At 35.1% G+C, this 72,089-nt stretch overlaps 1 protein-coding gene and 1 non-coding gene across 2 annotated transcripts; one reads left to right on the top strand and one right to left on the bottom strand.

Annotated features, from left to right (window-relative positions):
- Positions 1–18,322: 18,322 nt before the first annotated feature.
- On the bottom strand, positions 18,323–18,394 carry TRNAA-GGC (transfer RNA alanine (anticodon GGC)). Its single transcript has one exon. It is a non-coding gene; the product is annotated as a tRNA-Ala (tRNA).
- A 7,195-nt stretch (positions 18,395–25,589) lies between these two features.
- Positions 25,590–44,757, top strand: LOC149076985 (neuropeptide F receptor-like). Its single transcript, XM_089242317.1, has 2 exons — positions 25,590–25,770; positions 43,718–44,757. Exons 1-2 carry the CDS (start codon positions 25,590–25,592, stop codon positions 44,755–44,757), a joined length of 1,221 nt encoding a protein of 406 aa, XP_089098443.1.
- Positions 44,758–72,089: the final 27,332 nt, after the last annotated feature.

The raw sequence follows: 72,089 nt of genomic DNA, 5'->3' as shown, positions 1-72,089 counted from the left end.
GCTGATATGACGAAAAACGGTTTTTTGCATTCTGGATGGCAGCAAAATAATCCAGTAAAGACGGTGAAAGACGATTGGAGTTTGTTACATTTGAAAAGGAGTTTATTTACAAATTTCCCACTTTTTTTTGTCGAAATGAACTTTTCAATGGCTTATGAGTCTTTCGGATGAGCGCTGCCGGATTATCCAACGGGGTTTATTCAAACGGGAATATTTTTGGTCGAAATTGCGAAGTAAAGTGGGTCGTTTCTACCAAAAGGGGAAAAAATCCACCTTGTTCATTCACTTCGGTATTTTTTCGTTCAAAAGGTAACATAACAAAGCGGTTTCCCTACAGGCGTTAAGGGAATTTTTTCAAAACGGCACATTTTCAGAGGCACTTTCAAAGTCGCGTTCTACAATAGAACCGAAAATTTTGTCCGCTAACGAGAAGTGTCCCTTAATGGATAGTAAAATACAGTGAGTCCCGTCGATTAAATTCAAAAAGTGTCCGTTGGTGGAGGTTTCCGCTAAAGGGACTGCCCGTTAAGGAAGGTTCCATTCTAGAGAGAATGACCGTTTTTTTAAAATGATAACTACGAGAGAGAAATAAGGAACCCTTAATTGGCTAGGCGAAACCTTCTGGCCAAGAAAACTAGTAGAATGGGAGAAGGATGGCGAAATTTGTGTAACTCTCAACAAATCCGCATTTGCCCAGACAGCAAGGGACTAGATCAGTGAGTGACGAAAAAGGTAATCCAGAGAGTTTGCAAACACGTGAATGATCAAACGAATGACCTACAGAGCGAAGGACCAGGTCAGTGAGTGACCTAGACCGTGTGCAAGCATGTGAAAGACCAAAAGAGTGATCTAGAGGGTGTCTAGCATCTGAATGACCTAGGACATGTGTAAACGTGTTTAACATGCTTAAACAGATCACTGTTTCCGAAAGTGGGTAATATCACCCCTTGGTGGGGCGATGGAATGGCCGGGGGGGGGGGGGAAGAGCGATGGAAGCTACGAATGTAACATAGGATCCTATGGGTTTGCTTGAGTCGGGGGCGATGAAAGGAAAAAAAAATTATGAATTATGAAGGGGCGATAGAAAAAACAAAGTTTGGGAAACTATGGTGTAAATGATCAAAAGAGTGACCCACGAAGCAAGGAACTATGCCAGTGAGTAAGTAAAAGAGTGACCTAGAATGTGTGCAAGCATGTGAATGACTAAAACGGTGACTTGGAGAAAAGATGTATTTCTTGGCAAATTCGCGAAAGAAAATTATGAAGAGGAAAAATGAAAGAAGGGTGGCAAAACTATAAAAAAGCGCCTCTGGATAAAAGTGGTAATGTTTTAATTATTTATCAACCGATTTGTAAGTATGCATAACAACCGGTTATTATGCACGATAATTTACACCGCAATATATATGTGCTGATATACAAACTTCAATATTTTTGTATGGTCCCCCTCAAACTTCTAATTAGGAAGTTGTTGTCCTGAATCTTCTGACCCCAATAAAAAAAAATTCAATGTTTCTAAATGAGATATTCGCTGAGATATTGATGTAAAATATTAAACATTCGAGGTAAAAATATTTGTTGGAGAAATTTTCATCTCAGTTATCAAGTCATTTGCTATATCCTTGACAGTAAATCGATTCGGATGATTTATTATGAATACACGGAGAAGTTTTAGATCTCTCTCTTCCTGATTTTTATCTGCCATTTGGCACTTGAATGCGATTTTATTTTTTAATGACCATTTCCTGTTGTTAATAAAATTTCATATTTGTGAAATTAAATTTCATTGGATGATAAATACGTTATTCTGAAAATTTCGATAAAAATTATCGTTTGAATCGAAATGAAAATGAATGTAATTATAATAGGCTTTTTCGATAATAACACGATAACACTATGTTTGAACTCCTAAAATGTGCATCACCTTTATCTTTAGCTTAAAAACCAATATTCAGAAATTTTCTTCACAGAAAAACTTTATATTTTATAATCAATGCCAAAGTTTCAAAATGTTAAAAAAAAAAAATTCTCTTTTGAATCAAATGAATTACCTGAATAATTTTACCTTTATGTATCTGACATCGATAGAAATATTCATAAAATGAGAAAAATTTCAACTCAAATATCGAGTCATCGAAAATCTTTGACGGAAAATCGACTCGGATGATTTATTGTGAACATCCCAGGAAAATGTTTCGGAATATTTCTGATTTCTATATGACACGCGATACTTCGTTTGAAATACAAAAGTTATATTAAAGATATTCATGGAGTTTCGTCTTTTTTTCTGTCCCAATTGCAATTGTTTTGTAGAAGTTCCAAAGCAATACATTATTTATAAACCTCAAAATATATCATCTTGATGCATGTAAAATGCATTGCAGTCAAATAAAATACGAGTCTCTCAAATGTAAACCTATTCCGTCTATTTGGATTCACTCATATAGTCAGGATGCCCACTGAGTAAGAAATGTATGTCTAATATATATAAGAATGTTTCGGGAATACTTTTAAGTTTCATTTTTCACCGGATCAAATCATTTTCGATGCATAGTAACTGATATACGTAAATTTAAGTATATGTATAAAATTGCTTTCCTGCGTGTGTGTATGTTCTCTACACAAACCTACTATTTTAGATCTAGCGTGTTCAAATTTTGCATATACATATACTGTTGTATCAAATATTGCAAACGAGACCAGACTTAAACGATAGGCTACTTTAAAAGTTCGTCAAAGCTGGGTAAATGCCCGAAATGGGCAAAAATCTTATCGCATTTATTTCGTGAATTTCGCATTTATCGCGGTTATTTCGTAAATACGAAATTTACGTATCCCTAGTGATTATGATTAATATAAACTTTTTTATTTTTTTAATCAATACATTCAATAGATTAGTTGTTTGCAAACACGCATAACCAATACAGTTTTATTAGTTAATACAAAATAAGTAACAATATTATTATAGAGAATCTCACATACTAGTAAATCACAAACGAGTACTAAGTGACATTAAAGAGGTACAAATTAACCCCTAAATCCAGTGAAGCCTCGATATGATGGTACTCTGCGGATCAAAAAAAATATCGTTGTAGAGGAGTTATCGTTATATCTTTCTATCTTTCAAACCGAGCACAACTCAGGTCTATCACCATCTATGGACGATTTACTGTCTAGTGAGTTGTGCCGGAAGTGTAACTGTGTGTGTACCTAACAATCTGAGTGCATATGCAGTTGTGTTAGATTTTTCAGTGCTGCCATCTATATTTCAGAAGTGAGTTGAGTGATGTGTTATGATTGAAATACATTTGTACTGTATGTAGGTCTGATGCTCTCTGTAGCGAGACTTTTTAAAGGAGAGATCGGCTCGCATTCACGCGTTTATGTTGGAAATCGCAGAAAACCAACTTCAGCCGACCACCACTGTGACGACGGTGGGGGGTATTATAGCTCGTTGTATATATCATTGAAAAATAATTCGCAAAAAGTATATAATATTTCTTTTATACGAATTAAAACAAATACAGCGGAACTTCGTTAACGGGCGGTTCGATGAACGAGCAGTTCGCATAACGAGCAAAAATTTCGAATAAATTTTGATTCGATTGACGAGTGCACCCGTTATAACCGAGTTTAACTGTATATTTAAAATATTTTCTCAAATATAAATAAGAATGTAAACAAAAAGAATGTACGGGAAAAAGAATGTAACTGACATTCGAAGAATCTCTTGTAGGCCTACATAACATTTTAATGTATTCATAAATAAAATGTTCGTTGCATGTTTAAATTTTGAATTTGCTTTGCTTAATACGGATAAATTGTTTTACGAATTTTTTGAAATGCATTTTAGGATCGAAAGTTTTTTATTCCGATTACTTCTATCAAATATTTTCTTTCGTGACAGGACGTTTCTTGGAAATAAAATCTAATACATTCATGAATAAATAAATAAAATTTATTCACAAAAGAATAAATTTTGTGAATTGAGAAGGAAAACAATTTCTAATATTTTCTTCTTTATTCTATGGCTGTGACGTTGTCTGTATGATTACAAATGGTCTCCTGGACAGGAAATTGAACGGAGCATATTTTTGAACCTAATTCTTCAAATCAGGAAAATACTTTTATTATTGGAAAAAAAAAAAGAACAGAGATCGGAAAGAAAATTGGTTTGATAAAATTGTATTCAATTTATTAATTATGTTTTTTTTTGGGAGTGAACTTGAGTTACAAGGACATTTAGCATGGATAGTGTTTATGAAGAAAAGCAAACATGAAGAATAATAAAATTTTCAATACAAAAATGAATACAGAAAATTAAAATTAGTACAAAAATTAAAATGAAAGTCTTTATAACATTTTTGAATTGAATACTAAATTACACGTATAATTTATTTGCTGAAGATAGAAGCTTATCTATTAGAAATACCGTATTATGAAGTGAAAGGGATTTACTTTCAAAGCATAAGTTTTAATAAAAATATTGTAAATAAGGAAGCATTTTTAAATTTTTGAAAGTGTTTCAAGAAATTTCTCAATCAAAAAAAACAAAAAAAAAACAAGGGCTTTGTTTGAATTTACAATATTTTAAAAGTATTATGAAATTCTAATGCAATGTCTTATGATAAAAGTTTAAAAATTATAATTGATAATTGAAAATTGAAAGATTAACAAAAAAAAATGATTTTTTATTCCTTAACAAAATTGTGCACTACAAAGCAAATGAAAATAAATGCAGTTTTTTAATGTTCGTGTGTCGCAAGTAGCTGATTAATTGGTTATATCCAGAGGATCAATTCTTTTTAGAAATGCTGCTTTCCAAAAGCAGATGAATATTTCTTGTTTTCGATTGCATTTTTTTTATTCAGTTTTGCTTAATTCGGGCATAAAATAAAGCTTTTAATTCAGTTTTTTTCTAATTGGTGTTCTTTTCGAAAACCTTGAGAGTACTAAATTTGTTTCGTATAGAGAGTAGAGAGAAAAAAAATACATTCAAAGTGTAAAAAAAAAAAAAAAAAAAAAAAAAATACATGAATGAATCCAATAGTGACTATGCGGTATTAAAAGTATAGCACACTGAAAATACAAACTATTGAACACAAATGGGTAGCAAAGTCAGCATAAGTATTTCCAATCGTATGGAAGCCGAAGCTGAACATTTTACTCAAAATCGTAGAAAGAGTAGGGCGGTATTCACCGACATGGCTTAAACTTAGTCACAATTTTTTGATGAGAGATCCACATGGATATTGGTTAAATTCAGGTTTTTAACCAATCTATGTTGATCTATTATCGAAAACTTGTGACGTTTAAAACATTTCGGTGAATACGGCCCTAAAGGTAGCGACAGAAATGAATTCAATCGCGGGTGAATTACAGGCGCGACAAAAGCTAGCTGTTTCAGCAACTGCGAAATTTTTTAAGGTTTACACGAAATGCAGAAGCACATGGTATACCAATGTTGTGTAAAATGTGGGGAAACTTCAAATTGAAAACCGTAGCTTAAACGCCCTCTGATCTGGTCGTTTGAATCGATGTCCCAACTATATTATACTGATGGATGAATACACGAGAGAGTACACGTACGCACACAACCTCCTTCTTGTGATACTGAGGTTTTACAGGCAATGGTGGAGGTATAAAACTTTTTGGAGCACTTTCGTGGAAATCCTCAGCGTTCTGAAGGCCTCTGTGACTAACCTCTTTTCCATCACGGAAGTAATATTGCGTTCAAACTCGAGTAGAATAAATTCAAACAAGTTCTCTGTGTTTTCTTTCCTGTCTCTTCAGCATAGCCAAGCTTTATAGTAACAATATTTTCTATGGAAGTTGCTTTTTCTTTTCCTTCTATCTTTCTGTAATGCTTTTTTTCTACACATATAATATATCATTATAATGTATACATGCAAGAGGGAAAGTGCAGCCGTATAGTGAGGGTGAAAACAGGATTCTAAAAAACAAAACAGACACTCTCATCTATCTGTTATCTATCCCTTCTTCCTTTCCTAACGTGCACTACATGTTATTTGGATACTTTTTTTTTTAAACTGGAAGTATGCCTCTAGGATCAACGCCAGTAAAATGCCGAGCGTGCTTTTACATATTCACCCAGTATAGTGATAAATATCATCAATATATCGGATTTATAATAAATTATGAGAGTGTACAAGTACGGTCATATCCCGACTTACGCTACACTGGATTAAGATTTTCTGTGAAAGTTCCCATTTCTGAAACAGGGTACATTTCGAGTATATTTACAGGATTATTGCCGATTATTATGTGATAATCAAGTAAAAAAATTGCTTTATCTGATCAGACCACCATGTGTCATGAAATTACACTGATTTTTGAGAGAAATCGAGATTTTGAAGTAGTATATAAAGAGATTTAAAGTTTGTCGTGATTTAAAATGGAATGTCGGAATTGCAAGGCTTGTGTGGTATCTACCATTTTTGCATTTAATTTTCATACATACCGGAAATTCACCTCTATTGCCGGTCTGGAAAACAAAATGCGTTTAATATGATGCTCTGATGACAATACAGCTGGTTTGCAACTATGAATGAATTTGGGTTTTTTTTAAGTTGCTTTCTTACATCCAAACACACAAGCAGCTCATTTCTTGCGATGGATTAAAATTTTATTAAATTTTATCTTTTATTTAAAGTATTCAACACGCGAAGTCACGAGGGCGAGTTAAATTTTACAAAGCTATAGAAGACAGTGAATAGTAAGAAAGAGAAAGATAGGTGTTTAAGCGAAATATTGGTGTCAATTAACTGATAATTATATCCATGTCTATGAGAAATTACATCCCGACTAGGGAATTAGTGTAAAAGGATATTTTAAAATAGAATTTAATGAAATTTATAATAACAAGTCTTAGTTGACTAAGTATGAAATCGAAATAAATTTTCAATAAGGAATAGCGAATTCCTTTGAATGTTTTAACGTATAAAAATATACTTGAAACGCATCGCACATTGGCTGTCATAGAACACTTAGATCTTATTGTTCTTAACGCTAAATTTATCTTATTATCTACTTAGAGTTATTGTATGAATATACAGAGTGTCCTGTAAGTCCTAATGCGGCCTTTATTTCATCAACCGTCCGTCGTAGAGGTATAGTTCTAATTTAAAAAAAAAGTGATCAAAATGTTTTCGGGAATAAATTTGTACCAGTGTTGAGAGTGAAAATACAGTGTATTATAAAATAAAAAAATTTAAATTTTTAAACTGTCCCTCTCCCCTCCATCTTCTACCTTCCAATTAGAAAGTTATTATTCTGGTTCACTTGAGGCCAACACGAAAAATTCCACGTTCCTAAGTGCAATATTCGCTGATATATTTGAATTCAAAAATCTGAGAAAAGCTGGGGGAAAACAGCGTAAAACGAACGACAACGCTTCTTTCTCTCACTTATGCTATTCTTTCCCAACTTTTCACCGGTTTTCATATCGAAATATCTTAACGAATATCGCACTTGAAACATGGATGTCTTTTTAGCATCGGGAGAAACAGAGCAACAACTTTCTAATTGGAAGTTAGAGAACATTGAGAATCGTATAAAAATTTAAATTTTTAATTTTATGGCACACTTTATTTTTAATCCCGAAACTGGTACAGATTTATTCCCGAAAATATTTCGAGCATTTTTTGAATTGGAACCACACCTCTACCACGAACGGTTGATGAGATAAATGCCAATTTTGGATTTACGGGAACACCCTGTATAAGATATTCGCATATTAATAGTACAAATAGAGAATTCTCCATCAATAACTTTAACAATGAAACTCAATAAGTTTAACATACGAAAGGGCTACTTTTGTTAAATCCTGAGTAGGATCAGTCCATTTGTCCGTCAGTTTCGGATATGTATTCATGTTTGGTAGTAAACATATATAAAGATATTCTGCAAAGCCGATTTTATATAGAATACTGTATAACCAACTACAATGTGCATCGAAACTCTATTATATTCGGAAAGTTTAGGACTTCACACAGGCATATCCTTTTCGAAGTTATAAATACTATAGGAAATTCGGTATGGGGAAAAATGAGAGAATTACAACGCTCTATAGACAATTTATAAAGTGTAACTGAATCGATTTTAACCTTTCATGTCCATATATTTCGTTGCAGTACAGCATAGGCAATGGGTTGTGCGCTTTAAATTTATAAATAGTTATAGAAACGTAAAGGGTATGGAATGTTGTGACCTGTGGAAGTCCTTCTGCTGTTCTTCGAATTTTTTTTATGCTCCTACGTTTTCGAATTTAGAGGAAATTGAGAGGAAAATTTCGATCTATTGGATGCTGGATATAAATTTACTACCCGTTGTTTGCAAGAAGTCCGTCTTTCGTTATGACAATAATAAATATTTATCCTTAAAATTTGGAAATAGTTTTAAAATTCATAAAAATCGAACGAATTGGTATATTTGAATGCGACTTGCGAAAAAGTTACGAAGGGGAAATAGTTTTGGTACAGAAGAAAAATAAAAAAAAATATAGTCCAAATCTTTCTCGATAGAGGGCACTCACTGCACGGAAGAAAATCACCAGTTTAATCCCCAAACTTTACCAGAATCAGGAGTGAAGGAAATTTGCAATAATTTTATAAGTTATTGTGTTGAATGGATACAACTAATAATACAGTCGAATCCCGTTATAACGAACTCCAAGAGACCGGAGAAATCACTTCGTTATAACGAAATTTCGTTATTCATTTCATGTTGTTTGCATTGTTCCTATGTATACTTATTTGAGGGATTAGAAAAGTGTTCGTTAAAACGAGATTTTCGCTATAACGGTGTTCGTTAAAACGAGATTTTCGCTATAACGGTATTCGTTAAAACGGGATTCGACTGTATTCATTTTACATATTTGGCCAGTTCCTTCTTTTGCTGTGAAATATATTTAAGCAAACTTGCTGTAGCATTGTTTTTCTCGCCAAGGGTTATTTATAAAAAATATTTGATAATTTCGCCAACACACATTTAGCAGCCTATTTGGTGAGAATTGGCGACGTCGCATATTAATTATTACAATTTACTGTATCTTTCTCGATCAAATTAACTTAAAAAAAAAAACTTCATGCAACGTATCTGATAGCTTCTGATGATATTTTTCGTGGAAAAAAAGGTCTTGAAAATTCTACCTCGATTGTAACGACACCTTGGTTATAACGACAAAATTTCACGGGATCTTCGATGTCGTTGAAACCGTGTTTGACTGTATTTGTACTTTTAATGATTTCCGATTTCATCAGAGCTATAGTGTTTGAGCCGATTGACGGCCTCAAGAAGGCTCGAACGGTGTTAATCTCTCATTCTGGGTTCTGGTTCTGAGACATCACTTGGATCGGAAAACCTGTTATTTAGCTCAAAAACGGATGTTGAGGCTCCCCCCCCCCCTTCTATTGGTGACTTAGCAACGGCAGTGGATTTCACGGTGAATAAGAAACGTGTGAAATACAGATTCTGACGATTCCAAGGATCCTGAGCTATATTGATCATCGGTGGAGATACAGGGAGGGGGGGGGGGAGAGCAGGGGTATTCCCCCTCCTCTCAGCGTGAAAGGCAGAACTGACTGATCCAATGTATATGCGCATATATGAATTGGCATCATCATCATCATGCCCTCCCTGCCAGTAGTCATCAGAGTGTCCTCCTTATTAGACATTCAAGTCTATCTCTGCCTATGATAATGCTTATTATATTTAATGATTTCGAAGTTGTAGCTGGAGCCGCCACCACCACCAGACGAACCGTCCGTCCCCCTCTCTTCTACCCCTAGAGGATATAAGCTTTTTCGTCTCAAAAGGCGTCGGCCACGGTCAAAATATGGCGGAGCTGGAGCCGATCAATATGATCAGATAGATGATCTATCATCAAAAATCAGCAGCGCATAAAGATTTGCAAAAATATATTCAAGTACTGTAGTTTCCAGTGAAAAATGTTCTTTTACAGCTACGAATAATCAGGTGTTGAAAGAACGAACTTGACTAATGTTCAAAAGTTAAGCAACAAAATCAAAAATGCTTATAAAAGCAAATGTTCTAATTCTTTTTTGTTGGAGTTCACACAGATCATAGGGTGAGAAGCAAAGGACACTCTCGCATGAGATTACAAAAAACAAAATCCAAAATCGAGTAACTGGCGTAGAAAAGAACAATCATATACTGAGCTACAAAGAACTCAATGGTGAAAGTCGGGCAATAGTGGATATTACCATCTATATTGGTTACATAGGCTCAACAACGTTGATCCATACCAATAATAAGATTATCAATGGTGTTTTGCGGTATCCGTGTCCATTCAAGCGAAAAACTGATTCGCAGCACAACAGATTTGGTAAGGGTCATGGAGAGCAGTTGAATGTTTTCCCATGGATATCTAATATATTTTTCATTGGGTTCAAGTCAAAAGAAATAGTTGGATAATCCATAGGAGTCAACGTTTCAGACTGAACGTAATGCTCGGCAACACAAACTGTGTTAACTTCTGTATTATCGTTCATAAACATGACATCAGGTTCCGTGACAGAAATAAATGGTGTGAGCATATGGTGCAAGAATGTCATCTCGATAGTGCAATACCGCGTCTCTGAACCTCTAGCGAAGACACGAAGGTCGATGAGGGCGACAATAGCAATTTCTGCCCAGATTATCATATCGTTACAATGGAGAATTATCAGGTTGTAGCTAAACATTTGAACATAAGTGTACAATAGAAGCCATCATTTTGGAAACACGTTGAAATACAATAGGAGAAAATTATGAAAGTGTTGTGAAAGATAGTAAAATCTTATTAAATCGCTGAAACTCAATAAATTACGGAAACAAGAACATTATGGAATGAACAGCGAAAAGCATGCTGAATTGCTCACAGCTTTTAAGGTAAGTTGAAGCCTTAAGCAAAGGTAAGCTATTATTCTTGCACATGAAGGAATTAAATTGCTGTTCGTAGTTTGAAAAAGAATACAATAATTCTGAATGAGCTAAGTGCGTTTCAAAGGGAATAAGTCCTGAACTTAGTTAAGCTTATGAGTGAAGAACAAGTGTCTTCTTCTCACAAATTTATTAAAAATGTTAATTGTTTAAACGAGATTTAAGAGGATTAAGATAAAATTACGGAATTGATGAAATTATTAACGGAAAGACTTCTTATAAAGGAACATTTGAGGTGAACTGAAAATGAAAAAAATAAATGGATGCCTTTTCACAATGAGAATGCGAGATTGAATCAGAATCGGATTTGGAGTGTGAAATGGATGAAATATCAATTCGGGGGTATTGATTGACATAATATGAAGGATGACGTCACTCTCCGCTACCATACGAAGGTTTTAACAACTGGCTGTTGCGAAGATATATTTCGGAAAGAGAGAAAATTCAACTGCCTCTGCGGGGAATCGAACCCACGTCCTTTCACTTTCCGGGGCGTCAGCAGTTGTGAGCGTGGTCTGAGTCTGGTCCGGCCGTCCATGTACGGTCCCTTTCAGTGTACACGAGCTCCAAGGAAAGATTGAGAGATTCTGTGCCTCTGTAGTCTAGGGCGTTCACCCGGAAAGTGAAAGGACGTGGGTTCGATTCCCCGCAGAGGCAGTTGAATTTTCTCTCTTTCCGAAATATATCTTCGCAACAGCCAGTTGTTAAAACCTTCGTAATATGAAGTAACACATTCTCTCACTGTAAACTTGAAGACACTCATAATATACGTAATACATATAATTCTGTCATTGCCACCAGGAAACTGATGAACATTTTTCACTTTTCGTATATTTGTTAGAGAGCAAAGATCTCGAATATCAAGTCATTTCGAAAGTTTATGATTGAAGAAAATTATTAGTTACAAATTTTAACAAACTATATCTTTAATATACAGAAAGGAGTAACCAGAAAGTCCTTACGTAGGCGATTTTCTTTTCATCCACTGAACGTAGACAAGAGCTTCCAGTCGTAAAAATATTTTCTAAAGTATGGGGATGACTATTCATATTATGATGCTTTCACATAAATAAATTGAATTTTGCAAAAAAATAACAATTTAACTTTTTAGATTTTCCCTAGAACCCTATAGTCATATTTGGAAGAAACGTTTTTATTTTCTGAAATATTTAACAACTTTCATTGCCGTACCACAAATATTAACCGAGATATTTAATCATAAAGCTTGCGAATTGATTCAGGAATCATTCACGAATTGAACAGCAAAATAGGTATATTTTTACTTAATCAAATATATCTGTTTAGATATCAGTTTCAAACATGTTTCTGATGTTGAAAGATTTAGTGATTATAATTAATATCAACTTTTTAATTTTTTTAATCAATACAGTTAAGTATTGTTTAAGTATTAGTTAATTTTTTAATACGAAATATAAGTAACAATACTATTATAGAATCTCACATATACTAATAAATCACAAACGAGTACTAAGTGACATTAAAGAGGTACAAATTAACCCCTAATTACAAAGAAGCCCCTCGATATAACGATACTCTGCGGATCAAGAAAAATATCGTTGCAAAGGAGTTATCGTTATATCGAGTATCGTTGTAGCGAAGTTTCGCCGTATTCTAGTCCAACGATATTTTTTGCACCGAGCAGTTCAGTGCCAGCTAAAAAAATGGCTTCAAAGTACGTACCGAAAAATTTGGAAACATCACAGACTTTGAAATAAAATAGAGTATCTCGTTCAATTTTGTCCTAAAATGACGAAACTTGTTTTGTTTGTCATATTACTGCAAAGAGAAACTTTTTTCTAATTATGACCATAGAACCCTGAAAATATATAAGAAAGTAAAATTTTGTTATTTCTTAAAGAATATTAATTTGATACATCAATTTACAGAAATATGAATATTTACTGCATTTAAAACATTTTTTTTTTCTTTTCAATTGGAAGTTTTATTGTCTACGACTAACGGTTGAGAAGTGAAAGACCCGGCTAAAGACTTTCCAGCACACTGTAAACGTCTTTGTTGATTTTTCACTAAGTAGTTTCCATGATGAATCCCCAAGTGCATAATGATAGACGAAATAATATTATATGAAAAAACTCGTAATCAACCTTTTTACCTGTTAATGGCCAATGTTGGAAATATTGGTTTTATTACTTCGAAAATAATTTTTTTTTTCTTTAATGAAAACACTTCTGTTCCTGAAGGTGTGAAATTCTATACTTGATTCAAGTCGAAGTTTTCACTCAGCCTCAGAACTTTTTCTGTATTTTAGTGTTAAAATTTTCCCTTAACTTGAAGTTTTTTCCTTTAAGTCGAAGGTTTCGGAAATGAGAGAAATTTAAAAAAAAGCGTTTAGTAATAAAATTTAGCATTTATAATAAAATTTAGCATTTATAATAAAATTTAGCATTTAGCATAGACTTTAACATTTAGCAATATAATTCAGCATTTGAGAACATTGAATTAACATTAGCGTTTAGCAACAGAATTTAGTAGATTCATTTATTGCATTCGTTTGTCTGCTTGCAAAAAGTGAACGAATTTCTCACGAAAGAAGGACTGAAAAGATAGAAACGGGGTAAAAAATCATTGCATTTTTCGAGAAAAAAATATTCTTATATGTATGCTATTACCAAAGCCCGATTTGCCAGTTGCAGCCATATATATATACACACATTATTAAAAGCTAGTTATATATTCCATTTAAAGACACGACATGCAGTATTTTCTTCTTTCTTTAAGATTAGATAGCTAATCCGTTTTTTCTCCCTAGTTGATGCATGGTTGGTATCGTAATTTAACGCACTATTTTTTTTTTCAATAAAACTATGCTGACAGGTTGGAAATTTCATCATGACAAATGATAAAAATCACGAACAACCTTTATTCTACAGATACCAAAACCATTAGCTGCTATACCCTATTTTTTTCGAGAATTTCATTAGTTTCGATGTCACTATTCGGATTTTTCTAGTAATGACAAACCTTTTTAAATATTCATGCATTTAGTAAGTGAAACGTGTGTTCAATTTGAATACGAGATTTCAACCTTCTATTCACTATAGTTTTCAGATGTGATACTAGTAGAAGATTTAAATGGAATCTCCTGCTGATTTTCCACAGACCTCCATAAAAATAAATGAATCGAATCAGTGTTTAAAAAATCTTTCAATTTAAAATTCACATCAACTTGATTTCACGGTAAATATACTGACTCGAAATTGTGTTTCCTATATTAAGTTTCTTAAATCATGGAATGTACATGATGTGAAAGCAAAAGTTTCTTTAAATGAACAACATGGAAATGGTATTGCGAAATTTGAAGAAAAAATGCAAATTTTTAACTTTTAAACGAAAGTTAAACGAGCGTCATTTTCTGAAATTTCTCGACGAAAGTGACAACTTGATTGAATAGGTTCTCAAAATCTATCTCGTATGTGATATAAATCTGTTGAAACATATCCAAATTCCTGTTGGGTAGTGGAAAATCGAAATAATGAATTCAATAAAATTAAATTTCAATAAAATTAATAACTTAAATAAAAAATTATATCACAGAATAAATTATAATTTTCCCCTTTTACTTTAAAAACTTCATATGGGAAATAATTATAGGGCTTTTCCTTCCAAGTCCTAACGATAAATATTATCGTTACTCGGAAGCTATTGAATAAACCATGAATTAGTGTATTTATACTAAAAATCTAAGAAATCCCATTTCTCCCAAGAATCATTTAGTTATTCTTTTATTAATTCTTAATTTAGTCAATTCAGTATCGTATTTGATATCAAGATACACAAATAAAATGGGAAAATTGTAACTTATTCTCTGAGATAACTCGTAGGTTATATCAGCGTCCTAATGACCAATATTATTATTACTCTTAATTTATTGAATAAATTAGTGTATTTATACTAAAATACTTTGATATAGTATCATAAAAACAATAAATGAAACAGGAAAAACACAACGCAGTGTTCATATTATTCCAACTGAGGCAGAATTAATTACTAATATATCCAGTAAGAAAAAAACATTTGCAATTAATAGTTGCGAATATTAAGTAGGTTTTTTTGGGTATATAATTTTTTGAATTAATGTGGAGTGATATTCAAATTTTTTTTCAATACCTCACTTGAGTAGATGAAAATACTGGTATAGTTTGATTTGTAGAAAAGTTTGTTTCTATGATGTGACAACTATAATTGATTTATTATCTATCATAATTGTACTAATTGGTGGAATATTTCTTGTTATTTAACTCTTGCAAAAAATTCACCTATAACGTATTCATATACAGTATAAGCTACGTAATAATCCATTTAGTAAATAATGTGTTTTTCAAAGGAAACAAATAGAATGTGATAGTTTCAGGAAAAATACTTCCTTTTCTCTCAAAAGAAAATTCTAATAACGTTGAAAAATGAAACTTGGTAAAAATGAAAAATCCTTAAGGCCTGGTGTAGAATTGAAAGTATCAATTAAGAAATCCGATTCACACTCACTTTTTGCGATTAGTTTACCTTGTTAGTGTTAGAAGTACATACTCCAACACCCGTTCTTCTCATTATTTGTCTGTTATTATCTTTTTTTTTGGGTAATATTTTTGCGTTTTAATTATCACAATAATTCCTGGATGCTTTTTCCTTTTTTTTTCGAAGTATTCAATAATTGAATTGAAAAAAACCTTTCCATCTCTCCAATCAATGAATTTTTTTGTAATTTCTATAGGCATATAATACACTTTCACAAAAAAAAAAACAAAACCGAAGCGCACCTACATATAATCTCTTCCGATCATCTCGAAATTTCGCATGCAAATTCCTTTACACCAAGTATGCGAACGATTAAATTCTCAAGGACAGTGAATGTTAACTTCGGTCATAGCGTGTGTTTGCACTGTGAAACTAGCATTGCATAAAACGGGTGACAATATTGCGAATGTTTATCTTTTCTCTTGGTCGGCGTTACAGTTTCCTGAAGACATAACCAATAATGCCGTTACGACGTTGTCGAGGATCTTATGGCCAATTGGACGACTTCGAACGTGGTCGCATAGTCGGGATGCTTGAAGCTGGCTTGTCATACCGAGCAATCAGCCACCACTTGTACCGTACGGACATGGCTGTGCAAAGGGGATGGCAGCGAGGGCTACTACAAAACCAGACATGCACCTTGTCCATATCTCTCTTCCGAACTTCTAACGAATTGATACATATTGGAATGTGTGTGTGTGTAGTGAACCTAATGTAACGTTTGTTTGTAATGCTTGTTATGTGTAGTGCTGCCACCTGCCACTAATTTTTCTAACTATGCATGAAGTGTAATGATTGAATAATATACCGTTTTAGGCCTGTTGCTCTCTGCGGTGAGACTTGATGGGGAGATCGGGGCTCACATTTGTGCCTCGAAGTTGGGAACCACAGAAAATCACGGCAGCAATGGCTGCTGCAAGGAGCTAATCAGCGGAATGAAAACTCTGGAAGGCCAAGGTGTACGAATATGAGTCAAGATCGGATGATTGTGTGACAGGCCCCGATACCTGTTTTACAGAGGCATACAGTCATTACCTGTGTTGTTATGGTGTGGGGTGCTATGACTTACGACAGCAGGTCGTCTCTAGTAATCTTACGTACAACTTTAACAGTTCAACGATATGTTGATAACATCCTACGTCCAGTCGCGTTACCCTTCATGGCACGGCATCCTGGGGCAATTTTTCAGCAAGATAATTCCAGGCCAGATATGGCACGCATATCTCTGGACTGCCTCCGAGCTGTTGATACTCTTCATTGGCCAACAAGGTCACCAGACAGCCAGACAGACCTTTCATCAATGAAAGATGTATGGGACATGGTAGGCTGCCAGATTCGCCTCCCCCCCCCCCAAATGTGCAAATCTGGAGCAACAATTGATGAATACCTGGCAGAATGAGCCGCAAGATGAGACTTGGAATCTTTATCACTCCTTCCATCGACGTATGAAAGCATGCATCTCTACCGGGAGGAGGGGGAGGGGAATTCAACAATTACTAATATGAACATTCAATGTGCAATTAATTGCTAGCCATCGATGGGCCCAAAGGCTTCGAATCTTTACACATATTAAATTTTAATGAAGCAGCCACTTTCTTCATGGTGCTTCATTTTTTTTTGCAAAAGAGTGTATTACCAATAGCTTATTATTATTATTATTTTTTTCTGAATGTGTGTTATACTTCAACAGTTTAAAAGGGTGCTGTGAAGCAATACAGTCCCTATACACGTGTCTTAGAAAAAAAATTGCGGGCATATTTATATGCATTTTTATCGTGTAAGACAGAACTCTTCAACTGTTCTGACACTGCGGCCAAATTGGAACTTTTATGGCCAAATTGGAACTTTTATCGAAGCCCCGGACCACCAACTTGAACTCTGGTATTTAGAATTTTTAGATGTAATCCCAATTCACAAGGCCACAGTATCACAGTGACATTTTGACACGTGAACCGAAGGAGCCTCAAAGTAAACAGGAGTCCCCAAATAATAATCGAAGACTTTTTCTTTTTCCGAAGTCGTTTCTTTCGCCAAATGTTTTTGATTAATTATTTCTTCTTTTTAGTTCTGAAGTTATTTCTTCCACTAGTTCGAAATTATTTTTTATGTTGATTCCGAAGTAATTTCTTTTATTACTTCTGAAAACTTTTTGTGATTAATTATTTCTTCTATCAATTCTAAAAATGTTTTTCATGGCTCCCACTAAAAAAATTAGCAAAGGTATAACGGGAAGGGAGTATTCTCTTAAGACAACACAATCTTAAAATAATGAAAAAAAAATGAAAAATTTATTATTACTTTTACTTTTAAAAAATTCGAAAAGTAAATTGTTTTTTTTTATAGCAACATTTCAACAGTATACTCTAAGATTGACTCGACCCAAAGCAAAATGACAGAAATGACTTGGTAACAAAAACAATTTTGGGCCAAAACAGTGTACTAGCAACCACAAATAATTCTTTTCTCTTCTCATAATATATATCAAATTCTTTTTGAGATGTCTTCCAAAGTCCACACTGCTAACTCTTTTCCTAGATGAACAGAAAATTATGAAGACGCATAAGTTTTTTTAAGAATGACACTCCTTCGAGACGACTTTCAGAAGCCCAGTGCAAAATTTATAATTTACAATGTACAATGTGAATAATGAGCTGTCCACCTGAGTGATTCTGTTTACATTTTACTATTCGTATGACATGAATGTCGCTCTCCACTTGTTAATACAAGATATACAGAAGACTGGATGTTGTGAAGATATTTATTATTTGAGATGTTAATTTTTTGAGGAAGGAAAAAAACTCATCTCTGCCTCTACCGGGAGTCGAACCCGGGCCCCTCGATTGCCGGACGAGTGCTCTGACCACTAAGCTACAGAGGAGATATAGATTTTCCTTCGCTAGAGCGTATATATATGCCGAACGGAACCGTGCAATGGACGGTGAAACCGATCAGCTAATAGCTCATGGACGACGAGCCAAAAGAAAAGAGGCAGAGATGAGTTTTTTCCTTCCTTAAAAAATTAACATCTCAAATAATGAATATCTTCACAACATCCAGTCTTCCGTATATCTTGTATTTTACTATTCAATGCCCTGCAAGATCATTTTTGACAAATGAAGCACTTTCATTTCCAGCACTTTGAAGAACTTTGTGAAGAGCAGTGTTTATGTCTCTGAATGTCCTAAAAAACAGAAGACAGTCGAATGCTATTGCGCAGCATCAGAGTGACAAAACCTAGAATAGGCTTATATATCCAACTACTTTATTACACAAACTGTTGTTTCACCTGTGCACAAAATGTGCACCATAATTTTGAAAGACGGTTTCTAGTAACTAATGTAATGTTAGTAACTAATGCAACTAATATAGTGTCAGTAACTAATGCAACTAATATAGTGTCAGTAACTAATGCAACTAATGTAATGTTAGTAACTAATGCAACTAATATAGTGTCAGTAACTAATGCAACTAATGTAATGTTAGTAACTAATGCAACTAATATAATGTCAGTAACTAATTAATGTTAGTAACTAATGCAACTAATATAATGTCAGTAACTAATGTAATGTTAGTAACTAATGCAACTAATGTAATGTTAGTAACTAATGCAACTAATGTAATGTTAGTAACTAATGCAACTAATGTAATGTTAGTAACTAATGTAATGTTAGTAACTAATGCAACTAATGTAATGTTAGTAACTAATGCAACTAATGTAATGTTAGTAACTAATGCAACTAATATAATGCTAGTAACTAATGTAATGTTAGTAACTAATGCAACTAATGTAATGTTAGTAACTAATGCAACTAATATAATGCTAGTAACTAATGTAATGTTAGTAACTAATGCAACTAATGTAATGTTAGTAACTAATGCAACTAATGTAATGTTAGTAACTAATGCAACTAATGTAATGTTAGTAACTAATGCAACTAATATAATGCTAGCAACTAATATAATGCTAGTAACTAATGTAATGTTAGTAACTAATGCAACTAATATAATGCTAGTAACTAATGCAACTAATATAATGCTAGTAACTAATGAATGATGAATGTTAGTTAATACAAATGTAGTAGATTCCAATTAATGATTCTGCCAAAGCAGAAGTTGTATCGTTTACTCAGATTATTTGGGGGTTGTAGTGGATTATTAGTGGGCCATATGTATTATTAAATTTTCCCCCCAACATTAATTGATTCTCTTTTCATTTGAAAAAAGCTACACAAACTTTGTTGACAAGATTTGGTAAAAAATGTAGAGCGAAGCCTAGAAGGTAGGACAAAATTAGAACATTTTACCAAAAAGTAGAAAAAGTAGGATAAGTGGATGCTCTGTGGTTTGTAAGTATTTCTTCTACTAACTCTGAAAAATGTTTTTGATTAATTATTTCTTTCTCCAGTTCGGAAATTATTTCTTGTATTGATTCTGAAATTATTTCTTGTATTGATTCTGAAATTATTTCTTGTATTGATTCTGAAATTATTTCTTGTATTGATTCTGAAATTATTTCTTCTACTAATTCTGGAAATGTTTTTGATGAAATACTTCTTCTCTTATTTCTAAATTTTTCCTTTAATTTTGGAATTATTTTTTCAGGTAATTCTAAAATTATTTTTTTGAATTCTGAAATTTGCCCTCCCCCCATTAATTATAAAATAATTTCTTTCTCGAACTCTGAAGTTATTTCTTTCAAATAAATTCTGAAATAATTTCTTTCTTTACTACCGCAGTGTCTTACGGGCTTGCCGAAATGATTTTCAATTCTATCGTCTTTAACGGTTTTTAACTACTTTCTAAAAATATGTCCATATTCACGAAATAAATTTTCATAGAATCGCATCAAGTCCTACATAATTTTCCATGTACAGTAAAACCCCCCTTAACGGACGCCCCTGAGATCACGCCTCTTTTACGGCCAAATAATATTTTTCTCTTTTTATAAATGTATGCAGTTCAAACTCCTAATTAACGGTCACACTTCTTTTGCGGACGAATTTTTATGTGCACCTGTGTGTGTGTGTGTGTGTGTGACCTAAAAAGAGAGGTTTTATCGTATGTACATATTGCGCTCGATCATTTGATCATTTTTGTCGCACCACGGTCATTTTCTGCACACGAGAGCTAATTAGACCGGGACCTACAATTTATTGCCGATTCCGAACGGCAGGCTTGTTTTTCATACTCATCGTGAGGTTAGTGCGCTAACCCCTCGATGGCGGACTCCCTGCGGTAGCATTTTTTGCTGCGGTCAAGTCGCCATTTTTTGTTGTACCCCTGTGTCAGGAAAGTTTTCTGACTTGCGCTCGATATACTACTGCGCTCAATAAAAATTTCGGAACTTATTACGGAAGAATAAATACAGATGGAGCCTATATGTTTGGTGTTTCCTTCGAAGTAACTACTCAGTGTAATTATGCATTTTTGCAATTGTCCATACAGAGATGTAGATGCGGATTGTAAGCCTTTTTTTGTCATATCCTCCAATGCCTTCGTCGCTGCACTTCCTTGGAACCCGAGAATTGTTGTGTCCCCCTTAAGCAAATTCTTTATCCGAGGAAAAAGGAAAAAGTCACATAGGGCGAGATCAAGGAAATAAGCTGGCAGTGGAAGTATCGGAACGTGATGATCTGATAGGTGATCTGACACCAGTCGGTATAATGACAATATGTCAATGGGCCCCTCTAAGCACCCAAAAATAGGGGCCCTTCCCTGAACTCGTACAATCTGATTATTTTCGTTATGCCTGACCTTGCATACGGTTTTTGAAATTGTATATGAATGCGCATATATGACACTAGGGATCATTTAGATCCCATGATAGGGAACTCAATTTTTTTTCCTCCTTGTATTTCAGAATTTTCTCCGGCACGACTACGCACTCCAGGGCAATGAGCTAAAACCACGTAAATGACAGATCTTGTAGGACCCAGTAGGGACTTGTGTATCCTTGAACGTTTGCATGATTCGGTGACCCGCAAGCAACCAGATCTTTAGAAGACCAAGCCGTGGGTGCTCCATCACGACAATGCGCCAGCTCACAGGTCCCTACTGGTGTCAGATTATCTGCAAAAAACATCACATTCCGCTACTTCCACAAATATTCCCCTAATCTGCCCCCCCCCCCCACACGTGACTTTTTCCTCGGATAAAAAATTTTAAGAATTTGATTAACAGGCAACGATTCTCAGGTTCCGAAGAAGTGCAGTGAGCAGCGACGAAGGCATTGGAGAATGTACAAGGATGACGCCACTCTCCGCTACCATACGAAGGTTTTTAACAAATGGCTGTTGCGAAGATATATTTCGGAAAGAGAGAAAATTCAACTGCCCCTGCGGGGAATCGAACGCCCTAGACCACTAGACTACAGAGGCACAGAATCTCTCAATCTTTCCTTGGAGCTCGTGTACACTGAAAGGGACCGTACATGGACGGCCGGACCAAACTCCGGCCAAGCTCACAACTTCTGACGTTACCACCAGATGGCGACTTATACAAGGAAAGTGAACCCGGAAAGTGAAAGGACGTGGGTTCGATTCCCCGCAGGGGCAGTTGAATTTTCTCTCTTTCCGAAATATATCTTCGCAACAGCCAGTTGTTAAAAACCTTCGACTGGAGAATGTGTCAATAAAAAAAAAAGGCTTGTTATTATCGACAAAGAAAAAGACTTGTTATCCGCATTTACATATTCGTATGAACAATGGCAAAAATGTATTATTGCACAGGCTAGTTACTTCGAGAGAAGGAAACACCAAATTAACAGATTTCATCTGTATTCATTCTTCCGTAATAAAATAAGTTTCGAAACTTTTCGAACGTGGTAGTAGTATTGGTATACTGCTCTTAATAACGGGTATTCGATGTAAGGTATTTCGAAAGCACAGCATAAGCACGTAAATGTGAATGGTAGGTCGTTGAAGTCAATTTGGTTCCCAACCTTTCGGAATGAACACTTTCTCGAAGCTTCTCATCCTTAATATTCTATGCTCGACTTCGAAAGACACGTTTTTCCACCCATGAAACCACCACATCATTTCGATACTGCCAATGTGAAATATAGCGGGTATAAGATTGACGGTTTTGATACGCCGTGTATCTATAGGTATACATTTATATTTTTCTAATGGTGCACCGTCGTCGTCGTCACCACAGTTTTTGGAATTCGAAATATCACGCGATGTTGCAAGACTATATATATATATTTTTAGTATTACTTCTCGAAACAAATTGTATAGGAAAAAAAAGAAACGCTCAATATATACATACCTATAAAACGTGGTAGATATAACAGTGACATTTGATGTCGTTGGGAATAACAACCGGAAAGAGATCCATGTGAAATAACTACATGATTCACGGAAAAGAAAACTTTTTGTTTTGATATTCGGATAGAAACGTGTTTTCTGGATGTTCTATCTCGTATGTATTTCTCGAGTGTATTTCTATCTGGTGGGATATGAAGTATAAGCATATTTAGTAATGTATAACATTATATATACACATTTCTAGACTTCAATACATATGCTTATAATAAACGTTCTAATATAAGTCTGTTAAACCAACTAATGATTTACAGTCGGACTCCGATTGTTCGAATTTCTCGATTTAATGATTTTTTTCTGAAATTTTGACGAAAATAGACGTCAAATCTCTATTTAACGAATTAAAAACCTCGATATAACGAATATTTTTTGAATTATCCAATTTTTTTTTCGTATGTCTGGTCACCCGAAACCCCCTATCCGAAGATTTTTGGCTTCCAGAAATCGATTACCTTCTTTACAAACAGACCAAAAAAAGGGGGGGGGGGCAATAAGAATCAGTTTCTTTCTGATGAAGAGCTATTCAAAATGAGAGAGTTTCAGTGGTTAAATTGGTGTACACTAATACCATAAAATATTGTGCTCTCCGCATATTCACACGTCAGCAAAGAAAATTAGTTTATTACTTATTCAGTTTCAGTTCAGAAATAAAGTTGCTTCAAGTTTGTGCTTTTTCTTGACAGGTTCGACAGAATTTGATAAAAATGTTAGATGTATCGACCAAACTTCTTTCCAGCAATTTTCTTTTATATCCATCGACTTCAATTATATTTTCTTCAATTGCTGTCAGAAATAAGTTTAAATAATGTTTCGAGTGTGTTTATGCTTCTGATCAATTGAACCCTGTTTTAACGATTTCCTCGATTTAACGAATAAAACTGTCTATAAATAGGATTATGTATATATATGTATAAAATTTTATTATGTATATCTGATAATATTTATTTTAATGTTAATACTTGGCAAAATTATGATAAAAGAGTTCACGTGCAAAACATACATTCACTGCAGTTAAAAAATTTTTCACGTACCGTAAACACGGGCTACTTTTGCCTCCGGGGTATTATTTTGTCCCAAAACGGAAAAAATGGTTGGAAAATGCGTGATATACGGGTTGATTCTTTCAGGTCTACATAGTAGCCGGGGATTCCGCCAGGTCGCAGCACTAGTTAGGCAAGCTCACCTTCTATAGAGTTCTAATATTCGCCGCTAGGTTGAAGCAATGCTGTTTTCATAGCCTTGTTAAATACACGTGCTTTGTTGTCAAACTTTCGTTCTTCCAAGGAATCAAGTAGTACATGTTTTAGTAAGGTACCGAATTTTAAAGTTAACATTATCTTGATTAAGAGTACATAAAATTATTTTGACTATCAAGGCTTTTTTTGATAAAATGTATAGGATGCACGGATGAGCTGAACATTGAAGGACCGGACACACCCCGCCTCCCATCTCAAGGAGATATCGAAGCGTTCCCGAAAGATGGGTGCATCCAGAATTTTATTAAATATGTATATGTGTATATATCTATATAAATTTGTATAACAGAATAACAAGTCCAATTACAGGAGTATAAATCAACGGAATAATTATGATAAATCATGATCTAAGAATCGAAATCCAAAGTGATATTATAGCGTCCTTGGCACGTCTGGACTCGATAATCAAAGTTCCGTTGGTGGCGGTCCGTCCACGTTTGTTAGATGTCACAAGTTATAGCCATGTAGGCCGTACAACGACGAATCGATGTCGTGTTTGCGTCACACGGAGTCCTGGTCCAAGTGTCCAAGTCAGCCAATGTTCGGACACCCAGGTGTTTTAGCTCATTCTAGGCACACATACCTGTTCCATAAGTATCCTACATCTTAATTTTCCTGGGCAATTAGATTTTCATCATTCCCGAAGCTACATCGGCTGGATTATGGGTGACATTGTTTCATCACGTTAACATGTTAAGTGTTTATAGTTTCTCCAATAAAGTTCGCCGTTTAACGACGTATCAGTTTCGTGAATTTCCAGTACCCCTACGTGGCCGCAAGTTGTAGACTTTCCCTGGTATCAGCTCACGGATGAGCTGCAGTTTGAGTGAGAATGTTCTTAATATTTTGGCCACTGAGTGTATGTCATGCAATAAGGGAAGGAAAGGCAAAAGAATAACAGATATATAGCTTATTAACGTTGCGCTGACCAAGCCCGGCCGTTAGCGGTCCAGAGGTGTTTTATCGGCATTCCGTTGGTATGGTTTGTACTTTGTAGCAGTGTTTCTTAACATTTTTCAGCTTATGACCCCCTATGGACCACATTTTTTTCTTGTGGCCCCAGAACACCCTCTACCGCCTTTGCTATTGCGATTCGACCGCACATTCTATAACCAAAAATGGTGGTTTAGGAGTCTTATATCACCCTTCAAAGTTTGTCCCATGAATTTACAATCACCCTGTAGTATACGAAATGCCATGAAGTGCTCTTTATCCGTCATCCGGATTGTCTTTCATTTTATTCTGTAATAAATCATAAAGAGCATTCGAAGCAGGTTACATGTATGATTATAATAAATTAAAAAGTTAGAATTTATACATAATACCGTTATTATTTTCAGGATTCCAGGATTCATATTCGTGAAAAATGTGAAGAAATCCAGAGACATCAACAGACGAATTTTCCATTAGAAAGTATTACGGATTCGTACATTTATTTACTTTTTGCTTGGAGTATTTTTCGCCTGCAACCGATGTCTTGTGGTTCTCAATGATGAGGAGCTCTGGTCATTCCATGTCTCAGCGAGTGCAACTTCGTCCAGACGTATCGATATCGATGGATGTCTCGAACATTCGCGTCAGCAAGAACTCTACTTTAGACTTATTCAACTTCAACATCAGTCAAGCCGTTGACATACTAGAGCAGTACCGTCATAGTGATCAAGTTTTTGAAGGTAAGTATCAAAGAAACGCAATTGCTATAATGTGTGATGGAATTCGTTATTTGACAATTTGTTATTGCGACAATTTTATTGCAGTTGCCTTCAATTTTTTTTTGGGACAGTACCACCAAGTTTGCAGCCGCGGGTCAAGGGTAATGCGTCGGGAGAGGCGACTCATTGTGTCGGTTCGTTGGATCATACCAATGAACTGGAGACCAACGTTTTACTGGAGACAGACTAATTTTTCCATATTATACTACTCTTAGAAGGGGCGATAGATGGATCCCTTCTGATCGAAGGCAGACATCTTCAGCTGCGAATGAAGTCGAGGTAGACATCTTCAACTAAAACTGTGAAAGGATCGGAGGTGGGCATTTTCAGCTGCTTAATGAAGCGGTGGAAGGCACTTAGCTAGGACGATGTGTCGGGAGAGGTGACTTATTGTGCAGTTTTATTGGGTCGTCTCATATTTTACTGGACAGGCACATTTTCCCATATTATTCGGCTCTTGGATGGCGGATCGCTCCCATCGCTCCCCTCTGGATTTGCACCTGCAAGTTTGAGAAACATCAATCCATCACATATCCCTTTTCCTGAAAAATGTGACAGATTTGATGGACGAATTGAAAAAAAAAGTTGGGTTCGTAAGCCAAATGGGAGAGAACGTTAGTGTTAATAAATATGGAGAACCCATCAAGAAAGAGTGAGTTAGCGTATCATATCGTGCTTATAAAGGTATAAGTGATGACGCCAAGTACTGTATAAATTGAAGAGTTTCGTGCTTAGATATAACTCAGAAGAGACCTTGAAAAGGTGCACGTCAAATAAGGCGAATTTGACGAGATTGGTGAAGCAGTTCCCGATTGGTGTAGACAGCGACGTACTCTCATTTCCTGTGGAGAACGAGGCAATGACCTTCGATAAAAAGACTGCATGGTGAGAAGAGTCATTCACCTTTCACGGAAAGCCGAAGTTGGCTGGTTTGATAAGTTCAATTAAGAAGCGGCATGGAATTCGGAAGCTGAGTTTGCGGAGAAAAACTGTCATCCGACTAAATAAATGCAAGGGCGTGTGTGTGGGGACTGTTTTTTCCCCAACTAGTTCATCAGGAATCGTCTGCATCAGCTGAAGTGATTCTGAACTTGTATATTCTGGTCGATTGGGATTCTACCGTGTCTGAGCAACATCCAATTTGGAAGGCAGATGATAATAATTTGGGCACCAAACACAAAAATTTCAAACTATAGCTTACATTTGGGATACATACATATATGGGTGTTTAGAAGTAGATGGTCGGAAGCAAAGAGATGAGTGAAAAAATTTGCTAAATTGAGTTAAGTAAGAGGTTTATTTACCCAGCATCTGACTATATATTGGCAGACAGACAGTATATAGACTGATTATATATTGGCAGATTTATTCTATTTATTACGGCTGTGCTTTCTAGCGGTCACTAGTTTGACTACTGCATAGAATTTCTAATGTTACAACAAACTTTGAAGTTGATTTTCTCGATACTCGAATTTGATTACTTGCATTAATTAGCTTGTAACTCCCTCCCCCTCCCCCCAATTGAAGTTGGCCTGTCTGAGCTGCCTACAACCTGAGCTGCCTACCCCCTACCTCGGCCGGCTGGGCCGGATCTGGTAGTCTGCATGACGGGCCGGATCGGCCGGATATAGTAGGGAAAGAGTTAAAGTCCTCTCATCGTCTATACAGGGTGCGTAGCTAACAGCTGGCGAAACAATTTACTGGCAAACTGTTGATCCTAAATGCCAGCTTCCAATTAGAAAAAGTAAAGATACGTTATTCATGTTGCAAGGGGATGTATATTTATTAAAATAAAAAAATAACTTTATATAAGGACACCCTGTGCTTAAAAACCCAATTAGAAAGTTGTTGTTCTGCCTCTCTCTTTCTTTCCTGAGGCCAACACAAAACTTTCACGTTTATGACTACAATATTCGCAGAGATATTTGAATTCAAAAATCGAATGAAAGTTGTGGAAAAACAGCATAAAAACTAATGGACAACGATTCTTTCCCCAATTATGAAAATGATTCTAAGCTTGAAATCGGCAATTAACAAAAATTGTTAAAAAAAAACGTAGACACATTTCCTCCTTATATTAGTTGTCACTAGAGGCTGGAAATTTAGGCACTGAAATAGGCACGCAAAAAAGCACTAAAAATGTCTAAAATAGGCACTAAAAAAATTTTAAAATTAATGTAAAAGAAAGGAAAAGAACTAAAAGGTCTGATATATTAAGTGTCAGAAAACTTTTTAAAATTGGGTGCACCTAGAGTGAATCTGCTTTTCAAGGATACATTATAATAATTCGTGAGGAAGTAGGGAAAGAAGTATGAAAAAAAATGTATATAGGAAAAAATAATACCCACAAATAGGAAGTTCATGCCGATGAAAATGGTACAAGAAATTTACAATTTGAAATTAGTTCATGCTGACGAGCCGGAAGATAATCCCGAGACAAATAATACAGTCGACGGCTTGTGATGTTTTTACAAAAAAAACCACGAAGAAACGTTGTGAACGGGAAATTTCAATGAGTAAAATTTATGAAAGTTGAGACCACGAGAGTAAGTCTTACTAAACGGGGAAAACGTATAGTGGGAACTTTATAAGCGGGATCCACTGTATAAAGATGACGCCAACAGAAAAGCGTTTCCTCTTTATTCTTTCCACTGTATTATTTTGTGTTTTATCTCGATGAGCACTCATTTTGCAAAGATTTGTAAACAATCCTCTCCTGGCTCTTTTCATACTCTGCGCATACATACACCACACAACTCACGCACATGTACAAACTTCTCTTTCCCCTTCACATACCAACCCTGGTGATCTGTAAGTCACCCGACAACCTACAAAGGCTAGGCGGCGACGGAAACGTTCAATTCTGGTCTGGATTCAAGTAGAAATCAGTGTTTTTGGAAAAATTATTTATCGAATGAAGCGCGCGCGCGAATGCATAGGAATATAAAAATGTACACCCGATCGGAAATTTGTATATGCCCTGGGCAAGTCACTGTTTTTTCATTCGGGACATAATTAGAAAATACATTAAAATGGCATCAAATTTTTTAACGTTATTTTAATGGTTCAGCCTGTGGTGACAGTAGAAAAAACGTCGTATATCGACGGATATTTCACTGTATCCGATTATTTTACAAGTGGGCACAACTTATCAAAATAATCAACTATAAATTATTGAGAAATTGACCGAGAAATTGATTTCTCGGATAAAAAGTTAAATGATAGAGTGCGAAAAAATATGACCATAATTTATGCGTGTAAAACTAGAAAGTAATATTCAACGACTCGAAATGAAACAAAATTTATCCAGCAACAATCAAAAATATAAATTATATTAACCGATATTCAACTGCATCGAATTTTTTCATAATTAAGTCCAGCTGTAATAAATTTTCATCTAAAAAATAACTTAAAACATAAATTTCTCCAAAAGAATTCTCTTATAATATTCATTAAATCAGAAATCAATGTTTCAAGTCGACATCAGAGGACGCTAGTAAAAAACTTTTTTTTTCCTGGTTGGCAAAACAACATATTTTTGTGATAGCTTTTTCAATTTCTTATCAAATTGCACATAATTTTTACATATGATTATTGCTTACTTAAATAACATGTTTGAGAAGTGTCAAATTCATCCTCCATTCCAACATTTGTTGCGGGAACACGTTTACAATTCAAACTCTTCCGTATGTAGGACAATCGACTGTCCCCAAACTCACACAGAAAATGTCAGGTTTTTTTTTATTTGTTCATTCTATTCATGTCTATGACCAGGAATAAATGACAATTACAGAAAATCATACTTAATATAAGTCTAAAAATTTTTATTCACTCATTACCTTTTGATGAAATTATTATTATTTTTTCAAAAGCTCTTATTTTCGAATTTTTTGGCATGGAATGTAAATAATCCAGTTTTTAGATTATGTAACTGAACTAGTGATTATGTATCTATGTGATTGCGTTGGAAGATTATGCATCTATGTGATTGCGTTGGAAGATTATGCATCTATGTGATTGCGTTGGAAGATTATGCATCTATATGATCGCGTTGGAAGATTATGCATCTATCATTATATTGCTGTTGTAAGAAGCCATATCGTTTGTGATAATTTAGTTAAACGTCTACCCTTTTGTTAGCGGCCATCTAGGGGCAAAGATTACGAAATCAGAAAAACACTGTCAATGCGGAACAGAAGCGTAAAAGATGACCAGAACCATAATCGGTCTATCGGGATCCCAAATGCCGCTACAATAGCAGTCCGTACTCCCTTCATCTAGTATCACCATCTGCAGGCGAATGTCGCATGAGACCGTAGCTTTTGTGCAGATTTACTATAATATTTACTTTTTGTTAAAAGTTAGCACCCTCTAGGGGAAAGGATTACGATGCCCGTGCTAGACCAGCACCTCCTAGAGATAGAAGGTCTCCGCATGCTGCCTGTGGCGACAGAAAGTAGTCCATTTTCCCTCAGAATGTTCAGGGAAAAAAATTACCTGCTCATGCCAGTATTATCTTTGTGCGGAAAAGAAATGATCGGGCTCAGAATTGGCGATTTCTATACCCCCCACATCCAATCACCATGCGGTATTTGTGAGCCAACCAGGAAGATTCCACGCCAAAATAAGAAACGAAATAGGATGCTATGTTTCAAAATGTGACAAACTTCCTAGGTAGTCGGAATGACGTCTATGGCAACTCGTGCGGAAGCCTTCTATCTCTAGGAGGTGCTGGCTAGACCAACACCACTTATAGAATAAGGCCTCCGCGCGAAGCTTGTGATGTCACCTAAGAAGGCCATTTCAGCCATTGCCATTGGATATAGCAGGCCGACGTATGCGATATCTTTACCTTTTTTTGCAGTATATCCAATGGCAATAGGAGAAATGGGCTTCTTCACTGACGTCACAAGCTTCGTGCGAAGGCCTTGTTTTATAGGTGGTGTTGGCTAGACACGGACAAGTGTGGCAAGTGGTTAATATTATATAAGGGTTGAGAATTAAAAAAAATTCTTTTGAAGTTCTCATTGTGCGCTAAAAACATTCAAGTTCTACAGAATATGAACTCTAAAATTCGCGAATAACATATAAAACAATGTCGAAACAGGAATTTACGGCAGGAAAAATGCAATGGAAAAAATGGTATTTATGGCATTTTGTCTGAACTTATATTTTGTGTTTTTCACAACATGTAAGTCAACATGTAAAAGTATGAACACGATATATTGATTATTCTACAAGTAAAATTTGATAAAATTGCATTGTATGATACATGACAATTAGCTCAGCAGAGTAAAGGCATTTTATAGTTTGACAGATTATCAAAATAAAAATTAATTTCTTATTTGGACGTTTTTTTTGTTTTGGGGAATATCTCTCGCGTCTCCCCCTCCCTCCCAGTTCATTGTGACCTCGCTACCTACACTTTGGAAACCACTGCCTTAGAGGAATGTTCGCGAGGTGCATGTATGGTGGTATCAGCTGAGAGCACGCAGACCTGCGACATGATACTTAGGGGTCATTCAAGTTTTATGTCAGCATAGGGGGGGGGGGAGCAGGTTTTGGATTTGCTGACTTTTGATGACGGGGGGGGGGGAGGTTTAACGGTTGCTTACGTCATCAACCACCCCTTTTTGAAGATATGAAATATTCTAAGCTGCTGACGAAATTTTGCTGAAGGGGGTCGATGTTTTGCTGACTTTTGCTGACGGGGGGGGGGGGGCAAAAATGGCTGAAAATCTGCTTACGTAATACTTGAACAGCTTCTTACATAATATGAAAATTCAAAAAATTTACCATGTTCATTTTAAAATGTGGACGATAGATGGCTGAGCGAGCAGTACACGAAAAAAGCACTAGTCGGTTTAACATAAATACGTAAGGGGCTACATACATAACTCAGAACAAACATTCGACATATGCCGATTCATTAGAAATTCCACAGAGGAATATGTTATAATACCGTGCATGTACTAGTAGTAGAAGTGTAAATCACCTATTGATGGTGATAGACCTGAGTTTTGGTTTGAATACTCAGTTTGAAAGAAGAAAGAAAGCAGTAGAAGTGTCTCAGATTCCGAAATTTTAATTTCTGGGCATTTATTTTGCTTCTGTAAACATCAAATACTTTTTCCCGTTTTTGCTGCTGCAATTGTCTACCGTTAGTAGTACAAGCTTACGAATTCACGCAGAAAGAGACTTTTTTTAATGCTATGTAGTGTCAGAATATTCAGAATGAAGCTATTTTCTGAGCAGAAATGCTGACATCAAAAGAATGTTCTTTACCAAAGACTCGCAACGCACCGAAGAAACTTCAAAAGAACTCCCGAAACTCGCAAGAAGGAATAATTCGAATAGTTTTATGAAATTTATGATAAGATATCGCAACGGAAGACAAAAGGTGTTTGTTCTCTTGGCTGAATGAAGAGCGAATTTCTGATACAGAAACGAAAGGACTAAGATTCAGCAATTTTCGTTTTTTTTCCTTTGAAAGCTATTATGAACTCTTATTAAGTTTTCCTGAGTTCCAATACCGAGGGTGATTTAGATAATAGTCACTCATGCGATTACTTCACTATCCGGAAAAATCAGGAGGCTAATTTACACTTCGATGAGATAATGAAAGAGAATATTTAATTTCTGGCAAGATACAGCATAAGAAAACAAAAAAGTAATTTTGTGTATAGGAATATTGCTAATAATACTGATTAGTAATTTCATTTTTTTTATATTTACAGGTTGAGCATAAATTAATTTGGTATTTCCAGAATATTTTGCAGCTGTAAAGAGCAAACGTTTAGACGTTCACACAGAGGATATGCACGGGTGGGAACTCTGCGCCAATTGCGCCGCACTGCGCCATCCTGCTCCAATAGGGTATTTTCGTATTTTTCTGCGCCAAATAGCGAATTTCGCTTCAGTATGCCCGGAATTTCGGAAAGGACGTCAAAAATTTTTTGTTCCTGCTTGCCGCGAAACGATTCTTTCCGAAAAGAGCGTGTTTTATTCCGCTGTACTTCAACTATCGCCGTATTTAAACTATCGGCCCATCATTGGGTTTCCCATCGCGAAACCCCAATAATATCCCTGATTGTGCAACTGAGGATGGTTTGCAATGATCTTTCAGCTTTAAAGCGCAAATGCGAGTCAGTTTCCGTTTCCAAAAAAAAAGTCGCCACTGGAAGGGAGGTGTTCCAGACAGCAAATAGTGCCCTCAGTAAGCAAAAGTCATCTTAAAAAGACTGGTGCGAAAAATTTTATGACAGCCGCTCTTTCAAACAAGGTGTCAAAAGCTTGAAACACCAAAAACAAAAAAAAAGATGATGAAAAGATGTTTGATAACAAAAGACAGTGCAGTTGTTTTATTTTCAAAAAGGGGTGAGGGTAAACGAAAATATTGCTGTTAACTTCGCTGCTCCCTAATTTATAAATATCTGATCCGAATCCTATATTTTGTTGCTCCAAAACTGCTCCAAATCCTCAATTTGCTGCTCCAAAACTGCTTCGAATCCTGAATTTCGCTGCTCTAAAGCTGCTCCGAAATGGACTTTGTCACTTCCCACCCCGGATATGTTTTGGCTCCTCCTTTTTGGAATACAGTTTACTTTTGGCTGTTGATTATCAGGGCTATAATAGTAAAGGCTGCCTGATCCCTTTGAAAATTCTCTTGCTGCCTTGGCTCAGTGGGCGTGGTCTGGGATCATGTGTGTTACGTCATTGCTCTAATACTATTTAAGCAAAGTGCAACCTTAAAAAACCAGAGTAGAAAGTGGCAATTAACCGGTTCTGTCAGCGCGATGACGTCAAATGGTAGCAACTCCGTTGCGTCATAAGACAGCCCTTATTATACGGGTCAAACTTTATCAACTCCCCGGTTGATTATGCTGCATTAAATTTAAAAGTCATTTGATTACTAATTTCATCTACATTCATAAATCAGTCATTTTGCGACCATTTTTCTTGAAAAGGTAGAAAAAACTGAACTTTTCAATTCACTTGATTTAAACGGAGTACAGTAGAATTTCTCGAAAATGGACATCCACGGAACCGAAAAATTTGTCCGTTAACGAGGATTATCCATCAATAGATAGTAAAATACATCAAGTCCCGTTGACATGATTCAAAATAGCGTCCGTTAACGGGAGGTGTTCGCTAATGAGGGAATGTCTGGTATGTGATATTCCACTATACATTCGTTAGGTCAGGCATAAGAATACTTGCTCAATTCTACTGAATTCGAAAGCTCAATAAATTTTGGAAAATTTCGGCCAAAACCAGGTTTTTTTGTTTTTCCTTTTTCAATATGGATGAAATGAATAATGAAAATATCTACAATAATCAGTAACCAAAGGCAACATTTTTTAAGGCAAGCTATGAGCAGCTGACGTGTCCTCTGTTCTAATCCACTAAATTCGAAAGCTCACTCCCCATTTTAAAAAATGACGGTCAAAATCGGATATTATTTAACGTGGACGAAATCAATACTCAAAAAATCTATCTACTCATGTACTAAATAACAAAAGGTAAACTCTTTTATATCAAGCAGCTGACGCATCTAATCCATTGAATTTGAAAGCTCAGTCTGCTTTTCTATTTTGAAAGAACTGGCACAAAAAATTTATAAAATTCAATTTTCAGTTCAACGAGCAATTTTTAACTAAATAATATTGCTAAATAAAATCTAACTGAAACATATCCGGAAAAGGAAAGAGAAGAAGCAAATAAATTTATGAAGCACAAAGTTTTAACAAATACTCCAATTTTGGCATGAAAAATGAAAAATCCTGCTTCTTCAAGTGTTTCCGTTGTATTGTATGACATTTGGTAAGATAAAAAATTCAAAAACTTCAATCCGAAATTTAAAGGGGCAATACCAGTATATTTCTTTTCTACTGATGTTATAAAATTTTTATTCTGGAGATACAGAAAATGTAGTTTTTAAATGTATCTGACACTCCTACATTGCATCTACAGAGCACATACAAAACATTGAAGGACAAGACACCGAATACACCCGCTTCTCATCTCAGGGATAGAGCTGACAAAGCATCGCACAGAGTAAAATGGACAAATTTAGAGGATTTAGAGGAGATCTTCATCCAGCAGTGGATGGAAAATTGTTTATAATGATCATGATTACGTCATTCATATTACAAGGGGTTGTACAGTTGTTAAAATAAAAAAAATAAACTTTTTGTATGGACACCCTGTTCTTAGAAACCCAATAAGAGAAAATTGATCCTCTGTCTCTTTTGATGATATAAAAAAAAAATCCATGTTTCTGACTGCAATATTTACTGAGATATTTGAATTTAAAAAATGGAGAAAAATTGGGTGAAAACAGCGTAAACAAACGAAAAATGCTTTCTTCCCCTCATTTACGCTGTTTTTTTTTTCTCTCTCTCTCTCCTCCCAAAGTTTCTCCATTTTTTAATTTAAATATCTCAACTAATATTGCACTTCAAAGCTTGGAATTTTTTTTGTTGCCCTCGGGAGAGACAGAGGGACAACTTTCTTACTGGGTTTTTGAGCACAGGGTGTCTGTATAAACAGTTATTTTTTTTAATTTTAATAATTTTACAACCCTTTGAAACATGAATGACCTATCTGAGGTTCACACGTTATTTGAATGCTTTTCCTAATTGGAAGTATGCCTCTAAGATCAACGTTTCACCAGTAAATTGTTGCGCCAGTTGTTTAGTTATGCACCTTGATTGAATATTTAATTACTTTTATATTCTATTATTTCCATCTTACGTTGATCCCCATCGATTGTTTAGGGAGAAAAGAAAAATAAATACATATACAACGAAGAATAGAGATCATATCATCCAATTTAATATTTCCAGAGCAATACCAACTTTATCGACGCTCAAAAGAGTTTATTATTAGTGCAATTCATCGGAAATATATACCGTATTTTTATTATTAAATGCGCGTTTTCTTTTGCTATTGTTATCGGGAGAGAATATCCACCCGAGGTGCTCTTTCTCGAGAATAAGAAGACGAGGATGGAAAGAAAGATGAATGAAATTGAAAGGACCTGAAGAAAATCGATCCTAAAGAAAGGAGTTTTTTCTTTTTTGGACAATAATAATGTGTTCTTCAAGAGTTCATGTAACTGACATCACCTGCCGTTTGCAACAGAAGGACGCGAATTTAGGTCCCCCGCGTGGCCTTTACAAGCTCTTTATTCAGAGGACGGTGAAAAAGAAATATGAGCACTCTCTTCGTTACAAGAAATATGTTGGTTAAGAGCGTATTACATAATGTCAATAAATATTCGTATTTCTGCGAGCACGTGGGAAGTTTTCATTGATAAACTAAAACGGCCATAGATCTTCACATTTTATTCACATTTGAGTAATCAATAGTAAATTTTGAGGAGGAAAAAAAAAATTGGGGTTGGCTGTTTCATATAGACACGACTTACTTACTTACTTACCGAACACGACCAGGCTCTGTCGTTTGTGTTATTTAATCAAATGCCCCGGAGGGCGCTGCAGTGTCGGAAAATTTTAGTTCATTCTCTTAATTTACAAATAGCATAAATACACAGATAAGATACGTGAAATCAAGAGTCTTTGTAAAATGATATGAATCATCGTGGCATGTGTATGCGAGTCGACTAATAAAGAAAATTAAGATAGTGCACGGAATATTTGGGGGTTGGGGGGTTGGGAGAGGTACTATTGAAAAGAACCCTTTGACAGTAATCAATCCGCGAGTACACAGAACTTGTGCTAGTCAGAATCGGAGTCCTCAGCAAGTAGCTGTCGTTTTCTTCTCAGTCTGGCCGATCGTCTAGGCCAGTGACTCGCCTTCCCAACGTGGGCGTTAATGCCCCAAAGATGCCCCAAAAGATGATATTTAAAAAATACAGCAACCGAATTAAAAATGCAGTTACGAACAAAATATATATATACACATGATAAAATAATAAAACATTATACAATGCCCATAAGAATACTTATGGTTGTCTAATTCTAAGTATGAATAGAGCTTCTCGATTCAACCCAACATATTTCTTTTTAAACTTGTCAATTGTGTTGCAATTTACTACCCCTGGGGTAAGCTATTCCATTTATTAACAACCCTATTAGAGAAAAATTCCCTGCGACACCTTCTAATCGATACTGTCCCTTACTAATCGATACTGGTGTCCCCTTGTAAAAGCAGTCAAGCTGTGCGAGCACAACTCGCATCTGAAAGTTGATAAAATGGTAGTAAATTGCCCAATGATGGTAGACCAGAGTTGTGTTCTGCTTAACAGAAGGATCGATGGTACCACTGCATCTCATTTTGTTAAATTTGTTCGGAGTTCAGTACAAAACCGATTTAATGTGCAGCAACATCGCAATTGAGCTTCAGAAGCAATCAACGAGATTGCAGAAATTAGGCATCTCGGCTTTATGACAAGTTTCCTTCAAATATTTCTGCATCTGGTAACTTTTACCGAAATTTCAAATAAACTTTCGCAAAGTAATTTCTTGAAATATTTCTTAAACTAAACAATAACAGTTTTTTTTTCAATATCTGAAACTGCATATCATAAAATTCAGTGTGATTCTCGAACGTCTTAAGGAACCGTTATTGTGCATGAGGAAGGCGTGGTTTTCATTTGAATTAAGCGAGGAAAATTTAATTATAAAAAGCTAAATTGATGAATATTTTGTTTATTTTTCAATTTAATAAGATAAAAAGTAATAACTGATAAGGTGAAATAATGGAAAAATTATAAGATAATATTTTCATACTTTTTAGATCATAAATGCTTGCATATTTTCAAGGTTTTAGGTCATAGAAATGTGTGTGTGTGTGTGTGTGTGTGCGCGCGAGCCCTAATCATCACATTTGAATTAAATGAATATTGGTAGTAAACGAATATTGAGTGTGTGTGTGCGTGTGTAAGGTAAATGGATAGAGTGGTAGAACATTGATAGCAAATCTTTTAGAAGGTTGATATTTGGCTATTGTTTTGGAAGTTCAAAGGAGAAGTTTTTAGATCTGCTTAGAACTTGAGTCGGAACTTCTTGATATGAATTTCCCCTTAGTTGGACTGTTGAAAATATTTAATCGCTCAAATTCACTCGAGCTGTCGCCGCATAGATATATACGTACACAAGATATTTATGATTAATTATACATGAAGGACGGTTTTCTCCATAGCAGTTATCGATAAGAACAGTTCTTGAGGTCGCAGCCATTAAAGCAGTTTAATTCAACATATTTCGACGAGAAAAATTAAATTCTTAAGGTCCAAGATAACCCCTTCGAATATCGATGGTGCTTTAATTGATCACCATCTAATTACTACCAGAGTGAAATTGCGATCGGATTATCGAACGAAATACACAATTTTCCGTTATATATCATTACTCCCCCGACATATACATTCTCTTCTAAGAGATTGGATTATAGAATGACATATTTAATTATTCCCTTGATTAATGACGTTTCTCCAATTTCATATCCGAATAGAAGATGAGAGAGAATTAAATATGCGTATTCCAATATCGTTGCAAATATATCCATGTACACATGATTCGCGATAGAAATTTCGAGTATAGAGGGCAGAAAGCAAAAATATAATAATTAATTCCTTTGATATATATCGGGAAGCTTAACATGGAAGAAGATGGATCATCTATTGGATATGATGGACTGGTAGAAACTCTGGCAAACATTGGCTTTAATTTTAGGAACAAATATTGGAACTCCAAACTTGTTGACTTGGCTTGATAATTACTTCTATTTGATAGGTCTTCTTAGAATAAGGAAATTAAAATGCTATTTTTTTTCCCACAAAGATGAGTGATATCTACTCCGTTGATGATGATGTGATGTGCGGATGAAATTTTTCGACATGTTTCAAATGATTCATATGTACATAGAGGTGTTATAATGTTTCCGTAAACATAAGTCACTCTGGCCTACTTTTGTGAAACTTTTTTGTTAAATCTTGTGCTAGAACAGTGGTTCTCAACCTTTTTTGACTCGCGGAGCCCTTTTTAGTAAAAAACATTTTATGGCGGAGCCCCATTGGCCCATTTTTTAATTATTGATTAAAGTTACTGATTTATTTTTACTATTTAAAAATATTTGTAATTATTATTTTTTAATTTTAGTTTTTTTTTAATTTTCCTCGAGCGTCCGCGGAACCCCTGGAGAGTGCACAAGAAGCCCCAAGGGCTCCGCGGAGCACCGGTTGAGAACCGCTGCGCTAGAAAATAACAAATAAAATGAAGATTGCACTGTAAGGTAATTTTTAGATAATTCAAACCTTCTCTAAACGATTGTGATAAAAAAATCCACTTTCGATAATGTTTTATGAAATTTATGGAGCAAAGTAGCTCATACGTTATGGTAACTTTGTCCCTAACCAAATATTCCTATTTTCAAATCACTGTAAAACATTCTTGAAGCAATGGAAGTCACAGGTATTACGTCAGCAGATTTTTAGCCATTTTTGACCCCCACCCATCAGTAAAAGTCGGAAAAATACTGACCCCCCCCCCCTCCTTGTCAGCGAAATTTCGTCAGCAGCTTAGAATATTTCATATCTTCAAAAAGGGTGGTTGATGAAGTAAACAATCTTCAACCCCCCCCCCCCCGTCATCAAAAGTCAGCAAATCCGAAAACTTCCTCGATGCTGTAATACTTGAATAATGACCCCTTAACAAGAAAAAAAATTCCAGGCCTTTATCCAGGCTTTCGTACTTCGTAGCTACTATTATTGCCTACAGCTGTCTTCTATTTATATTATTCATGGGTTAGGGCAAAAGTTTCCAAACTGCGGCCCGCGAACGCCACCAATCCGGCCCGCCATAGTTTATTTTGATTATGACCAAGTCATGAAAAATCTTTATATATATACAACGTTGTATATTGGATTTTAAAAGTTCAATTAAGCCTCGTTGAAAATAAGAGAGAACGGGAAATTTTATTAAAAAGTTAGAACGTCCAAAACTAAGGAAATATCTCTAAAAATGCGGGTCATATGGCCATCTTAACATACATGTTTCTGGCCCGCGAGCGACTGAAATACCGCATATCTGGCCCGCGGACTGAAAAGTTTGCGTACCCTTGGGTTAGAGAAACGGAATGGATTTTCTTCAAAAAGTGCGAGGTATTTTTTTGCTTCATTCACCAACAATTCGCACAGTTCTTCAAAAGCGGAATAAATGGAATTCCGAAATAACCACGTCGGTAAATATGGATGAGGAAGTTCCAATATCAACTTTTTTAGTTTCTGCGGCGTTGGTATCGTGACAAGTGGTCTGGCGTTGTTGTGAAGAATGATTATGCCTTTTTATTCGGTCAAAAGCAGGGTATTTTTTTCTTTCCAATTTTTCTATGGAGTTTGGTGGATTGTTCATAGTTTAGTTTCCCAGTTATTATTTTGCCAGAGGAAACTTGAAGTAGTAAGTACTCCACACTGCAGTCTCATCAAATACACGGGAACAACTTCATTGAATGCAAGTCCACCTACGAATACTGTTTTTTTTTACCTGTGTTTGCTGCTTTTTTTATATTTTACTGTTATAATATTCAGATATCTATTTTTAATCAGAGGCTACTCAAGTATTATGTCAGCAAATTTTTAGTCATTTTTCATTCCCCCTCTTCCCGCGTCAGCAAAATTCTGACTTCTCCCTTTTGTCAGTAAAATGAAGAAAGCTTCAGCCCCATATCTACTGCATATTGAGATCACATAAAGGCATATACAGGGAAGAGGGCTCCTGCCTGCCCCCTGAAAAATGATTAAAAAAAAATTCAAAGAATCCAAGAGAGAGAGTGAGAGAGAGAGCCATTACGAATATTATTTCATATTTTCGTAAAAAGTAGTTGGTGACGTAATCAACTCATTCAACACCGTCCCTCCATTATCAAAAGTAAGCAAATTCGAAACATCCCCCGATGCTGAAACAATACATACTTAAATGGCCCCTTAACTGTGAAGATTCTGTCCAATAAATTCTATTTTCATTGCGTTCACTTAGAGAAACTCGACCTTGCAGGTTTTTTCCCCTTAATAGAAATACAGCGAAACCTCGATATAACGATACTCTGTGGACCAAGAAAAAATATAGTTGTAGAGAGGTAGCTTCATTGAGAGGTAGTCGTCTCTACTAGTCCTCTAGCCGTCCAGAGTAGTATTAAATTAGATTCAATATTTGTAAATGTGGTAAAACACATTCCAATAATTCTGGTAATTGTGGCCATGGTCCAAATAAACTTCTTCAATATATTTTGTCCCAATACTTCTTTCCGAAACTCATTTTAACATGGCACGCCAAAAATTCCTCTTAGTGTATTCGAAATTTAAAAAATTTTACCTTTTCTCACAAGTGTAAGATTTGTACGCTGTGATGTTTCTAACACCATCGTAAATCGGATACGAACTTTTTCAATCACTTAATACACAAGTTGATCGGAAACTAACTTTACCGATATACGAGCCCCTAGTGAACGCAAAAATCAACGAATACAAATGAAATTCAAGATGCAGTGGAAACCCCTGTCTATAACAATACTGTAGGGACCTAGAAAAAATATTGGTATAGACAGGTTATCGCTGTAGAAATGGATCGCTTGGACAAATCTTGAAAAATTCGTATGTCCGAAAAATAATATACCTAAATATTACCGGATTTACTTATTTTATTGTAAAAATCATTTCTCATTGTTAAAAAGAACGCACAAAATAGCTTCATATAATAGTTATTCGAATAATCTTAAAAAAATCATAATGAACACAAAAATTTTTATTATAAATCATCATCTGAATCTGCCTTATTACTACTGTGACTGACCGATGAAAACCAGCAGAGTTTTCCAATTTCACTTGTCTTACTACTACTTCACCAACTCTGGCCATATCGCTATATTGCAGTTTACTGCCATTAATGAGATGGGTTGGAAAAGAAAGTGCTGTCTGTCGGTGGTCGCCTCAAGTTCGTTAGGGAAAATAGCTTATCTATATCCTCCCCTCCCTCGGATTCGAATCCAGGACCGTGACAGAAACCTTCACGGTAGTAGACGAGCATCTTACCACCACGCCACTCGGGCTCTCACTTCTCTTACTGCCTCTTTTGTCAGAAATTGTTTTTAGATTCAGAGTCAAACTTATCAATTTTTAGACTATCAATGCATGAGCATGACAATGCAATTAGGCTATCAACTCATGAAATTAATGCGGCCACCAATTAAAAATCTAAGTTCAATTAATTTTAATTTTCCGCGCGGTTAGTGTCTTAAAAGAAGTTGGTAAGTAACTGTCCATTTTGCTCATGGAATCACAGCCGAATTACGTTCCAGGACCACACTGGAACAGGTGCGAGGGACGAGAGCAACACCAGCCTTAAAATAGTAAGGGCCGTAAAAATAAAATGCACATTGACTATACAATCCATCTCAACTGCCTTACAACGTCGTAGCTTCAAATTAAATAAGAATAACTAGTAGCTCCTAAATAAAAATAAAAAAACAATTACTTAGGAAGTACCATCAATAAACCGTATTATGCAGCATGTCCAGGAAATCCTTATTTAGGATTTTTCTTCTCGACCGGTTATTGAAACATACCTTCAATTGAATGGATTCAAATAACGTGCTCATTTTAAATACTATGTTGTATATTGCTATCCCCACTCCGCGGTAAGATTTCTAAACACACTCTATTTGTGTCATGAAAACCCCATTGCTCGCCTTATTACTCACCCATACAGTTGTTGTATCGTGTCATGAAATGACTGATCTTTTATCGCGGCCGATAATCAAGACACGAAAAGTGCTTTAACTCTTTTGGTTTTTTCGTGCTCGCGTTGGGCACGCGATGAAAAAAAATATATATATATATACATGCCCGGTAAGAATTTTTAAATGCCCCGTGCATGTCGAGCAATAGATTTGCCCAACCCTAATTTCCGCTATTTACTACTGAATACTTTATCTTTATCTGAAACCGACTATAGCTCAGGCCTAACTATTGAATACTAATTCCACCGGATAAAGAAAATATCGTTATGGGCAGGTTTATCGTTATAGACGGTGTCGTTAGACACAGGTTTCAAAGTATGTGGTCGAGAATACAGCGAAAACAAAGGTCTAGTTCTCGCTGTTACGATCAGTAACAATATATCGAAAAGTTCGAATGTCAGCACTCACGTTTATGAATTACTAACTGATTGGCGCAGTAAAAAAACCCATGAATGGCGTTATAGAACGGTACCTGTAATACTCGTCGCAAGATCTCACCAAGGGGGTTGGCGCACTAACCCCACGGTGGCGGACTTCTTGCTACGAAAATGTGATCTGCATTGGTTGTTTTCCTTATCTGCGATGCCTTTTATCATGCTACAGGTACCGTTCGATCGGCTTTAATATTCCTTTAACCCCGTTCACATGTGCAAATATTGCGGTAGCATTGGGAGTTCTAGCACCCGCTTGACGACTTTTTTCCTTTGTAAGGAAAGAAATGGAGAGCAGTCATTGGTGAAAATTCTTGAAACCGGTTTTAAACCCGCTTTTTCTATTTCCCATGTAAACGGGGCTTTTGAGATGGGAAGCGGGAGTGCGTCCGGTTCTACAGGCACCGTTCCAACACTTATCGTATGTTATTGCGACATTTTGAATGCATAAAAGTGAGTGCTGCCATTTTTTCGAATTTGTTTTTGCTGTTACCGTAATCGCGAGAGCTATTTGTTTGTTTTCCGCTTAATTCTCGTGCTCATACTCTGGAACACCTATATCTCGAATTTTACATTCATTCGTTGATTTTTGTGGCCGATGGGGGGGGGGGGGGTACGCATATAGAAAAAAAGTATTTTCTGACCACTCTGAATGATTGCAATTTTTACTTAATAAAAAAATTTTATTTTTTACCTTTCATTATCTTTCCTCCTAGGTTCTATCCGAAAAGTTATTGTAAGCTGCTACGTGGTTCTCATCATCGCAGGCATCGTGACTAACCTGTTGGTGTCACTGCTCATAATGACACGTCCTCGACTCCGCGTCGCCAGGAATCTCTTCATCGTCAACTTGAGCATATCCGACCTTATCCTATGCCTCTTCTGCATGCCTTTCACGTTGACGGAGCTGCTGAATCGCGAATGGAACCTCGGGTCCTTTCTATGTAGGGCTGTTCCTTTCGTCCAGGCTGTAACTATCTTCGTGGCCTCGGCTACCGTATCGGCCATCGCCATCGACCGGCAGTACGTCATCACGCGTTACAGCTTCCAGAAGAACCGTCTCGAACACAGTAACATGATGGTTTACACAGTCATTCTATGGATATTCAGTTTCGCGCTATCCTTGCCTATATTGTTTTCTAAAACGGTGACAGCGGTGAGACTCGCCGGTATAACGCTTTACGAAAAGTGCATAGAAACCTGGCCGTCTTTTCATTTCAAAACCATATACACGCTTCTAATCCTTTTCGCGCAGTTCTTCATTCCCAGCGTCGTTCTGACTGTCACTCACATGAGGATTAAATCTCACTTGAATTACAGCATCCGCAGACATACGACGCCTCGTTCCCTGAAGACATCCGAAAGACTAAAGAAAGAGTTGAGGAGAAACAACAGGGCTACCGTCATACTTGCTTTCATATTCGTCGTATTCGCAACCAGCTGGTTGCCCTGGAATGCTTTCAATCTATTGGCGGATTTCGAGCTGTTATCCATGGACATGAACGACTTCTATTTGACTTTCGCGGTATGTCACTTGATAGCCATGTCTTCCTGCGTCACTAACCCTTTCTTGTACGGGTGGCTGAACAACAACATCAAGAGAGAGCTCTTACAGATCAAGTTCACGGCTTTGAAGCACGCATTATCATCAGGAAGGCCATCTAATACGGAGAACGGAGTCTCACGTTGTGACAACGTCTGTGGTAAATCTTCCGCGAGGACATCTGCTGGTCATTTTGAGGAATGTAGCTTGTGAAAATCTTTGAAAACACATAAAGCTATATCTAGACAACTATTGTATAATCCACAAGAATCTACCGCTAACTCGAGCCGACTACCGAATTTCTTTTTGAACTAAAAACTGATCAGAGCTTAAATTACACTGCTCAACAGAAAAAGTTTTTCAAGATGCCAAGGATAGTTTCAGAGTATATCCGGGCTGCTGATTCCAAAGCTGGTGTTGATTTTGTCGTATTGGCTCTAGTGCGGCTTGTTGGAGCAAAACACTGGAGCCAATTCAGCTCCAGTGTTCGAGGAAATGCATATTCTCAACATTTCAATGTACGTAGTCTCCAACCACTAATTTTTGCGACGAATTATTACTTAGAATTTTTCAATTATTTTAAAATTTTGTTCACCATATTAATTCAATTCAATTCCAATTTTATTTCCTTACAGGAAAAAAATTTACAGAGCATTACAAAACTGATGTAATTATAGATACAAGTAAGAGCATCAAGGAACACAACATAAATTTATACATGTACAGTCGAACCACGGAGAAAAGGCATATATAGTAGATGACCTTATTATATTTATATCATCATCAGACATAAAACTGGTCTATACGTATTGATTTTGAGAAGGTGAAATTTGAAATTGGACAATAAAGCGTATAAATGAAGTACCTCCCTTTCATTTTTTTGATTGAAATAATGTGGTGAAAAAAAGATTGAAAGGCAACCGAAAAACTGGCATATCTTGTAAACTTGTGCTTGTAGATGTATGAAAATTTCAGAATGATAACTACAATTGAAACTGAACTTGCTACATGAAAGGTAATTAATCTGAGTACTACACTGCTTCGGGAAATTTTTTTTTGAAATTAAAGTAAAGGTTAAAACCTGGAAAAAAAACTTTAAGGATACACCACAATTAAAAATTATGAGCAAAAATTTTAATTTAATGAAAAGAGACACAGCTTGTTTTCTTTATAATCTTTATCTTTCGATATGTGACTGATGGAGGTAAGTCATTAATAAATAGTTGTGTAATCGTCTTTCAAACTTGTTTGGCCACTGAAACAAGATGATGTTTGTTTCTGTATTGCGTACCAGTTTTACACGTTTCGTGAGTCAAAATGCTACTTTAGTGCTATTTAGGACTAAAAAAAGGGACTTCTCGGTTACCAGTCAAGGGGATTTAATGATTTTTTCTCCAAATCAACACTTTTTAGACTTTGAAACATGTACAGGCGCATTGTCCTGTTAAACAAAAACTGTCTAAAAGTAATCAGAGGTGCCTCAAAAAATAGAAGTTACAGTCGGCTCCCGTATTCGCGGGGATCACGTTCCAAGAGTGATCGTGAATACGAAAAATTTGCGAATAACCGAAACTGTTTTTTATTGTATATCTCATTTCTTGAACATCATGAGAAAAGCGGAGTGACGCAGAAGTAGAAAGGAAAGTAAAATAGGTTGCAGCGATTGTTGGCGATGTTTTCTGAAAAAAAATTGTGACTGCCGTTTCTTCTTCATCATATCATCAAGTATGATGGAGTATGTTGACAAGGTTTCCTCTACCAATTTTTCTACATGCCAAGTTAAATAAAATATAGGGATATATGTCATGAAAATAATTTATTGCTGATTTAAACTTGCTAAGCCCTTCCGCTATGTTACTCGTGGTGAACTTGTCTTCCACTTCTTTATCTTGATCTTCATCTAGTACTGCTTCAGTTTCAATTAATTGTTAAATTAGCTGTAGTTATTCATTCGTTATCAATTAGCTGTTCGACTTCTTCCATATTCATATCGTTGAACCCTTATCCACTCACCTGCAATGTCCTACCAATGTCGTGACAATGTCGTTTATAATCTCTTCAGTTGGCTCTGTAGAAATGGTTGTATCCTGGAGCGCTCATTATAGCCAAAGTTCAATCCCTCCTGAGTTGACCGTTTCTCTCTTAAAAGAGCTGCATGGCTCTAGTGATGACAGTAATGACATTAGAGACAGTATAATTCTTCCATACTTTCAAGACATTTTCTGCATTTGCATTTTCTTCTATCGCGTGCGCAATCATCAACATTGAGTGACGTGTATAGTGAACCTTGAATGCTTGCATTGCCACTTGATCAAGGGGCTGAATGATAGATGCTATATTAGGACGCTCATAAAGGATTTCCACACCATCAGCTTTGGGTGTCCAGGAGCATTATTCAATATCAAAACAACTTTGAATGGCATGTCTTCATTCTCAAGGTACCTCCTAACTTCCGGAACAAAAGATTGTTTAAACCAATCCAGGAAAAGTGTTTTCGTAGTTCAAGCTTTTTTATTGTTCATCCGAAATATTGCGGGAGCTTTGACTTATCCTTTCCCTTCAATCCTCGTCGATTCGCCGATTTGAAAACGATGGTGGGCTTTATCATGTACCCATACGCATTTGTACTAAATTACATAAATCTATCTTTACTAGCCTTAAACCAGGGGCTTCCTTTTCTTCTTGGATGATAAATGTTCTTTGCGGCATTTTATTTCAAAATAGTGCGGTTTCGTAAGCATTAAACACCTGCTGAGGTGCATGACACTTCTCTTCAATAATTTTCTACAAAGTCTGAAATTTTCCAACTACCTCCTGGTTGGCAGAGGTTTGATCGCCAGTGATTTTTACATTGCACAATCCGAATTGTTTCTTAAACTTATGAAACCAACCTTTACTGGCATAAAATTCTGATGAAATAGACCTTTCACCAGCCCTTTCCTTTATAGAGGAGTAAAATTTTCCACCCTTTCCATTATAATATTACAATAAATTGGGATACCTTTTCTGTGACAGTCTTGTACCAACAAAAAACAGCATTTTCTGTAGGAGAAACACATGGATCCCGTAGGCGATGCAAAGTTTTCACTGCCGCAGGTGCAGCTACTGCCACGGCTGATCGAATTTCAGATTACTTTTTTATTGATATATTTCGCCGTAGATTTGTTCATTCCGTAATAGCGGGCCACGTCAGCAATTGATTTATTTTTGCCAAGCATAGTGAATAAATAAATATATTGACTATGTGCTTGGCGAAAATAAGTCAATCGCTGCTGTTGTCTGCTATTTTCTTGTAAAATTTTCACTTTTTTTTTTGTCTTTTTGAAGCATTATCAGTAGCACTAGAGAAATCAGCCATTTTGAACATGCAAAACTCAAATTTTGTAACACGTGAATGACGATTGCTGAGTTTTGCCGAAAAAAAATTCATATAAAGGGAAAAAAACCGCGAATACGGAGGGTCGACTGTATGTCGAAACGGTCTTGATATGCCTATATTTCCAAAATGCGTTGCTCTGCCATTGCGTAGGTCAGCAATATTTAATACTATCAAGCCAATCTCTCTAAAATGCTTTCCTCATCAAAGAAAACATCTTTATTCCACTTAGCATCGAAAGAAAAACGCTTTTTGGCTAATTCATGTCGTTTTTGTCTGAGCTGTTTTATAAGGGGTGGGGGGGGGGGGGGTTTGGATTTCGGTTTTGAATACTAGATATTTGAACTTTTTTTTTATCACATTAGGCACGGAGGGACATGTGTGCAAGGCAAGTTTTATTTATTCTGAACTACATCAGATAAATGTTTTTACGTAAACCCACTGAATAATCGTCTTTTTCTGACGAATGGTAAGAGAAATTTTCCTTATGTGCAAGTTTTCAGTCCATAAATCTCGGGCGCATTTACGAAACTATTACGAACAGTCAATCTTTTAATCCTTCACGTAATTTCATCGCCAGGCGTCGCGTTTCCTCTGAAAGCAAGTATTTTGCCTTTTCAATTTCCAATAAATATGTTGTCTTTGGCATCTTCATTCTTCAGAAAAAAAAATAATTTCACAGCCCATGACTGATCAAAACTGTCTCAACTGTTACGCCAACATGAGAAAAATGCAAATCGCTTTCTTCGGCGTCAGAAAAACACCCGTGTCCTAATATTATATTTTCCTGGTTTTGACTTTTACTATAATTTCAAAAAAGGAAAAAAATCTGAAAATGCGCAGAACGCATATAAATTGTTTTCAGTGGAAAATGTTTAGCTCCACTTGTAGTTACCACATTAGAATTTGTATGTATCAACAAGCATAAGTTTTCACGATATGCTGATTTTTCGGTTGTCCTTAAACCTTTTTTTCCACCACCTTAGTAAGTCATATAATAACAGATCATTAGAAAAAAGTGAAATGACATTCAAGAAAAATGTTCACTGTAGGTACGGCAAATATTGTCAGAAAGCCATTGGTTGACCAAACGGAAGGATTTCCGTTTCCATCTTTGTTGTTGAGAATCTTTAGGGTAAACATAAAACAAAGAACTATAAAGAATTGATGTAAATCCTAATTTCTGATTAAATTTTAAAAACTTTGAGAAATTGGTGACTAATATGAGCGAAGGAGTATATTTCTTCAAAGTTACTTAAAAACTTTCCGAACAATTTGGGCCATTTTAATGAAGTACAAGGGGGGAGGTTTCATCAAGATATGAACGTAATCGATCAGAAAGCATCCGAGATTTGCACATGAGGGCACATTAGTGCTATAGCTTCTTACGCAATCCTTCCAATTCTTATAACAGAAAATAATGCAAATGCTTTTCCCTTGAATTAACCCTTCAACCGATTCAGAAATTTAAATGCCATATTTGAAGTAATTAAATTAAAAAAATGGAATTTAGTGCAGCTCTGCTGAAAATAATTCATATCTTTTTCAATTTTAATTCTAAAATTGCAAAAAAAAGTCACGTGTAAAATGTCTATTCTATGCTATAAAAATTTTACTGTGATTATTTTGGAAGATAATCCGGAGATGAAATACAATTCACTGCCTGTGACGTACCACTTTACTGACAAAAGTAAAAAAAAAAATCTCGAAAGCCATGGCATCTTGAAATGTCTCATTGGAAATTTTAACTAGAAAAATGAAATTGAGTATGAAGGATTTGAGTTTGTGCAACAAATAGAATTAACATCTGGCCGGAGCCCCTGCAGGCTCACGGTACAGGCTACGTCCCTGCTAAGGAAGTGTTTTATATTTGTGGGTGTTCGGCTTCAGATCGATGCATGAAAATTCTGATTTTTAAATAAAGGCTGGAGTTCTTGATCCCTTCTATAGAATACTGTAAATGCTCGAGCGCCCAATGTTTACGAACAAAATAACAAAAACACTGCGATAACGATGTCGTAAAGTACGCAGTCGAATTAGTAAATTTTTTAGGAGTTTTAACCACTTGACGTACAAGCGTTTGGCAAGAAATTTGGATTATCTCTAGCGATAAATCTAGCAACCTTGTGATAACTTTACCGCACGTTAGATAAGACAGAAAGGAGAGGTTTTTTAGTCCTCTTTTCACCCTCACGCTATATGTTTTCTTTCGCTCTTACATGCATAGAAAGATACATTATATGTGTGAAAAAAAAACATTAACAGGAGTATAGGAAAAAAAAGGAGGGAAGAGCAACTTCCACAGAAATAGAGTTACTATAAAGTTTCCCGATGGTGAAGAGAGAGGAAAAGAACAGCGAATTTGTTCGAATTTGTTCCACTGGTGTTTGAACGAAATATTACGCACGCCATCGCAAAGAGATTAAGCCATATTAGCCAAAGAGATATTTGCCACAAAGATTTCCTGTGACACGTTTGTAGCCTCTCTATTCAAATTCAGTGCTGTGCGATAAGGGCTGTTTTATCACGCTTAGGAGTCGGTAATAACTGACGTCTTCGCCCTGACAGAGCCGACGTATAGCTATAGGACTACCGTAGTACTTTATGGTCGCTTTAGTTGAAAAGTACTAGAGCAGTGACATCACTCACCTGATCCGCGACCACGCCCACTGAGCCAAGGCGACAAGAGCAAATTCAAAATGATGAGGCAGCCCTCACTATAAAGCCCTGATTTAAATCTGCCTATTTGAATGGTGTATTTTTGAAGATGTGCATTTACCGATTTAAAAATATGCATCACTTTAGTATTATCAGAGTATTGATTTATATATTTGACTACTCCCCTTATTATGATTAAATTGATTTATCAAGTTTATTCATTTAAATTTCTCAGATTTTAATGCGATTTGTATGCTGTTTATGTATCACTGTTGTAATTTGATTTTGAATTTATCTCAAAAAGTAGAGCAAAATCAATGCCAGATTAGCGTCCTAAACTTATCTTAAAATCACTGGAATATCTTTGGCAATAAAATCAGTGTTGAGCAGTGTTATCGAGAATGAATGAAATAATATATTTTCACTGTATGCAGTGTAACAGCTATATACTGGTACTACAAGAACTTATATTTAAGGGTAAAATATATATGTATATACATTTTATTCTCTTGTTGTTTCCAATATCGCATGTTTTTAAGGAATCTCTCTGGTGTAGGAAATCTCGTAAAATTTGTTCGCATAAATTTCATTAGAAATAATTCAAGAGATTATTCTCAGGGGTCTGTCCAGCAGAAACTCGGGTACGTTTTCCGGACACTTCACAAATTTCCGAATCTGAAAAACGGACCCTTCACTAAGTACAAAATTTCAATTCTTTTGCATGCAACCAACTGGATTCTATCACTTCTCACAAAATTACTTTTCACAAAAGTGTGAATCATTTTCACAAAAAAAGAAATCGCATAAAAAAAAGTCTGGATATATATACCTGTGTCTATTTATTTATATGTATTTAAATGAATATAACTACGTGAAGAGTGTATTTTAGCATTGCATCATGTGTGAAAAATTAAGAAAACTCGTTTACACACAATTATTTGTTTTTATTTACATGCATTTTTGATGTACTCCGGTTGTATAATGAAGTAAAACTTGAACTCACGCCGAATTATCCATTTCTAAAGACTCAGCAGTGTTTACTGTAGTTCTGGTGTCTACTTTTGTGTTATTTATGATGTAAAATTATATGAATATTTATGAAACCTCGAGAAATCTTTGAATAATGCCAAATGTAAAAATTTCCAAAAAAGTGTCATTAACCCTATAACTGGAAGCAAGATGGAAGACGTTAATTGAAACCCCAAGCATTGAAATATCCAGAAGAGAAAAATTTTGAGGGGTTATACATTAAGCAAATCCACCGAGAATGTTGTTGCACGAAAAAAATATTGTCAATGCAGTCGAATCCCGTTTTAACGAGCTCCAAGAGACCGGAGAAATCACTTCATTATAACGAATTTTCGTTATAAAGGAATTCCGGGTTTTTGCTTTGTTTCCATGTAAACGTATCTGGGGGATTAGAAAAGTGTTCGTTAAAACGAGATATTCGCTGTAACGGTATTCATTGAAACTGGATTCGACTGTATTTAAAAAAACATGGGATGGCGCACTTGAGGGAACACATTGTATTTACAGGATTTACATAGATTTGAATAGTATAAAAGTGTAATTTATTGTTTGCCAACTTACTTTTCCTATCATTGTTGAAGAATACACAGTAGCATGCCTCCCCGCATGTGGTATATCCCTCCAAAATGCAATTATATAAAATCTTTCTTCTTGGCTTGTCAAGAAATAGGAGAGATGTGTAGCTCTGAGCCATTCTGTTGGTAATTATAGAAACTTTATAAACAGGTCATAAGTAAAAATCCAATGTTTTGGAGTTGCTTAGAAGCATTAATACCGAAACGAACTCAAAATATAAAATGTCCTCACTTGAAAAATGTAAAAAAATCTCATGTTGCTTTTGAGAGCAACACCGCCAAATAACCGTTTGATACTCGGATTTCACTTGAAGAGAACGCGTAAAATTCGTATTAAGTTAAAAGCCGAAAATTGCGTAATGACGTCATATAGAAAGCTAATTGTCTATTATATATATATATGTCTTATATTTTCTTCTTAATTTTTCTCCACTTATGCGTCAGCTAAAAATGGTTAAAATATTTCTTGTGGCTGGAAATCAATTAGTGCTTTGACTCTTCCTAAGCGACCAAGGAAGAGTCAGTTATTAATAAACAAAGTTATATATTAAACAATTAATTAGGTAAACCGAGATTTATTTTCGGTGCAAAAGCGTTATTGCTATTTAGAATTATTAAATATTCTCTTTTATCTAACCTCGTCGAAATGAAAGTAAATTAGTGGATAAAGCGATATAAGTTGGCGTTAGAAAATACTGTTCGATGCGAGAGTATGAGAGCTGTTGTGAAACTTTCCTTCTTCTCTTTCTCTTTGGTATTTAAACCGAAAACAAATTTCTCGAGGGGTACGTTGGTATTTAGGTATATCAAAAGTGTTTCCGTAACCGCGCGAGATAATACGTAAGCACGTTAAATCCCTACGGCATTGAAATACATTCAGGATCACCAAGTACTAGAACGCACACATTTTCCAATTGTTCTTTAAGCATTTCCAAACGTAATTAAACGGGATAAGTTGTTGATGAATACACAAGGTGTCCCATAAATTCGTAGACAGTTAAAAAATTCATAAAAAATGAGGGAATTGGTATATTTGAATGCAATTTGAGGAAAAAGTTATTAATATGTCATCATGATCGCATCCCCCCCTTTAACTTATTCAGAAACCCCATTCATACGTATAAATGTTACCGCTCAAGTGCTGAAATCAGTTATTGTACAGATTATCTTGGTATTGTGCAGATTAACTAGGGTGATTCGTTAACGTGCCGAAAATTGTTTTATTTCTCAAATTACCTAGTTAATCTGCAAATTACCTAGTTAATCTGCAAATTACCTAGTTAATCTGCAAATTACCTAGTTAATCTGCAAATTACTTAGATAATCTGCACATTACCTACTAGGCACTCGTTAAAGTGAAAATAAGATCTTTGCTGAAACAACAGCAACGTTATTATAAAACCGCACTTTAATTTCTGAAAGTGTCGACGATGGCTTTTTTTTTTATTAGCTAATTGCTATACTAACTGACTATGCAATTTTTTCTACAAGCATTACGTTATACGTAAAAAAAATATTTTTCTCAGCGAGAATGGCGAGAATCAGCCATATCTTACCGAGGCCGCGCATCGATACATTGGTTAAGGGGCTTTCGTGTCATAGCAACGAGTGTGAAAATGGAAGGAGTAGGGAAAGAAAATGAGAGAAACAAACTTTTGATACGGAAGCCGTTAATGTGCACATTACCTAGGTAAAATGCGGAAAACTCTTGATTCCGCACGTTAACGGAGCAGATCAGTTAATCTGCAGATTAGCTAGGTAATGTGCACATTAACGGATTTCGAGCTTTAGCAGTAGCATATACACTGGGAAACAACACTTCTTTTAATTCTTTCATTTCCTGGCTTAGGAATTCTTTCGCGACGCACACCTTTTTTTTATATACGAAATACATACAAGAGTCTCAACACATTTCTCTTATCACCTTCCACAGACAAAGTTTAACATAAAATTTGAAGTATTATTTTTATTGCGCACAATGTCCTTTTCTTATACATATTGTCGCGAAAACGGCCCGCGACATTGTGGTGCCGTGACCAGGATTCGAACTTGGGTAAGCCAGGAAAAGAAAGAACTACGAAATGTTGTTTCCCGGTGTATATACGTATGAATGTGGTTTCTGAATACGTTAAAAGGGGGGCGGGGGTGCGATTATGACACTACAAAGAGGAAATTTTTTTTGGTATAGAAAACAGTTTTGTTCAAATTTCCATCAATAGACAGCACTGCTCGAAAGCAAATTGGGATTGGATTTGAAGCATTGAACCTGATCCAATCTTCAATCTTTTCTGTGTTTCTCTTCTAAAGCTTCGGCTGATGAATCGTGGCTTAGGAAAAACAACTTCACCAATAGTTCTCTATCTATTTTTAAATTAAATAAATTTTTATCGATAGAGGACGCTGCACGAAAGCAAATAACTGAAAATATGCAAAACAGAGTCCTGTAAAATTGCCGGTTGTACGGTTAACTAGCACTGGTGCTGCCATCTAACTTCCATATTTCGAAGTAAAGATAGTTAATTCTTGAATTTTTCGTGTTATGTTAGTATTGTGTTGTGGGTCTGCCTGCTTTCTGCGGAGAAAGTTTTTTTGAATGATCAGCTCGCTTTCATCAAGTTGGAAAACCGCAGAAAGAAAACCAACTTCAGCCGACCCACCAATGTGAGTCATCGGAGTTGGAACCTGGATCCTCTCGATGTGAATCCAACAAGATTCCCACATGAATACATAGCGGTGATCGTTTTCGATTAGCAGCTTATTCCCGACTTTTCCTGTTTCTGGCGCTTACATGAGCTTTCGTTGTGATGTTGACATCAGTAGATAAAGCACTATTGGTGAAGTTGTTTTAACTCAACCACGAATCACCAGCTGAATATTCACGAACACACACACATTTCGGACGATACAATACTGAGGTAACGTATTGATAAATACGCGTGTTGGTTTTACTATTGACAAAATATTCGAAAAAATGTTTCTCCATCCTGAAAATCTTTTTTTTTTCTTTTGAGGCTAAGAAGAAGTTGCAAAAAGCTTGATTATGTGTATGGTTATTTTTTCGAAAAATATACTTTACATGTACATGTGTTAATATAAAAAAATTGAAAACGACATATTATATTGATTAAAAACTAATTCTCGACAGAGGTTTGTTTTCACACACTGTTTGTCTTTATTTAATGTTGAGATAATAAAAATTTGTAATCAAAATATATCAAACCGTTACATATTCGCCCGATACGTAACAGAAATTATATGATTTAATCAGTTACGTCAATTGCTTTTTTCTTCTTTGTTTTGGTAATCACACAATTCCCAACGTATATCACTATGTTTTCTGTAATGTTTACTTAATGAGGCTCCGAAACGTGAATTTTGAATCAAGAGCCTGTTTCTATTCATAAATTGCCTCAATTTTTTCATCTAGCATTTCTTTACGAAAAATGATGGGGAATTTTACGCGGTGTCTATAATTAAAGTTGGCGAGTTCGTAGCTGACCATAGTCTCTACTATTCATCACAAATGATATAGGCATTTAACATTTTAATGGTAAATGTTTCCAATCGATAACATTGGTTTTATTAGTTAGAAAAAAAGTATTTTTCTATATTTTTTATATTTTTTTCTTTATATTTAAAAAAATATATATATTAGTAACAGCACTTGATTTTTGTTTCCCGAACGTGGGAGATTCCAAATCATTCCCTTGAAAAGACATTACCATATCATCGAACGAAAATGTTGCTAGAAAAATATATTCTTATAATTTAATTAGTGTGAGTTGAACTGATTACTATCACGTTTCTTCTGAAATTCGAATAATATTACGTTGCTGGTACTTCCAGTAACAGAATATGCCTACATGGCATTAATATTTATTTCATCGTGTCCTAGCAAAACATCGTCTACATTTAAGCTGAGATGACAGATTCAAATCACGTTATTCTTATTTTCCAAACGAAAACCTTGCTAAGTATCGCAGCAAAAACAACCCATCAGTCCTCTGATATTTTTTTCCAAAGAAAGCTCATCGTACTTTGGGAACAGTTGAAGAATCCTAAAACAACCTTTTAAGGAACGCTGTATTCTTACATGTAAATTATAAACTTTTTGAGATTGGGCTGAGAAAAAAGCCATCTATCTCCGTTATAAAGCTATTTTTTGGCATCTCCTTTAGCGCTTCAGAAAAAGTTTATAACAATGAAAGCCCCAAATTTCTTCATCCATGTTTTTTATACATTGTCCTTACCCAAGCGCAAAAATATACATAATTTCATTTACTTATTTAAAGCCAAAATATTTTTTAGAACAGCGATCGCACACTTATTTCCCACCAAAGTGCTCATCGAATAGATTTTTCCTGATGTTGCCAATTTATTAATCTGTTTTTAGGATAAATTTTATTAGTCACATTAGAATAAATTTAGGATTTTTTCATTTATTCCATATTTAGAATGATTTATTGTGCCAAAAGATTGCACTTGGAGAAAATGAACTGTTTTATTTATTATTTAACTTTTTTTATTTTTCATTTCGTTTTAAACGTGCCATTGCTGGCATGTTTGCATATGGTCGAACACATTTTGCCACGGGTATTAATATCTAAGACACCTTAATGTACTCATTAAAGGGGCTGTAGTAATACCTATATTGTAACCCTGTATATATTATTGTATATTCTTTTTTGGCTAAATTGTAAATTACTACTAAGGATGTGGAATTCCTTAAGAAAGTGTTATACTTTTAACATGGAAAAAAAGCCCCAAAGCTGTGCTTCAGTAGAAATATCATTAAAATGTTATTCAACCATTGATTTGTTTGAATTTTTTTACATATATTTCCCGTTGTGTATGCTATGTTATATAAGCAAGCATCTTAATCAGTCTTTGACTTTCATTGGGAATTTCTTTGCATTCTTTGCCGTAATTACAGTACATATGACACATCACATCCCAACACTAATCCCAAAAGGTAAGAAAGAAAGCATGGGCCTTGCCAAAAAGAGCACCTTCACGAAAGAATTTTCAACGTGAAGCATGCATTTAAGGAAGAACACATCGGAGAAGTACTTTTGAGAGTAAAAACGTGAAATTGAAGTGCACATGGGAGAAAAGGGTGATAAAAGTCCCGTTATTTTTTGGATTTAAAATTTTATTTGGATTCAAATTTTACTTTTATTTTAAACGTCCACACACACACACACACACACACACACACACACACACACACACACACACACACACACACACACACACACACACACAGATACGTGACTAAAAGTTATTTACAGTTTTCAAAAAAAAATTATTATCAGTATGTACGAAAAGTTATTTTTTTGTTTTTGTCATTTTCAATATTCCAGTCATCCAATCAACCAATGGTAAATTACCAATTCATAAATACCGATCCTCTCACCACAAAACTAAAATTTAGATTATAAAATTGCTGTATTGTCTTTTTATTCGTAAACCATTGGGAAATAGGGTCTGCTAACCGAGGACAAAAATCGTGTTACAAAGTGTAATTCTTATACAACTGCCTTAAAAACATATTTTCGATAAAATTATTCGTTTTGTTTCGTTTATCGAGAATTCCGGTTCGTAATCAGATTGTTCCTGTTCAACGAAAAAAAGTGTAATTTTAATAATAGCATCCGCGTTTGTAGTTTTATTTGTTCAAGGGGAATAAATCCCACAAACAATCTACATACAAATAAGTAACTAATTATATTTTCTCACTACCCGCAGTCACTTATGTACGAGCGTGGAAATTGGTTATTTATGTAGAACAAATATTACATTCCTAGAGAGAATCGTAGTATCACAAAGATTAATAATTTAATGTAACAATAAAATTTACAGCTATATATGGAAAAAAAATTGTAATTTTTTTTCTTTCTGATTTAGTATGATTATATACTTTGCTGCGGGCATTACAAAATATTGAAACAAACATTTTCATGGAAGAATTTATTTTTCACATACACATCAATAATTTATTGATGTGTATGTGTTACTAGTCTCTTACTTCTTATGTTACTAGCTTCAACTTGTGTAGTAGAGTAGTAGAGGATTACTTTTTATGCTCTTTTTTATTATTATTATCATCATCATCATCATCATTATAATTATTATTTATTGTGAATTTATATGTACGATATTGTTCGCAATATCATTTGCTAATATTTAGTCTCATGACTAATAAACTTAGTCAAGATGACTAAATTGAGCAATTCAACAAACTAGGAGAAATATTACAATAATAAAAAACTCCCGACTCAATCTTTGATTAGCCTTTTACAGGCCCAATTCAGATTTAGATTGATTTTTTTACAATTTTTTCCTTTTTATTTGCCTTTCCAATCCTTCAGTTTAGGATACCAATCGGAAAATTTCTGAAAAAAAAAATTTCCCTGTATGTTTTCTGGCTTTGCCCATGTCCATAGAAACAACATTGAGATTAAAAACAAAACAAAAAATGTTAATTTTATTCTTTTTTTTTAAAATAGGTGTGATTTAAGAAAAAATAATTAAATTCACAGAATATGTGTTGAAATCATTGAAATTTTTGTGTTGTAAATTAAGTTTGGAATCTCACACGTTCGGGAAACAAAAATCAAGTGCTGTTATGAACGAAAAATATTTTTCTCTGATTATAAAACCAATGTTCCCGGCAGTTAAAAAACGGTAATATTTCTTCTATTTACTCTGAAATTAATTGAAATAATTCTGTAATTATTTATTTCGGTAGTTCCGAAATCACACACACACATTCTCAGCATACCTTGATATTATTTTTTTTTGTTAAGTCATGAAGTTATTTATTTCGATAGTTATGTAATTATTTTCTTATTGATCATGAGATCATCACCAATTTCGTTTTTTTATTAAGTACTAACTGATACCCGGTGACGTTGCTCGCCCCGTAAAATATTTATATATATATAGCTTATCAATTATTTCTTAATCAAAAGATTCTGCATCGAGTAAGAAAAAATTACTTTTATTTTTAAATATTTTAATTGAAAACTTCAGGCAATCGCTTGTGGATACACAATATTTTTTGTTTTTCCATCTGGTGTGTGGATGTACAAATATTTTTGGGATTACCAACATGCGAAAAGCTGTCCGTGTGAAAAACATGGCTCAAGTAGGTTGATATCTGCCACTGGTAACGACTGGCCTTGCGCTTTGTTGATTGTAAGGGCAAAAGCTAAACGAATCGGGAACTGTAATCGCTTGAAAGTGAATGGCATTTCTTCAGTGATAATTGGGATACGTGGAATGAAGACGTCTTCTCCTTTAGCACATCCAGTTAGAATCGTTGCTTCAATGATGTAATGGTGCAATTTCTTCACGCAGAGTCCGGTGCTATTGCAGAGTCTCGGTGGCTCCAAATTTCTTAAAAGCATTATAGGTGCTCCGACTTTGAGGGTCAAATTGTGTGGTGGTACACCCGGAATATCCAGAGTTCAGAAATACTGCAGGATACAGAACTGTCTGCGCTGTGTCTGTGTCAACCGATTTGTAAGATGTGGAGTCTCCGGAATATAATTTTTAGGATTTTTTTCGTTGATCTTGTTCACACTGTCATTTTTCGGTGCCAGAATCGCTCTCTTACAAAGCCACTCATGGTTTCGGTGATTTTGTTGAATGCTTGGGAAGACTTTGACTGCAAGTTCTTGAGCTGAGTTTAACAACTGACAAAATCCATTTGGGAATGTAGTCAGTCCACTGTTTGGGTCTACGGGAATTCTTCCATTGCCAAGTTTGATCAACTGACGTGAAAATGATAGCAGTGCTGAGTCATTTTGCAGTTGAAACTCGCATGTTGGTGGATAATCATAATTTTTCAACTTCGTGCCAGAGTGTTGATGATTTGAGGCAAGCATTGAGTTCATCAGCTGGCGTTGAACATTTTTATTCTCAGTTTTGTCGTCGTTGTTTGTTCTCTGTTGTTAGTGACGTCATATGTCCAGCTTCTGCAGCGAATATTATTCAAACGCCTTTTAAGCATTTTTTAAATTGAAACTATACCTCTACGATGGGCGTTTGGTGAGATAAAGGGCCGCATTAGCACTTACAGGACACCCTGTATATAGGCAAGCAAAAATATTTGGCTCTTCCCGGGTTTTCTTCAATTACTGGGAGGATTGGAAAATTGACAAACCATTATAAAGGCATAAACTATTATACATATGCGCTGGCAGCATTGAAGATGTGACAAACCATTGTGAAGACACACACGTCTGAAACGCATTGTTGGGAACCACAGTAACGAAAGTAAACGTTCCGAAAGTGATTGTTGAGGCCGAAAAACCATTGTTGCCCGACAGTTTATCGTCGTCCATTTCGGGAATTTGCCCAGCTCTGACGAACTTTTAAAGTAGCCTACGCTTCATTAATGGTATAGTTCAAAAAATGGTAATGCTTGGAAGAATGGAGGGAACGAAATGAAGAGGCGGAGCAAGCACCAGATGCATAGAAGAGGTGTTGCAAAGCACTGGAATGAAGCTAGCACAACTGAGACATGCTGTGAATGACAGACCAGGTTGGAGAACCATGATATATAGAGTCACCAGGAGTCGAAATCGACTTGATGGTTCCTAACAACAACAAACGGTTCATTCCCGGTTTTGTTTGGTATATATGCAAAATCTGGTGACGATTGGCCTAACACTGTAGATTTGTATAAAGAAAGACATACATACTTTCACATTTATATATAAGATGAAATTATTTATTTCAAAAATTCTATTTCAGCAGTTCTGAAAATATTCTTCCACTAATTGTACATTTTTATCAATTACAAAATAATATCAATATTTCTGAGATTTCTTCCATTAATTTTTAGATGTTCTCTTTCAATAATACTGAAATTATTTCTTTCATTAATTTTTAAATTATTTCGTTCAAAAATTCTGAATTTTTTTTTTCTACTGAAGTGTTTTGTAGCACTTTTGTAGATTCTGTAATTGGGTATGGTTTTTTGGATGTCGACTTTTCTGTACTGAGATATATGCGAAATCGGAGGGATCCCAAAAACTGTTGTGTCTTAGGCTCTCCAACATGTCAAGACGGCCCTGGTAAGGCATCAAATGCACAACAGTGTTACAAGTGAATCTGGAAAGCATCTCAAAATTCTAAATGCGCAGTAAATAACTTTCAGTGGCATACGGGCTAAATATAAAATCATTTTTTTAAAATTTAATTGTCTCTCAATGTTACTTCTTAGACATTTCCTAAAAATGATCGACGGGCCTCAGCAAAACTTTCAAGGGTCACATGCGGCCCGCAGACTAAATGTTGAAGACTGCCATCTAAGCTTTCTAATGCTTGCATTGAAATTGAATTTTAAATTTCTAGTTATATATATTCCGATTTCATCCAAAGGTAAACGTTCATTTTCGTTTTAAAAATACATGTTTTATTATATAAACGTGGTTTAACGCTTTATTCATGTGACGTGAGCGCAATTATGCTTATTCCATTGTAAAAGCAATAATAATTATTCAAAATTGTTTTCACAACAAGTTAATCAAAAAAAGGTATTATCCTTAAATACGCTTTTAAATACAGGGTGGACGGGAAGTCCTGGACACACTTTAAATATTTATTACAAATCATCCAATTGGTTATAAAGAAGTTTGCACTGAAATACTCATCATGGCCGAGTTTCATTTCCCTCGTAAATTAAAAGAAATAGTTCAAATTTTACTCATAGGTGGCGCTGAAACGAAAAAACTTGAGATAATACATAGATTACACCAAAACTGTGCATAATTACAGTTTATGACAATTTGCATTACATAATACTACCATATTTCAACATAAGCACCCTTTCACCCGTTGAGATGTATCCCGAGCAAATAAAGGCACCCATATTGAAATGCGATGATTTTATTTAACGTAAATTTTCATAAAAATCAATTCCCCTAAGCCAGGAAACTTTTAAGACAAGCATTATTTTAATATTTGAAATTATGTGGTAGGCTGAGTATTTGTGCTATCGTCACGCTCTTGATCCAGAATTGTTCACAGCAATTAGCAGAATGCACTGAGGTGCTTAAATACTAGCATCCGGACATATTAGTAGATAAAACTGACAGCAGTGGACGCACAAAAAAGAATAACTATTACTGTGTATTCTGAGTGATACTCCTGACTATTGGCGTCTTGTTTCTTCTATTTAGTGATTATCATAACTTTGTGTAACCTCTTAAAATTTTGATTAGTCAAAATCGTACGTCAAATGAAAACAAAAAAGTAGGTAATTATTAAATTTATAATTCTATGATGATTAATTTGCTATTTGAATTAACGTAAACATATAAAATGAATAAAATGTAAGCATATAACATTTGACGGGGTAACATTAAGACATAGCTCTCCAAATTTTGACAATTTTAGAACGATTTTTCTTCATTTTTTCTTACCTTTTTTGTTAGTTATGAGCTTCTTCCGTTTGTGCTGATCTTTAAATCCGAAAGCTAATTGTATGCAGATGGGAGGAAAATATTGGAAGTGGCCAAACGAAGAGGACAAACTCTTGAACCATTCTACGAATTTGGTAAAAGATATATCCCTTTATCCAAAAAAATTAAAAGGGGATTTATTTATAGTCAACGTGAAGTAAAATATTTTATTAAATCTGAATTAATTAATATTTGTGCAATTTTCACTCGTGTGTTTCAATAAACCGATTCTGAATGAAGCTGTAAAAGAATGAAAAAGTGAAGAATTTTCAATCTTTTGCAACTTCGCATGACCTGTCTATTTAAAAAAAAAAGTAGCTTAAAACTTGACTTATTTTATTATTAATTTATTGTTCCAGGTTCATTTCATTTTTTTTAGTTAATTTGCGTATAAAAATAAAATTTCTAGTTCTTCTCAACCCAATCAACCGTATGACGTGACGTTTACGTCCTTTCGTGTTAGCTATTTTGGAAGTTACAAGGAGATAATGCAACTTTATACACTGCTTGTGACGTTCACGTCAACGGAATTAAAGTCCCAGGTTACGAAAGATGACGTGAGCGTTACGTCATACGAGTTGATTGGGTAAAATCTGAGCACAGTGTAGGCGTGTAGGGTATCTCATAGGATATTTAAATCAGAGTTGATTGGGTTAAACTTTAAAAGAACAAAAAGAATTTGACTGGGAGAAAAACTTTAAAAAATTTTTAAGAAACAAACTGAAACAAAAAGACCATTTTTTTTTATAAATTTTCATTGTAAAACTCTTTTTTTTAGAATTTCTATAAGCTAGTATTGGGACACCAATCAGACAAGAGTACTAATGTGACATTCAAAGTAGAAAAAAAGGCTGTTCTAAAGTTACCCCGCATTACGCAGTACATGACGTTAAATGAAAATTACTTACTACTGCATATTTCTTGCTAAAAATGGCATTTCAGTATCAATGTAATTAAATTTAAGGTTTCTTAGTTTAAAAAAAATGTTTCACAAGCTTGGCACCTTATTCAGACACCAAGAGGCGAGAAACTGGGACGGTCATTTTTTGTCCCATGCGTCTCAAATTTTATTGAAAAGCGTCATTTTTTTTATTTTTCTCTGCAGGCATATATCAATGATTTTTAGCATAAATTTTACTGTGTGATTCTATTTTCATGATAATTTTGGCGAAAAAAAAAGTTGAAAATGAAGAGACTTGAAATTGTTATTATGTTCATAGTGAAACGTCATTGAAGCATTTTAAGCAAGATATATATTCAGTAATAAGAAATTTTCATTTGAACGTATTATGCCATAAAGGACAGCAGAATCATACGTGCCTCTCCCTATTTATTTTATAAATAACTTTAAATAATTGGGCACGGTGAGAAAGCTGAGGGTTATAGCTATATTTTCTTGCTGAAATTATGTTGTTAACAATCACAGTAAGGATGCCATATTCAATAACATTGAATTCTAGTCTTAAAGTTCCCCCGGTTTAAGATATGCACTGCTTGTGTTGTGTTTTATGTGTTACGTCAGTTTTTCGTTTTACAGCACTAATTCTGCGTAAAATTTGAACTTTTTATTAAACGTAAAAATTGGAAAAAAAAACTACTCTAGACAATGATAAGTATTTTAGTACAAACCGCACATATTTATGTGGATTGATTGATTTGTTATTAATTTTTGATGTTTGCAAGACTTCTCGTCCACTCTGTACTTTCTCGAAAGTTTAGAAGAAGCTTGAAAGAATAGAATGTAATAGAAAGTTTTTCATAGCACATTTCTTGAGATATATTTTTTCATACTAAATTAATCTTATTAAAAAGACTAATTGCTTTGATATGTTAATTGCATAAGATATCATATCTTGGCAACATCAAAGGAAATTTACATCAAAGGAAGTTTACATCAAAAATTTTACTTCATACAGATTTTGAACGAAAATCTCTGACGATATTCAAAAAAGAAAGCTAAAAAAATTTATTGCACCGTTTAAAATTCATAATTAAAATGGAAATTAATTAATAAATTTTTCGAGAAAAACAAAAACCATAGATACTTGAATTCTGGGGACATTTTAATCAATTAATTTAATGAATTATTTCTACTTCATTTGAGTTTTAATTAATTTTGCTATTGAAAAAACTTTCCATAATATTTTTTCGCTTTGTGTTCAACAGAAATATATATTTAAGCCATTTACGTACTACTGCTGATTTTATTGAAAATTAAATAAATTAACAATTCTCTGAAAAAAAAATAACTACAGTAAGTATTTAAATCAAATTTTAGGAAAAATTTAATTAGCGATTTCCAAAGAAAAATACACATTGCTCAAGCAAAAAATTGGTAAAATTGCATATAAAAGTGTCTTTTCATAGAGTGGAACTTATTTTAATTAATTATAAATTTGTAGAGAAATGATTGAAAGTGTTGATCAATATTGTGTGTTTTTTCGTGTAATCACTTTTTGCTGATTGATTTGAAATGAAAAGATTTATGGGAAATTATAAATTTTTCCTGCTGTGAATCACTGATTAATAATAATTATACAGAGTGTCTTAAGTGTGAGGAATTATTTGAAACGAATGATACTGCTGATGAGTTCAAAAGATAATTACTTAATGAACGTTAATAATATTTTTCTATATAATAAAATAATTTAAGTATCATATCAAATATACATTCCTTCGTAAAAATCTATGTAAATATGATTTCTCAAAAAGTTAGTTAAAGGGATAAAAATATTTTCATTTCATATTCAATGAATTTTAAAAATAATAATTTTTTTAAATATTATTTTTGGTTTTGATATAAAATTGTAGAAATCATAACCGGACATTATGCACAAACATCAATCTAAGATGATGGATTCGATCGGTGATGTTGATTATGTTTTAAAATGTTGATTAATGTGAATAAAGAGCTAACATTACAAGATTGATGATTCGAATATTGTGCATAATCACCGGTAAAAGTGATAAATGTAGAAAAATGCATCAACTTTACCGAAACGATTGGTAGATATGAATAATAACCTGTGATTATGCATAATTACCGACAGTATATGTTGCAGATGTTACATTTATCGTAACTTATAAAAAATGAACTTTTTAAGGTGAACAGCATTATATTCACGAAAAATAACTTTCAGATAATTATTTAAATTACGGAGTAAAAAGAGTAAAATGTGTCCTTAACACAAGTATTTGAATTATTTTCGTACTTTTCAAATGTACATGGAATCTTCGTACACATAAGTATTAAAATTATTATATCCGTGATCACATAAAAAACATTCAATGAAAACTCATTTTAACATTTGATATTTAAATGCTTCAAAGATGCTACCAATTTGCATATTTCTTTTTTTATACACAGTTCTCTAGCACACGTTTATGAAATTTCCGCCTAATTCTATCATCACACTCAATTTTTTCAATAGAAATTATATACATTAAAAAAACTAACCATATATGATCAATTTTAATCCCAATTGAAAGATCGCAAAATAACTTTTTTATCGAACAAATTGTTTTTAATATAAACTTCGAAATCTCTTAGAATCTTTTGTTATAAGATTTTAACTCGTTTAAATGTTTTTTCTTTTCAATTCAATGAACAAAAGTAAAAGGAGAACCTTCTGAATGAATTTTAATAAATTTTAATTAAATTTATCCAAATTCAGAATCATACAATTTCGCGTAACTTGTATTTAAATATGTTCGACTGAATAATCCAAATAACTGATTTATTCTCAACCATAGTGTCTTCCGAATAGCATTCAATAAGAATGTATTCTTATAGGTTCTGACGTGTGGAATAATTCCTGTGAATGCAATATATACCGAAACCTCGGTATAACGATGTTCCGCGGACCAAGAAAAAATTATTTATTTATTTATATATAAACTCACACAACACAAGCATATGCCCAATTACAGTACAGTTAAGAAAAAAGTAAAAAACAAACATAACCAGCACGTTGCAAAACAGAAAGGCAAAGAATAATACAAATAATAATGGCATGATAATAATAACGCAAGTAAATATAATACAAATAATACTATATGTGTATACAAAAAAAAAGGAGAAAAAATTTTCAAAAAAGCACACGTGAGAACTTCCATACCTGAGGAAGCGGAAAAGAGGAGAATTTTCCAACATGTTAGTTCGGTATGGTGGGACATACAAGAGATTTCGGTTATACGAAGATTGATGCTATTACAGTGAAAACTGATTTGTGCTAAAATGTCTGTTGCATCCAAGTCGAAGAGCAGAATTTTCGCAAAAAACGTGATCAATGTATTCTGATGGAGGACTTCGAGTGATTCATAGTGAAAAGTAGATCTGAGTATGTCTGTAATATTCGAATATCAAAAATTTGAAATTTCTTGAAGTAAACAAAGCGCAAAAGCCTATTTTATGTGCGTTCAATCCTCGTGTTATTGTACAAGTAATACGGATTCCAGATTTATAGAACAATATTCTACAACTGATCTTGCGTAAGAATTATAAAGACGCAGAAAGGTTTCTGTATTTTGAAAAAAATTTGCTGTTGCGGATTATGAAACCGACATGCCTTGATGCTTTTGAAACAATGTTATTAATATGCTGGTTGAAACTGAGAGTCTTATCAAAAGTGACGCCTTCATGTACTCTACTCTTTCGAGCGTTTGACCATCAATATTGCAATTGTACAGGATGGGACTATGCTTCTTACTGAAAGACAAACATTTTCACTTGTGATAATCAGATTATCGTTTCTTATAATCATCACCTAAAATCAAATTTATGCTTCTGTTGGCAAATTTTCAGAATCAGGGCTGTTAGTACCATTAAAAAATGTGCTTCTGGATATTTGTTCGCCGCAAAAAATTTTGATTGATTAGTTGAATGTATTGTTACTTGTATCGCCCCTGTAGAGAGGTTTTACAGCAATACATTTTGGTGTATCACACAAAAAGTAGTGATACCGAAAACTTTGCCAACACTTTCGGTGTGATCAGGTGGTACAATGCATGTAACGATATTATTTGACGTCTTACGAAGAACTAAAATATGTGCCGAGTTAAAAAAAAATATATTTAAGGATATTTCGAGTGAAATATAAAAAAATATCGGTGTACAGTTTCAAAAACTCAATAAACATCGTTATAAGGGGGGGGGGGGGTGTTTATCGTAGTAAACAATACCTTTATATCGAGAGGAAATGTAACTTTAGACTATAGGTGATTTCAAACTAGTTTTTAAAGACGTATCGTAGTAGTATATACGTTGTAATACAATACAAATATTGTATACAACTCGTATACAGTATTTATACGAGTATCGCGTTGTAGGAAGTTTCATTTTGTAGCATCTCCAACGTGTATACAAATATCATATTCTATGTATCAGGAGGAATGTGTATTGCGATCCCTCAAATAAAATCCAATTTAGTTCTTCATATACGTGCTGAGAAATATTATTATGCTGTAGTATGCATTGGGGTTCTTACATGAAAGAATTTTCTCTTCCACAACAATGATGGGAACTGTCCAATGCCTTCCCTAACATCGTTCATTTATCATTTTATTACTCTGGTTACCAACTAGAATGCGAAATTTCCGAGACAGCCTTGAAAATGCTTCGGCTTCATGTGATAAGATGGAAACTACAGTATATCAACTTCTAGAGTTTTCCGAAGGGGGAAATACGACAAATTCCACGAGAATCATGCAATTGACAATCAGCCAATCTTTTATTGCAGCGTTTCTCATTCTATGGAATGCGACAATGTCGTTATAGGTGGTCCACAGGCGGACCTGTTTATCCAATAGTAACTGAATAAAAAATTATTCAGTTGTAATTGATATTAGTCATACCCATATAGGTTCAAACAAATCTATATATATACATATATAAATTGATTTTCTGTGTGTGTGTGTTCTCTATACAAATCTACAATATTAGATCGATCGTCGCCAAATTTTGCATATATACCAGGCCTGTCATTTGGGGGGGGGAGAGGGGGTCGTTGCCCCCCCCCCCGGTTTTTGAAAATGCACTAAAAATGGTATATATAAATACAAATATATATATACATACATATGGGGGGAAAACACATGTACTCAATGTATGTATATATTGAGTACATGTGATTTGCTCCCCCCCCCCCCCCGGAAAAAGTTGAAATGACGGCCCTGAGATATATACCAAATGAGACCCTTATACCAAATTGTGGTTCCCTAACAATGCGTTTCCAACGTGTACATGCCTTTACAATGGTTTGTCACTTCTTTAATGCTGCCAGTATATATTTACAATAGTTTACGCTTTTACACTGGTGTAAGAAATTAAGAAAATTTGCAGACTTGGTCGATTATCTCTAGAACTACTGTACCGATTTTAATGAAATTTGATATGTACATACATTAATACAATACAAAACAAATAACCATTCAATAATTATAATACACACGCGTTATCGTGCGTAACACTCGTTGGAGTCGGAAGGTATGAAACAGCGGTTGCAGAATAAACAAATAATGAGTTAATGGATGGGTTAACAGGGGGTATGGTCCCCTCTTACAGATATACAGGTCTCGCAGCTTGATTTCATACTCGAAATAAGGCAGTTTATCATTTCCTGTGGCAATTGGTCCCACTCGTTTAGCAACGCTGTTTTCATTCCCTGGATGGTTCCCGGAGGGGGGTTGCTAGTTGCAATTGCCCTCCCCAGAGCGTCCCAGACATGCTTTATAGGGTTAAGGTCTGGAGATCTGGTTGGCCAATCCATCCGGCGAATATCCTCACTCTCTAGAAAATCGTCGAGCAGAAGAGCTCTATGTGGCCTCGCGTTATCGTCCATTAAAATGAACTCAGGGCCAACTGCACCCCTGAAAAGGCGAACATAGGGCTCCAAGACCTCATCCCTATACCTCACACCAGTCACAGTGCCTCTTTCAAAGACATGGAGAGGTGTGCGGCCATCCAACATGATGCCTGCCCAGACCATTAAATCTCCTCCGCCATAATGGTCGATTTCGCGGACATTGGAGGGTAGGTAGCGGATCCCTGGTTCTCTCCATATGAACGTACGGCGAGAATCGGTGCTTAGGCTGAACCGGGACTCATCAGTGAAGAGAACGGTCGCCCATTGATCCATACATTAATCTCTATGCTCTCTGCACCATGATAAGCGGATTCTCCTGTCCGTAGAAGTGAGCGGGACGCAAACAGCAGGTCTTTTGCAAACAACCTTCTCTCATGAAGTCTTTTGGAAACAGTCACCCTTGATACACGGGTTCCTGTGGCTGCATACAAGTCACGAGAGAGCTGAGAAGCAGTAGCACTCCTGTTACGCCTCGCTATAATCGACAAATGGCGATCTTCTCTGGCCGTCGTGGCTCTTGGACGACCTTGCCCAGGCTTTCTCTCGATGGATCCGGTATCCTGGAACTGTTTCCATAAGTTACACACGACGCTGGGCGTTAAATTGAACTCTCTACAAATCTGGACTTCAGATTGGCCTGCTTCTAGCCTCCCCACAATTCGCCACCTCATTCCATCATCTAAACGTTGGTGGTTACTCATTTTTACTGTTAGAATTTGAAATTAACCGATTGATGCAAAATAACACCAAGAAATTCGCCGAGGTGTGCTAGCGAACGAAATGCGTCTTAACTTACGCGCGCTTATAAAAAGCCTGTTTCTCTACTGGCTCCGCCTACACACACGTGTACGCTTACGTATTTGACGTACAAGATTTTCATTTTTGTCTACAAGCAGTGGGTTTTCAGTTCGTTTCATGAAATCCGATAAAATATGCAAATTTTCTTAATTTATTTCACCAGTGTACGATACAAGTGGTCCGTTGAATTGTTTCAGACATTTTACTGGTTCTTAGGTTCAAAAACGTTGAGATCGTGGTTTTAATGCATCAAGCACTTTTAAGTGCATTTAAAGACTTTTTTTTAATTATTTATAGATTTTCTTCTTTTTACTGCATATTGAAACCTTTGACAAGGTCAGGGTTGGGAAAGAGAAAACGTTTTTAGAGAAAACCCAACCCACTTGATTTTTTCGGGTTTTTTCAGGATTTTTTAGATTTATGACACATTATTTCACATTATTTATGATTGTGAGGAAAGCAAGTTATATACGTTGTAGCCCACGTAAATATAATAGACCTAGTAATATATGGCAATCATATTATATCAGTGGCGGCTCATTACAGAAAATTCTGGGAAGGGGGGCACCAAAATAGTTTTGCATCTTATGATGAATGGGTTTATAACATGGGTTTTTCAAGGATTTTTTTCTTTAACCCCATAATACATAGATTCATTCATGTATTTCTCTTTAGACAGAGTATGACAATGCAATAAATCATTAGAAAGCATACTGTTTGCGAGTAAGTGCAGTTTTAAGGTGTAGTTTCTGGTGGGTTTTTCACCTGGGTTCTTTTTCACTTTGGATTGGGCAAGATCAGACCAACCCTGGTAATATAGGACACCAGATGGTTCGTTGAATTGTTTCAGACTATTTACAGGTTCTTTTGCTCAAAAAAGGTTGAGAAACGCTACACAATTAAGGCACATTTAAGGCTAAATTGGACATTAAGGTATTCATTTAAACATTTCTTCGATCTATTTATAAAATTTTCTTCATTTTATTGCATATTGAAGCCTTGAACTAAAATTTCATTGAATAACGATGGGAAATGGAACGGATCAATGTCAAACTAAAGCCGCTGGCAAAAAAACGTAAATTTGAATTCAACGTAGTTTTAGGTGACGGATTATTAGCATTTGATACATGTGAAAAGTGAACACTTGGAAATAGCAGCTTAATTGCATTATTAATAGTCGAAAATCATTGCGTTTGACGTCAAAAATGTAATAGAAAAACGATGAAGGGGCAATTAGTTTGTTAGTTTGAAATGGCATGCATGGGTGTGTGCTTGCCTGAAGGCAGGAATTAATTTAAAATTTCCGAAGGTTCAGTTATAATGCAATTATTACGAAATGATCCCCGGTAATTTGTTGTTCCATTTAGATTTTGGTTGAGAGGCTTCTTGTTGCTAAAGCATACAATTGAAGCATCAATATGACTTTTTAGGCTCATGTGACATGATTCAATTAACAAGAGCCGTAGGCGGATACAGAGGGTGGAGGGGTTGAAGGCGTGGCCACCCTCCCGTTCCCTAAAAATTTGTATTACAAGCACACTATACATCCTCCTTCTTTGTTCAAAGAGCCTGTATCCGCTTATGACAAGAGAAGTATATGGAAGTATGGGCGCTATGAAATCTGATAAATTTTCGAAATCGAAAATCTTTGATTTGTAGGGCCCATTGAACGTTAATATACATCATAGTTTCCCAACCTTTTTTGTCCCATCGCCCCCTTCTCCAGAAATTTTTTCTCCCATCGCCCCCCAACGCAATCTAACCCATAGGA

Source organism: Pholcus phalangioides, unplaced genomic scaffold (assembly GCF_987345545.1).
Source record: "Pholcus phalangioides strain wild (caught in Gottingen) unplaced genomic scaffold, Ppha-v1.0 ptg000015l_1, whole genome shotgun sequence".
Classification (NCBI taxonomy): Eukaryota; Metazoa; Arthropoda; class Arachnida; order Araneae; family Pholcidae; genus Pholcus; species Pholcus phalangioides.
This window is presented reverse-complemented; position numbering and strand designations above follow the sequence as displayed.

Excerpts from the sequence above, each read along its gene's own strand:
- LOC149076985 (XM_089242317.1), top strand. The coding sequence starts at position 25,590 with ATGAGGAGCTCTGGTCATTCCATGTCTCAGCGAGTGCAACTTCGTCCA. Across the intron at positions 25,771-43,717 it reads TAGTGATCAAGTTTTTGAAG|GTTCTATCCGAAAAGTTATT; the intron begins GTAAGTATCAAA and ends CTTTCCTCCTAG.